This window comes from Lissotriton vulgaris, chromosome 1_1 (assembly GCF_964263255.1).
Source record: "Lissotriton vulgaris chromosome 1_1, aLisVul1.2, whole genome shotgun sequence".
Classification (NCBI taxonomy): Eukaryota; Metazoa; Chordata; class Amphibia; order Caudata; family Salamandridae; genus Lissotriton; species Lissotriton vulgaris.
Window position 1 is genome coordinate 103,544,605 of NC_141685.1, and position 72,089 is coordinate 103,616,693.

Consider the following 72,089-nt stretch of genomic DNA (forward strand, 5'->3'; position numbering starts at 1 on the left):
AAGCGGGATGCAGTTGGCAAGGCCTCACGCAGCAACAGGCAGCGGGAGCAGGCTACAGCAGGCTACAGCGTCACTGGAGGTCCTTGTGGCGGCTGGGGCGCAGCCTACCTGTGGACAGGACAAGGGTCTGCATGTCTGGGCACAACATCGTCCTGTAATCATGACACTGGGTACTATCATGCCTATTGCAGATCAACAGGTTGCACACCTTCATCGTTCACCGCGGCATCGCTTCAAAGGGCAGCTAGCATAGAGTCCCAGTCCGGCGCTATAGGGTATTTACGAAGCCCTGCCGTTTCCTCCCTATGTAGCGCCGCGTTCTCCGCCTGTACCCATGTTACAAGTGAACTTTCCAGCCAACCATCTCTCCGCATGTTTCCATTTTTTGGTTATTAGTCTTTTTGCCACGATTATACCCAGATCCCGGAAACTTGAAATGATTTTATTGTGTTTTGATCTGGCATAGAGTCCTAAAAGGCAAATCTCCCAAGACAGCGGTAAGGGCGTGCCTGTGCATAAGGATAGTGTAGTAACTACCCCCGCCAATATTGCTGCAGGGATGGGCAGGCCCAAAGCATGTGTAGTAAATCCGCGTCTGGTTGTTAGCAGTGTGGGGATGCAGAGGTGGCAATGTGGCAATATCTATTTATCTTATCAGGCGAGAGATACGCCCTCTGGAAGATAAACGTCTGTATAAGTCTGAATCTGGAGTTCCTTGGTATGTGTCTGGAGCTTGCTAACACAGCATCCCATTCCTTATCAGTCCATGGCCGACATCTATCTGTTTCCCAACTAACACGAAGTCGCAACATGGGCTTGAGTGTGTGCATGAGGAGCGCTTCCACTAACCAGTGCACCACATGGGAGCCTTCCCCCATTACATGCAGGTATTGAAGTAGCAAGTGTGTCGGTGGTTCCACCGTTAAGTCCCCCCAGACAGCTGATAGTGCTTTCAGAAGGGAGGCGTGTAAATGGAATTGACCTGCCGACAACTCAGCGTCTTCAGCTAGTGTTGCAAATGGCAATAGCCCACCGTCGCTGTAAAGATCACCCAGCGTGGTCAAACCCGCAGCGTGCCAGATCATCAGAGCTGTTTCTGATGTACCCAGCCTGCCACGTCATGTACCGAGCAGCGGAAATATAGGGGCATATGGGAGGGACGCATGGGTGATATATAAGCTTCTCCTATAACATATTATTGCCAATCCGAGATGTAGTTGTTTTGGCCTTGGAAGTTTTGCAACGGGGTGAAACAGATGGCAGATCCGAGAGTGGGTCCAGGGCCGTGCCATGGCCGCCGTGTCCTCCAGATTCTGACCAGCAAGCCATTTTGTTGCCCATTGGAGTTGGGCAGCCAAATAATACAGTTCCATATTAGGGACAGCCAGTCCTCCCCAACCAGTGTGAGCGTGCAGTTTACACAGAACCACTCGTGGCCTCCCGTTATTCCATATGAAATCCCGGAGGAGCTATTCTAACTCTCGATAGCTTGGGCGGAACATAGAGCGGGAGATTTGAAAAATAATACAGCAGCTTAGGCAACACAATCATTTTCAACAGCGCAATACGACTGATAACGTTTAGGGGAAGTGTCTTCAAGAAGCGCATCTGATCTCATAGTACCGAGATTGCTCTCATCAGGTTACCCTCAAACAGGTTGTCAGGCATCCGATATAAAAAGATCCGAAGGTATCTAAACGTGGTGGGGTACCATGTGAGAGGTGAGCCATGTAAGATCACAGCTTCCTCTGCTGTGGCAGCGCTGAGGGGACACATCTCTGACTTGGTCCAGTTAACCCGGAGTCCAGACATTTCCTCAAAAGCTCTCAGTATATCTGCAATGGACGTCGGGATCGCAGTGATATTCCGAAGATATAATAATTGGTCATCCGCGCACAGGGAAATAGTATGTAGCCCATCCCCTAACGGAATGCCTCATGCCTCCCCATCTCCTCGGAGCATCATCACCAGTGGTTCCATTACTAGGGAGAATAGCAACGGAAACAAGGGACAGCCCTGGCGTGTCCCACGTCTCACCCCGATTGGGTCTGAGATCAACCTACCAATGGGGACTCGGACATTGGGGCGCTGATGCAATAGGCAAACCATATTTAAAAAGTGATCTCCCAGTTCAAATGTGCCTAAGACTGCCGCCAGATAAGGCCATTCCAGAGAGTCACAGGCTTTCTCCAGGTCAAGAACTAAGCAACCCGACCTAGGCCAGCTATGCTTCGCATATTGCTGTATTCTAAAAAAATTACGAATATTAAGAGAAGTGCACCGGGCTGGAACAACCCCGTTTTGGTCAGGGTGTACCAATGTTTTCACTGCGGGAGATAGACGCCTTGCCAATAGTGATGCAAAAAACGTTGTAGTCAGTGTTGAGGAGTGCTAATGGGCGATAAGAGCCCAATCTTCCAATTTAACCTTTTAATGGCAGACAGCAGCACACACAAAGGTCAAGGGTACTTACCCGAAACGCGTTTGGCGAAACATGGACAATATTGCAAGCTACGAGGATGGTGTTTTAATCTGCAATCTGCCCAATAAAAGGATAAACCAACGTCGTGTGTGGCCCCTTCACTTTTGAGCACCTTCATATGGAATATATATGGCGTGCTCTGGCCAGGAAGGCGTCCCACTGCAAACATGCAGGTCCGCGCCTAGAAACTTGAAAGGTGCGTGTGAAACGGTGTGTCCGTTTGGGGTGAGGCGAAAAATAATGCAGAGCTTAACATCACCTACAAAAGCTGCTTAATTAATCTAACAATTTTAATTTTGGGAAGTATAAGCGGCATTCACTATGGTTGTGAAAAGGATGAACTACACGAACCACAATGCTTAGCGTGCATACGCACATTGGGGCGTGACTTTAAAAATCAATCTCGAGTGCGACAACAGTTGTTGCCATTCTTCCATGCTGCCAGTGTTTGGCGAAACATGGACATTATTGCAAGCTAAGAGGATGATGTTTTAATCTGCAGAATGCCCAATAATGGTGTCAGTCAGGCCCCTGTAATGTAACGAAGGCTGTTTTTAAAATTACAACTTTGGCATCAAATTGGTGCAAGGAGGCAGAAACTACAGGGCTGGCTGCTTATCTAGAAAGCCATTTTTGGGTAGTTTGGGTGACGAGGATTTGGATGTTGATGAATGTTTGTGGCAGCGGTGTTAGACGCTGTCCATGATGCTTCTTGTGCTGACCCAGGAGTGGTGCAAGTTAACAAGGACTTCACAGATGATCTCCCCTGGGACTGATGCTTAAGTGCTGAGGTGTTTGGGTGTGCTCAAGTGGCGGCAGAGCTAGCTGTGGCTCTGGGTATGGTTATGAGACCCGATAATTTTGTGCTGCTTGTTAAGTCGAGACCGTGCTTGTTGAATATTCATCCAATGCGAGTGGTGAGATCCGCATTGCTGGTCTTCCTGAAGTTGTGGTGCTGCCGACAGTAGCGTGTCTGCTAAAAGCGATGGCGTGGCTGGTGGAACTATGAAGCCAAATAAGAGAAAGTTATCTTCCAACACCGCAGTCTTCGTGATTGAGACCAGTAACACTGAAGACTCTGAGACTCACAGCAGTAATTTCTCCTTTCAGAGCGTTATTGCTGCAGATGGAGTGAAGCCAAGAAGTAAGCGCATTACTAAGGTACCAACAGAGATTCATGTTTTTCAATTGTATTAACTGTTCCTCTTTTGCAGCATTTGGAAATGCATTTTCAAGTTGTGATGCTTTTTGTTTAGTTTTTTCTTGTAGGCTGATACCTTTGGTTTAAAGGGAATGATGTTGTAGTGTGTGACCTTAATGCTGCCGTTTGCATTTCATTACCATCATTTGCTTACCCAGGAGAATCTCCAGGGTGTAGGAGATTTGCTGTTCCAGAGTTCTTTCTTCAGCTTCTGGGCAGTTTTCGACCTGTGGCGATCTGTGGACCTGTTTCTCTTTTCTTCTTGTAGTAGCTCCTATCAGAGCTTCATCCTCCCGCCAACAATAATATGATGCCAGGCATCACCCAGCACTCAACACAGTCTGTGATGGATACGTATATCTGCTCGGCGCAGTTAGAGCGAGGATAAAGTTCTCTGGATCTATCAGGCTGTGAATGTAACCTAAGGGCTTAAGATGAAATGAAGAGCTTACCTCCTTCCTGAGTGGCTCCAGACTGCTGTGTGCAGACCCGATAGCTGGCAGCACCCTGGAGTATGTATGTATAAATCCGATTATGTTGGAAGTAACCTGCAATATAGTGGCAGGCAGCACCCTGCCGTAGAGTAGGATTTCTCATAGTATTTTATTTCCTGGCACATTAATGGTGATAGTCTTTTAACTGGCAGAAGAACAACACTGACCATACATTTCCTGGCACCGTCTTTAAAATGACGTACCCATTAGGAATGGCATTTCGTTCTGCTGGAATATTAGCCCAAGTTATCTTGTACTCTGCTATGATGTTGCACATATCTTTGGCTGCAATGTTTTCCATTTTTCATTCAAACATGCTTTCTACAGAGTGCATACATGATTTGCTGCTGTAGAGAAATAATGCTCCTGTGTACTGTGACAGACTCAGAAATATTGAAAAACTTCATGATTTCTCTTTCAGCACTTCATAGTAAAACCTTTCAATTTTTGACTCAATCATTTGGCAGAAACATACTTTAGTACCATTAAAATAGTTCTGATGGGGAACATTCATGTGGGGTTAGGACTGGCTCGACCAGCGTGCTTGCTGACTCGGAGGAGTATAGAGTTGACCACCTTGCCTGGTCCGGTGTGGAAACAAGCCATCAATGCTTTTTTCTGCAGCCTCATTTGCCCTGATAGCTGGTCAACAGTTTGAGGAGGAGGAGCTGAAGAGCTGGCTAAGTGTTCTATGAGGCTGGCATTTCAGTGCATCCCTGAGAAGTGAGCTTTGAGTCCTGTAGTGTTCCTCTTATACCACGTGCAATTCACCCTACCCTCTCCAAAGCTTCAAGAATTCCTGGGTGTGAAGGGCGGATGATTCTGATCGGGTGCTTGATAGTTTTCCAGAAACTCATGTTCTTGATTGTTCATGTTTGTCATTAGTTAATAAAACACGCCCAGGGGTTTTATCGCTTTAGTGACACAAACTGCAAAAAACGTTTCTTTGTCGTTGCAAAAAAATATGAATGGCCGACGAGCCTCTGTCTGTCAAAGAATGGAAGGGCTGGGAAACTGTCATTCATCTCACTGCTAAGCAGAGCAGTGTCATGCTTCGTCCTCAGTCAGGCCTCTGATTTTGACCACTGGGACTTTAGAGCCCATCCTTTTAATGAGAAAAACAAAACTACAAGTCCCATAAGCAATAGTGGTGGAAGGTGTCACACATGACCTGGGACAACATCCGATTCAGCACATCCAGTTTAATTTTTTAAGTATTTGACACATTATTGAAATTATAACCTTTGTTTTTTATGGTCATGAGTCACCAGAATACTAAAAACGTGTCTTTTATTTTCAAGGTCAAATAAGTAATGGTCACCAGCTTAGAAGCTCTGTTAATTCTTCAGTATTTGTCATTGATCTCCACGTGTGGCTGGTTTGGGTCTGCCGCCTGCATCTTTCCCGATAACTCGCACAGGTAAGGAGCTTGTAGAAGTAACATGATAACCCCATACTCGTCTGTAAGAAGTGCGCTCTGAGGCAGGTATCCGATCATTTTTGTTGAAACGAGCAAGCGCCAATATCTGCTATGTACATTTGTTAAAATAAAACACAGTCAAATCACAGTATACTGTTCCGAAGGTTGAGTCCTAGAGACATTATCTGTAACTGAACGCAGACACCCTAGGAAGCATGTGCTTTTAAGACAAGTTTCGTTCACTCACCTAAAAGTGACATGCTTCATCATTGGGCTATACTCCTTACCAGCCCGGCGCTACAATGCCTGGCGGGCGCCACCAGAGGGCACTTAGTTGGAGCTCTTTTATTAAGTACGCCAGATGAGCATAGTAGTACAGAGGATGTTGTGTCATAAGATGTGAGATTGGTGAAAGTCTGAATATAAGATCAACTATCGGCCAGTTGCCACAATATAGTTAATGTGATCTTCCTGGTCCATGTTGAGATTAAAAACAGTGGCAGAGAAATTGAGGAACTAATGGTTCCTATCACTGTGTGAAAGTGTCGATCACCTATGGATCTGCTGGTAAGCTGGGGTCTATACTTCAGGTCAACATTTTTCATGCCTTGTGTAGTCATGGAGCAATCTGTTGGCATTTCATCAGGACCAAATATGGGAAAATGGGTTAATGTGACCTAATCTCCACAGTGCGAGGAGCTCTGTAACTCAAAGCCCTGCTCCGTGCATAGTTGATAAGGTGCCTAGTACCATATTACTACTACAGGTGAGCACTCTCTGACAGAGTGCACTAGATACGGTAACATTGAAGAAATCAAACTTCATTCTCAGGGGTCTCACTAATACAAAGAAGAATCTGACAAAGAAGCTCGAATATAAAAAGAACATCTTTATTAAACTCAAATAAGTGAGGCTACGTCACACAGAAGCCGTAGCAACTGAATGAGGCAGTCTGAGGAGTACAGAAAACAGAGGCCTTATATATGCTTAGGGTTACAAACTCAGCATAAAAGTAAGGGGCAGTCCTAGCTCATACAAGCATGCAATATGCCTAACATGGACATGCAAGATCTGCCAAATATTAGCCAATAGGAAAACATTCAAAACAAGGCATCATGTAACCAGAACATCCCCCTTGAGTCGTGGTTTTGCCCAACCCGATAAGTCAATCAATTAGCACCTAGAGGTCAATCAGTAATGGCAGGACATGTCTGTATGCTTCAAAGGAAAGGTTGTGTAATAGGAAAACACAGGGAGAGAATAGTGAAGGCCAAAAGATAAGACACGGCACGAGAAGAATACTAAAGGCTAATAGATAGTTGATACAGGAATTAGGTGGTCCAGACAAAGATTAGTTTAGGTCGGCTGGTGTTTGAGATGGGTTTCAAGACAAGGACGGAGGGGGTTTTCAACACGTTGCCGTCCAAAGAGCAGAGACACTTCGTGAATCATGCAGCCTTTGTAAAGGCAACACAAAATGAAGTTGAATGTAAAATGGAGTCGAAATTAAAGAACCTCCACCCTCCTAAAATTCAGGGCATATTGACTTGTCCAATAGTGAGAACGCCACATCAGAGGGCAACTGGTTTGAAAAGCACATGCTTCCTAGGGTGCCTGCTTTCATTTAGAGATAATGTCTGTGGGACTGAACCTCCAGAACAGTATACTGTGAGTTGATTTATATGAAGAATGTGTATACTGGACTGTCATTTTCCTCGTCATCTCTTATGATATGTAAAATAAAACACAACACACCTGGAGGCCAACAAATCTATCATACATTTAACGCAAAAATAGCAAAAAGGCCAAGCAAACTAACAAGTGACAATTGTCTTTGCAATGGACGAGAGCATCCACCCTAAAGCAAGTTGGAGTATATAATGCTAATGCTACACAATGCATTTTTATACACTTTTCTCCTAATACAAGTCAATGAAACATGAACACGTGATAGAAACAGTTACTGAAACGACACTAATGAGTAGGAGGCAGGATCTACTCTCCAGAGGAATGTGAGGAGTCCGTGAGGTGCAGATCAAAGATAAACGGACAAGCTGCAGAATTCACTGTTTCTGGAAATAACACTTCTGTTTGTCAATATTCAATTTACTACAAGATGCAGGAAAGTGTGCAGATGGACTTCACTAAATAAATTGGTTCTGGGTCCTAATAGAATCATGGAACTTTGCAGGCATATTAAGGCGAACAGACTATTGTAATTTGGTAATGTAATATATCAATGCACGTTGTGACAGTGATGTGTATGATGTGTAAACAATTATCGGTATTAAAGAAACCAGTATATCCAGGTATGCTTTCTCAATTCCTTCTTCCTAGAGGCCACCACTGCTGCTATCCAGCTGTATTCAGCAGTAGCTCCTGCGACCTGGAATCCTGCATTTAATCAATACCAAAGGTCGTCAATGCTTCTAGCCAACCCCGGTCACTGGTGCCACTCGCACCCCCACCACCCTTGGGCCTGTTATTCTTTTAGCCAGCTCCCGTCAGTAGTGGCCCCTTGGACCTGTATGAAAGCCTACTAGCCAGCTCCTGTTAGTACTGGCCCCTGGGACCTGTTATCATTCTAGCCAACTTGAGTCAATAGTAGCACCTTGGGACTAGTGATCATACTAACCAGCTTCAGTCAGTATTGGCCCCCTGAGACCTATTATCCTGCTTAGTAACTCCAGTCAGTAGTGACCCCTGTACCTTAAATCCTGCAAATATTCAAAACCAGAGGTTAACTCTACTGCCAATCAGTTCCAGTCAATATTGACATGTATTGTTACCCTGCCTGTAATGAATACCAGAGGCTAGCGTTGTTGCTAGCCAGCTCCAGTCACCAGTGCCCGTCACATATTATCCTCAATAGGATCAAGGCCCAAGGTCTGTGCAGCTGCTAACCTGCTCTAGTCAATAGTGACCTCCCAGACCTGGTATTCTGCATATAATAAGCAAGGCTTCGGCCATAATAACACTCACCCCACATCCTTATAGTATATTAGCAATGTAATTTATTTACTTACATCATACGGTCGGTACCGCACTATATCACACGATCCCAAAAACAAAGAAAATCTAAAATTGCCTACCCGTTCAGCCTCCACCATGTCAAAAATGACTAAATCACACCAAGCACTATAGCCTGCCTCATCACATCTCATGGCACACTCATCCACAACATGACAAGATACCACGGCAGGGATTTGGGGCCATTAATCCTATGTTCGAGGCATGTGTACTGTAGATGCACATGCTTTGCATACTCCTGCCATCTAGTGTTGGATCTGGATGTTTGCAAGTTGTTTTTTCTTTGAAGAAGTCTTTCCAGTCACAAGGTAAGGTGACTCCTCGTTTCAGTGATAGTGCACATGGGCTTTGACTCCATTCTTAGATTGTTTTTTTTACCCCCCCAACGGGTTCAGATGTGTATTGTTGCGCTCCGAAACTGTTCCTCGGGTTCCCTTGAGTGCGCAGTACACTCACCCTCCGCCTTATTGTTTCAGTATGCATTTCTTTGTTCTCCGCATTTCGGATCGATCGACAAACTCCATTATCGATAGAAAACCTTGTGGGCAACCGTCGGGCTACGTAGGACCAGCCTTCTACAAATGGAACGGACTCCATTCCATTTCTTTCCTTGGTACCACGTGAAGTACCCTCGCACTGACCTACATCAAGTTTGTCCCGTATGCCTCTCTCCGGAGCACAAGGAGGAAGACTGCAACGCTTGTATGTCGTTTCGGTCCAAGAGGACTCTACCCGATCATCAGGCTCGATGACGAGAGAGGCAGTGCCAAAGCATTCAACACACTCTGGATATCTTTGCAGAAGAATCTAACCTAGAAGAGATAGAAGCGTCCTCTGTTGAAGAAGATATAAACAAACAATAATGCCTCGGGATGAATAAAGATACTCAATAGTAAGATAAAGAGAAAATTAATTTGAACTCTTCCTATCAGAATAAATCTTCCTCAGTGAATCTGATATTTTCTAGTATCTGCAGTCAAAAGAACCAACATCAGACATACACTTATTTTTTTATTCAGATTAATCTGTATTGAATTTCAATCCTCTTATTATGAACACAAATACATTAATATAACATATATATATATACACAATTATTTACATTTGTACATATAACTCAAAGACAAGTACAAAACAAGAGACTTTCTTGCTCTCTTTGCCCTTATTATATATTCGATGCACCTCACACATTGTATATATTGTGCATTCCATTTCTAGATCACTGTAGGAAGTTGGATATCTGACTATGGTTACCCCCAACATTTGCCTAGTGTTTTGCTGGTTTTCGACTTAGTTGGCCTGGGATCCTGCTATCCAGGGCCCCAGGCTATCTGCTCTCTCCTTAAAATGGACTCCAATGCACTGGAGGTGCATTACCAATTGGATACTGGACCACCTTATAGGCCCCTGTACAGTGTACCATAGGTACCCAGGGCATAGGTGCCACCAGGGCCTACCAGGGGCTGCAGTATTATGCCACCCCTGGCTGGCCCCACAATTTGACACAACTGGCTGATCACTCAGCTGGGTCAAGGTGGTGTAATCACCCCTTGTTTAGATATAGTATTCCAATATCTAACCTTATATCTAGGCGCATATAAACCTATAAATCACTCCTATGGCAGGCCTTAACAATCCTGGAGACAGAGTGCCTGGTTTCATGTGAGATGGTGCTCTGGCATGAGCTGAGCCTGTCTGCAGCTTTCGGAACCACTTCGTTTAGCTGTTCTAGGATATAGCCATACCATATACTCTTAAGTGCATTATGAACCTCGCGGTTAAATGCTAACTCTTGTTTCGCTTTATCAAAACATGTTGAGTAAGGTGTCATACAAATAGGAATACTACCCCCTTGCCAATTCTGGCGACGGGGGTAGCATTCCACCCTTCTAGAGGGACACGACATGTACCTAACCTGAAACCCGGGTAAAGTTAAACAGAGCCTCAGCATCACAAAATGGATGCTGCCAACACAGACACAAGTCTGACCTCCTGCTGCTGGGAGGAGTCCTTCCAGCGAGGGAGGCTTGGACAAAGGGTTTCCTGCCTTGGGAGGTGCTAGCACCACCCCAGATAGGATTTTGTGTAGTGGGTTAGGGAGGGCTGAATAGATTGAGACATGCCTGGGGCACACAAGGTGTCCCTGTGCATATGCCAGTTCAAACCGGTGCTGGGGCTCTCCAGCCCCATTCCTGGTGCGAAACTGGACAAAGGAAAGGCGGTGTAACCACCCCCCTTCCTGGTCCCACCCATAGGAGGGACCTAGCAGGTAATCCAGCCCCTAGATTTGGTTTAAGAGTAGGAGCTGTGTCCCAAGATTTTAGATTATCCTGAAACTCGACTTGAAGAAGAAGACACTCTGGACTTCGACATTCTGCTGCTCAGAAGACTGAAGAATATCTCCCTTGTGGCCAAGGAGTGACCACCCTGTGAATACAGGCACCATCCAGCGATCAACGACTGCTTTGCCGCTGCCTCCTGATGGAGCCTGAGCCCAGAGCCTGACAAGACCCAGACTCCCAGACATCTCACAGCCCGATCCACAGTCCCTGCGAAGCTGAGACCCGTGGAGGCACCGAGAGACGTGGGACCGGCCATCTTGGAAAGTCCAAGAGAAGCTGACTGCACAGCACCCGAGGCACCTTCGACGCTGTGCTTTGGGGTTTGAGAAGCCCCAGCCCCGAGCACTAATTGCACCAAAGATCAGCCCTCCAGCATCCACGAGATCTGCGTGGGGCCCTTTTACTTTTTCCTGCTCGATGCGTCTGCCCGGTCCCTGACCCGTTGGCTAGTGGCCATTTTGGCGACGAAATCTACAATCTACCCCACTGGTCTGGTTGCCCCAGACTGGCCCTTGCTCCTTTAAAAAGGAGCAGCTCCTCAGACCTTGCTGGTCTGAGTAAGAAGCCTTTTTCGATTCCTGCGTGATTTGCATTAGCCAAGGCCTGTTTGCTCCAATCAAGAAGCCGACAAAACCATCAGCTAGAGCCTTCGTGGGACAGCTCGTGCATCACTTCTGGTTGTCGTCGATGACTCCGTGTCCACGTGGCTGAAGAGACAAACTTCTCGACATCAACCTGAAGCATCCCGACATCGCCTGGTTCCCTCCTGGTTTCACGCCGGTCACTGGCTAGTGACTTTGAACATTGTCCCCTCTGCTTTCAGGTCTTCAGCATCTTCGATCCACCCTTGGATCCACCGGAACTCTTCTCTCCTGGTCGCCTGCAGCATCTTCATCTTCAGGCTCCAAAGAACTGCACGACGAAACCCAACACAATTTCACACCTGTGCACCCGCTTCCTGTGGGTGAGGTAAAGCTGGCACTCCGGTGCTCCTGTGTAGAAATACACCTCTAGTGTCTATGTTTCAAGTTGCTAGTTTCTAGGCCATCCGGAAGAACTCCTTTTCTGTAACTTTGTGACTTTTACGCACCATTGTAATCAATGGGTGCACACGTGTAACTTTTAGCACTGCACGCGCATCCCGTGGGCCTCCTGTTCACTAACTGTTGTTAGCTCAGTGTAGTCCCAGAGATTCCCAAGGCCCTAGGCCTTACCACTGTTCGATTGGTGGTTCTTACACCACTATTTTAGTATATGGTTTGACGGGGCACTTGGCTCATCCATCATTTGTGCAACTTTTATATATTTTATCATTAACTTGTTTTAACAATTGTGCTTCTGTGCTCATAAAGAGTATAGGGGATACTTTTAGAAATAAATACATATATATTTTCAATATATATCTTGTGTGGTGTCCTTTCATTTGGTATTCAAGGGGGTTGCATATGGTAAAACAGCTGGCTCCACATGCCCTCTCGAGTTTACCTAAGACTGCTCTGTCCACGCTACCACTAGGAGAGCTGGTCTATAAGGTTGACCTACAACCACCACCATAAGGGTTGCTTGGCATAGTACAAGGTGATCACTAGAACTAGTGAGCATCATATACCAGGCCAACTTCTCACATTGGTGTGCAGCGGTTGGGATTTGAGCTTGCTGTTACCATTGTATTCTTTTTTAATATCATTTGAAAGATCATACAAGTACCTTTAGGTACATAAAAAACAAGGATAGAATACTTAAGTTCTACTGAACTTAGCTGTAGAGGATAGGGCTTAGCACACCCTGACTACAACACCTAGAGAAGGTTTAGTAGGTAAACACCAGTGTAGGTAGATTGCAACACATCCACCCCACTAGAGCAATGTCTGGAGCAAGAGAGCCCAGTGGACTCAACCCTATTGGTGGTGATCCTCCAAATTTGCTATGCTTAGTTTTAATGAGTTGAGGCACTTGTGTACCACAAGAAAGCTGAAACAAGGGCAAAACCCTACCATTCAACAACTCCTAGAGCTCTTAGATGAGTCTGAGGCTCTAACAATCCCCAAACCAGACCCTACAGGGAATGGAGTCGAGGTTCCTCCCTCTGAAGATGATACTACTGGAGCCCCTATCACTGATTTAGTCAATGATGATGAAGATGATGATAATAATGATGATGATGATGAGGATCAGAAACAGGGTCAGGATGATTCAGAAGAGGATGGGGATAGCCAGGTCTTAGTTGGAAGACTAAACCAGGCTAACGTAAGTCTACATGGGAGTCTACATGGGCAGGGCCCATACAGACCCTCAAGCAGACCTAACAGGGAGTATAGAAGGAGAAGATCCAACTCAGGTGGATCTGATCATTCCAATGCTTCCAGAGGCTCACATGCCCCTACTAGGAGGAGGATGACTACCCCTCAGAGGAAGGAGCATGAGGCAAAGATGAGAGAGGCTGAACTGAGGATCCAGAAGCAAGAATTAGAAGTTGCTTTGACCAAGGAGAAGCTGGCTCGTGCCAGAGAGCCTAGACAGAGTGGATTAGATTCCACTGGTGGCAGCAATATCCCTAAGGATAAAGACAGGACCTATGATAATAGAAACCTAAGTAAGATTGTGCACCCCTACAAAGATGGGGATGACATCCACATATGGATAACTGCTTTGGAGAGGGCCTGCAGAGTTCAGCAGGTACCCCAAAGTCAGTGGGCAGCAATCTTGTGGCTCTCCTTCTCGGAAAGAGGGAGAGATAAGCTCCTTGCTGTTAGAGATGAGGATGCTAACAACTACCCTGTCCTGAAGAGTGCTCTGATTGATTGGTTTGGATTAACCACTGAGCAATATAGGTTGTTGTTCAGAGACACCCAGAAGACACAGACGCAGGACTGGACTGATTTTGTAGAATGTGCCACTAAGGCTCCGGAGGGCTGGTTGCTGGGAAGTAAAGTTACAGATTTTACAGGATTGTACAATCTAATCATGAGAGAGCAAATACTTAGTAACTGTCAGAACCAGCGTTTACATCAATGTAGGAGAGTAGGGTCTGCAATCCTATGATCACCCAGATTTTTTGCTTTTGTTTCACTGGTTTACGACTTTCTCTGGCTGTGGGCCTGCTAATCAGACCCACAGCCTGGCTGTTCTCTTTCTAAATTACGATATGTACCCTAGGTGCATTTACCAATTGGTACTGGGCCACCTTATCAGACCCCGTAACGCAGGGCATAGGTGTACCCAGGGCCGCCAGGAGCTGCAGCATGTATTATGCCACCCCTGGCTGGCCTCTCAAATTTGACACAACTGGCTGCACGACAGCTGGGGCGAAGACGTGTAACCACCCTTCGCTTTAGGTATAGTAGCCCTATATCTAACCATACACTGGACACCCGAGTCCCTATCAGTCACTCCTACGGCAGGCCTTATCAATCCTGAAGGCAGAGTGCGTGGGCTCGTGTGAGTTAGGTTCAGGCCCGAGCCGAGCCCGGCTGCAGCTTGCGGGATCAAAGCCCAATAGCTGTTCCATGATAACGCGTACCATATCGGTAACTCCGGTATCGCGTTATCAAGGCATGTCGAGTAAGGTGTCATACGAATCGGGATGCTGCCCTCTCACCAACCCTGGCGACGAGGTTAGCATTCCGCCCTTCTAGAGGGACACGACATGTACGTAACTGTGAACCCCGGTTAAAGTTAACTAAAGCCTCAGCTCCACAAAATGGATGCTGCCACCACAGACACAAGTCTGACCTCCTGCTGCTGGGAGTCCTTCCAGCGAGGAGCACTTGGACAAAGGGTTTCCTGTCGAGGGCGCTGTTCGCACCGTCCCAGACAGGGTTTGTGTATTCTGGGTAGGTAGGGCTTTGGCGAGAAGGTGACTGCGGAGTGGCACCCCGGTGCTCACTAAGCATCTGCCGGTTAGAACCAGTTCCAGGGGCGACAGCCCTGGCCTGGGGAAAGTCCGGCAGGGGAGAGGGGCGTAACTACCCCCTTCCTGGTCCCACCCTTAGGGCAGGACCTAGTCATGTACCCACCCCTTTCTTTAGAATAAAGGCCGGAGCGGGGACCCTTCCAAATTAGATCATCTTTGAATCAAGAATACTTTCTACGAAAGGACTTCAAGACTCTTCTCAAGATTTCTCCCTTGTGACTAAGGAGTAGTCACCCTGCATCAGCGGGCACCAACTAAGAACTCTGCGGTTTGCTGCAAGTCCTTCCTCAAGGATCCGACGGCCCAGCTCGACGAGAACCGGCTTCCCTGGCACCTCTGACCTCTACCCACGTCATCAGCTCAGCTGTGATCTGTGGGTGCGACGAGACCTCGAGGGACCGGCCATCATCAGAACCTGCACGCTCTTAAAACCAGCACGACCATCGAAGCAATTCCCTGGTGAGTGCTCTGGGGTCCGAGAAGCCCCGACCCTGAGCCGCTCTAGCACCGAAGTGCAGTCTCCCAGCATCTCCACGATCTGCGTGGGGCCCTTCTGCTCGCTGCTCAGCACGTTGTCTGGTCACTCGCCGCTGGCTTGTGCCCTTCTGTGACGACATCCGAGAATCATCACTGCTGGTCTGGTTGCTCCAGACTGGCCCTTGCTTCCATCCTTGCGAGAAGCACCCCGGACCCTCCTGGTCCACTCAAGACGCCATCTTAGGCCCATCCCGTGGCCCCGAGATTTGCCAAGGCTTGTTGCCCCATCCTGGGCCCAGCGACGCCGACAGCATCATCCTTCGTGGGACAGCTCGCACCTCCACCGTGGTCGCCGACAACGCCTCCTGGTCCGTGAGACTGCAGAGCCTAGCGTCGCCCACTCACCTGGTCGAGGTGACGGCCAACTGGTGCCTTCCTGGTACCCTCTGACTACTGGCTAGTAGTACGAACTTGGTCCCCTCTGCTTTCAGGTTTCATCAATCTCCGATCCAGGCTTGGATCTCTACGAACTATTCAGCACTGGTCGCCGGCCAGCAACTCCTTTCTTCCGGCTCCTGGCTCGTCAGCGAAGACCCCGACGCCTGTAAGACTTGTGCAGCCGCAGCCCGCGTGGCTAGGTAACTCGGCATTTCGGTGCCTGCATAGCCTCCTTACTCTAGGGTCCCGAGTCCCTCGCTTCCGACTTGCCTTATCGGGTCCGCCCGAGACCTTAAACTTTCCGTGTCCTCGGACACTTGTTTTAATTGTGCACTTGAAGTATTTTCCTAAGAGATTTGGTTTGTGCTTAGTACCCTGTCCTCATAAAGAGTACAGGGCTGTTGTGATTCTTAATAAATATCCTGTTTATTTTCATAACACTTGTGTGGTGTCCTTTCACTTGGTGTTCGAGGGGTACATGTGTGGTAAACAGCTGGCTTAACGCGCCCTCTCGAGTCTTTAGCCTTAGACTGCTCGTATCCACGCTACTAGGATAGCTGGTCTATAGGTTGACTTACAACCAAACACCATAAGGGTCGTTGGAACGATACATAGCGGTCGCTAGAATAGCGAACGTTGCATATCGGGCCAACTTCTCACATTGGTGGCAGCGGTGGGATTTGAGCTTGCTGTTGTTTTACCACACGTATCCTAAGAATATCTTGTTGAAAGATCACATAAGTACTGTTAGTACATATAACTAAAGCTTAGAATACTCTGAGTTCTACTGAACCAGCTGTTGTAGCTCCTCAAGGCTTAGCACACCTTGGCTGCAACTCTTAGCAAGGGAACAGTAGGGAAACACATAGTGTAGGTAGGTGCATCACTTACACCACACTAGAAACAGTATGTCGGACAAAGGAGGAAACTCTGAGTCTCCCCTTGTGTCAGTTGACCCTCCACAGGTCATCCCTTCAAGATATACTGCGCTTAACTTCCATGAGTTACGACAAGTATGTACCTCTAGGAAGATTAAGCAAGGGGCTAACCCCACCACCTCCTTTCTGATTGGTCTCCTCGAGACTTATGATGCCAGAAAGGCTGAGAAGCTTCTTAGCCATTCTAATCCAGAAGGAGACATGCCTCCCCTCGAGGGAACCCGAGACGATCCTGACCTCATCCACCTCGCAACTGAGAACGAAGATGGGGAGGAAGATGAGGATGAGGATCTCTCTGGGGATGAGGCAGATAAGGGACAGGTAGAAGTCGTCAGACTAAGCAGGTCCAACTTAAGCAAACATGATAGCGGTACTGGGGGACCCCTGGGGCCACTATCAGGTCAGCTTAACATTGGGAATGGACGAGCCAGATCTCTGTCGAGAGGCTCTGGCAGATCCCTTCAAACCAATGGCTCTCACAACTCGTCTCAGAGAGGGATGACATCCCCTCAGAGGAGAGTGTACGAAGCTAAGGAAAGGGCAGCTAATCTAAGGATCGAAAGGGAAGAACTTGCCCTGGCCAAAGAGAGGCTTGCCTTTGCAAGAGAGCAACAGTTAAGTGGGGTAGTCCCCACTGGTGGCAGCAATGTACCTAGCAATAGGGAAAAGAGTTTCGATACGAAACACCTTGGGAAGATAGTGCCCCCCTTTAAACAAGGGGACGACATCCACAAATGGATTACTGCTTTGGAGAGGGCCTGCACTGTGCAGGGCGTTCCCCAGAGCCAGTGGGCAGCTATCTTGTGGCTCTCCTTTGAAGGAAAAGGAAGAGACAAGCTCCTCACCACAAGGGTAGAGGATGCGAACGATTACCAAGTCTTGAAAAATACACTCGTTGAAGGGTTCGGCCTAACCACTGAGCAGTACAGGGTGCTGTTCAGGGATACCCAGAAAACGCAGTCTCAAGATTGGTCTGATTTTGTCGATTGTGCCACTAAGGCTTTTGAGGGCTGGTTACTGGGCAGTAAGGTTACTGATTACGAAGGATTGTATAATTTGATGATGAGAGAACAAATTTTAAACAATTGTCAGAACCAGTTGCTGCATCAGCATCTTGTCGACTCGGATCTGACCTCTCCCCAAGAATTGGGAAAGAAGGCAGACAGATGGGTTCGTACGAGAGTTAAACAGAACCAGGGCCAGAATCAAGGTGGTCAGAAGAAAGCAGACCAGAAGGGTAAAGATTCTAAGGGGGAACAAAATGACCAGAAGTCTTCGACAGGTCCCCAACAACCCAAAGAGGGTGGGGGTCAGGCTCCCCAAAAGAAGAAAGAAGGCCAATCCAAAAGATGGTGCCAGTACTGTAAAAGTAAATCTCACTGGTTTAGTGAGTGCACCAAGAAAGGAGGAGGGCAGACTCCTGCCACTGCAGCCCCTAAGGCACCTGTGCCCCCTAGTACAGTCAGCAGTGGTAGTGCGCCTCCCAAGGGTTTAGTAGGGTTAACCCTGGGTTCTGAGGGGCGTGACAACCTAGTTGGCACACTCACTCAGGCTGTCCTTGTCAGTACAGGGGACGCAGACGTATCCCCTGACGTAAGCCCCAATTCTTTGGGCAAATACCGACAGACGCCTTTCATAAATGGAAAGATGGCTCAGGCCTATAGGGACACTTGTGCCAGCGTCACCATGGTGACGCCTAACTTTGTGGACCCTGGACAGATCATGCCAGGTACAGAATTCCTGGTGACCAATGCAAGCAATGTCACTACCAATCACAGTATGGCAATTGTAGCTTTCTCCTGGGGAGGGGTAACTGGCCAAAAGAAGGTTGTAGTTAGTCCAGACCTCCCAGTGGATTGTTTGTTGGGCAATGATTTGGAGTCGTCACAATGGTCAGAAGTGGAGCACCGGACTCACATGGAAATGTTTGGCTTGCCAGCACATGTGTTCGCTGTGACCAGGTCACAGGTCAGGAAATGCCCCACTGAACAGGTGCTGGATCCTGGAACAACGGACCAGACACCTCCCAAGAAAAAGAGCAGTAGGGTTAAGGCTGCGCCTTCCCCCTTGCCCCAGGTCGAGGATCAAGTCTCAGAGGAGGCTGACCTACAGGAATTGCGGGAAACTGAGCCTAGGGAATTCGAACTTGATCAAGTTGAATTCTTGGGTTCAGGGGGACCCTCAAGGGAAGACCTGGGGAAGGACCAGTTAGACTGCCCTTCTCTTGAACCCCTCAGACAGCAGGCTGCTGCTGAGGCTGCTGGGAACGCCACAGGTACCCACAAGGTATACTGGGAAGATGGACTCCTGTACACTGAGTCAAGAGACCCCAAGCCTGGCATGACCAGGAGGCTGGTTGTACCCTTGTCTCAGCGTGGTTTCCTACTTACCTTGGCCCACGAGACTCCCTTAGCAGGTCACTTGGGCCAGACGAAAACGTGGGACAGGCTTGTCTCGCACTTTCACTGGCCACACATGAACGAAGATACCAAGGAGTTTTGCCGCTCCTGTGTCACTTGCCAAGCCAGTGGTAAGTCAGGTGGCACGACGAAGGCCCCCCTTATACCACTGCCTGTGGTGGGGGTACCCTTTGAACGGGTGGGGATCGACATCGTCGGTCCCATGGAACCACCTACAGCATCAGGGCACAAGTTTATACTGGTGGTAGTGGATCATGCCACCAGGTATCCTGAAGCTATTCCCCTTAGGACCACTACAGCACCTGTTGTGGCAAGAGCCCTAGTTGGAGTATTCTCCAGAGTGGGCTTCCCTAAGGAGGTCGTCTCCGACAGAGGTGCAAACTTTATGTCGAGCTACTTAACTGCTATGTGGAAGGAATGTGGTGTCAACTACAAGTTCACTACACCCTATCATCCACAATGCAATGGGCTTGTTGAGAGATTCAACAGGACCCTTAAAGGGATGATCCATGGACTACCTGAAAAGCTTCGGCGTAGATGGGACGTCCTGATCCCCTGCCTCTTGTTCGCCTACAGAGAAGTCCCACAGAAGGGGGTTGGCTACAGCCCTTTTGAACTTTTGTACGGGCATCCTGTAAGAGGACCCCTGTGTTTGGTGAAGGAAGGATGGGAGAGACCTCTCAAAAAGCCTGCAACCAACATAGTGGACTATGTGCTCGGCCTCCGCTCGCGGATGGCTGAGTACATGGAAAAGGCATCTGAAAACCTTAAGGCCAGCCAAGAACTCCAAAAAGCTTGGCATGACCAAAAGGCTGTCTTGACTGTTTACCAGCCCGGACAGAAGGTGTGGGTGTTGGAGCCAGTGGCCCCAGCAGCACTCAAGGACAAATGGTCCGGGCCCTACACCATCCTGGAGAAAAAGGGAGAGGTCACCTACCTGGTCGACCTGGGAACTCCCCGGAGCCCCCACAGGGTGCTTCATGTCAACAGGCTCAAGGCATATGTCGACAGGAAGGACATGAGTTTGCTCATGGCCCTAGATGAGGGACAGGAGGAGGAGAGTGACCCTCTCCCCGACCTGCTCACTCAGAATCCTGACGATGGATCGGTAGATGGTGTTGTCTTTTGTGGCAGCCTCTCCGAACATCAACAGAGAGACTGTAAACAGGTTCTTCAGTCTTTCAGACATATGTTTTCTCTAACACCCAGTCAGACCGATTGGTGTACCCATGAGGTTGATACTGGTGACAGCTTGCCCGTGAAGAGTAAAATCTACCGGCAGCCTGATCACGTTAGAGACTGCATCAAGAGTGAAGTGCAGAAAATGTTGGAGCTGGGAGTCATTGAGCCCTCGGATAGCCCTTGGGCTAGTCCCGTAGTTCTAGTGCCGAAACCTCACACCCAGGGTGGCAAGAGAGAGATGAGGTTTTGCGTAGACTACAGGGGTCTCAATGCAGTCACTAAGACTGACGCCCACCCAATACCAAGGGCAGACGAGCTTATCGATAGATTGGCTTCGGCCAACTACCTAAGTACGTTTGACCTGACAGCTGGGTATTGGCAAATCAGGTTAGCTGAGGACGCCAAGCCTAAAACCGCATTTTCAACCCCTGGTGGGCATTATCAGTTCGTGGTGATGCCCTTTGGTCTGAAAAATGCACCTGCCACCTTCCAACGGTTGGTGAATCAAGTCCTTACTGGGCTGGATGACTTCTGCGCGGCGTATCTTGACGATATCGCTGTCTTTAGCTCCACCTGGGAGGATCACCTGGTCCACCTGCGGAAGACGTTAGAGGCACTGCAAGCCGCAGGTCTCACTATCAAGGCCACCAAGTGCCAGATAGGGCAGACACAGGTTGTATACCTGGGCCACCTTGTAGGTGGAGGCCAGGTTCAGCCACTGGAGAGCAAGATACAGTCAATCAGGGACTGGGCTCCTCCAACCACCCAGACTCAGGTTCGAGCTTTCTTGGGCCTGACTGGATACTACCGGAAGTTTGTCAGGAACTATGGTTCCATCGTGACACCATTAAACGAACTGACAAGCAAGAAAATGCCAAAAAAGGTTCAGTGGACAGCGAGCTGTCAAAAAGCATTCGATGACCTAAAGCAGGCCATGTGCACGGCGCCTATCCTCAAGAGTCCGGACTACTCCAAACCATTCATTGTCCAAACAGATGCTTCTGAGTTGGGTGTGGGAGCTGTTCTTTCTCAACTGAATTTTGATGGTCAAGACCAGCCCATTGCTTTTATAAGTAGAAGGCTGACCCCTAGAGAGAAGAATTGGTCAGCTATTGAGAGGGAGGCCTTTGCTGTGGTTTGGGCCCTGAAGAAGCTGAGGCCATACTTGTTTGGCACTCACTTCAAGATTCAGACCGACCATAAGCCCCTCTTGTGGCTAAATCAGATGAAGGGTGAAAACCCCAAACTGCTAAGGTGGTCCATTTCCCTACAGGGGATGGACTTTACAGTGGAACATAGACCTGGTACTGATCATGGCAATGCCGATGGGCTCTCCAGATATTTCCACTTAGAACAAGAAGACTCACCTGGTCAAGGTTAGCTTATTGTTCCGACGTTTGGGGGGGGGTCATGTAGGAGAGTAGGGTCTGCAATCCTATGATCACCCAGATTTTTTGCTTTTGTTTCACTGGTTTACGACTTTCTCTGGCTGTGGGCCTGCTAATCAGACCCACAGCCTGGCTGTTCTCTTTCTAAATTACGATATGTACCCTAGGTGCATTTACCAATTGGTACTGGGCCACCTTATCAGACCCCGTAACGCAGGGCATAGGTGTACCCAGGGCCGCCAGGAGCTGCAGCATGTATTATGCCACCCCTGGCTGGCCTCTCAAATTTGACACAACTGGCTGCACGACAGCTGGGGCGAAGACGTGTAACCACCCTTCGCTTTAGGTATAGTAGCCCTATATCTAACCATACACTGGACACCCGAGTCCCTATCAGTCACTCCTACGGCAGGCCTTATCAATCCTGAAGGCAGAGTGCGTGGGCTCGTGTGAGTTAGGTTCAGGCCCGAGCCGAGCCCGGCTGCAGCTTGCGGGATCAAAGCCCAATAGCTGTTCCATGATAACGCGTACCATATCGGTAACTCCGGTATCGCGTTATCAAGGCATGTCGAGTAAGGTGTCATACGAATCGGGATGCTGCCCTCTCACCAACCCTGGCGACGAGGTTAGCATTCCGCCCTTCTAGAGGGACACGACATGTACGTAACTGTGAACCCCGGTTAAAGTTAACTAAAGCCTCAGCTCCACAAAATGGATGCTGCCACCACAGACACAAGTCTGACCTCCTGCTGCTGGGAGTCCTTCCAGCGAGGAGCACTTGGACAAAGGGTTTCCTGTCGAGGGCGCTGTTCGCACCGTCCCAGACAGGGTTTGTGTATTCTGGGTAGGTAGGGCTTTGGCGAGAAGGTGACTGCGGAGTGGCACCCCGGTGCTCACTACGCATCTGCCGGTTAGAACCAGTTCCAGGGGCGACAGCCCTGGCCTGGGGAAAGTCCGGCAGGGGAGAGGGGCGTAACTACCCCCTTCCTGGTCCCACCCTTAGGGCAGGACCTAGTCATGTACCCACCCCTTTCTTTAGAATAAAGGCCGGAGCGGGGACCCTTCCAAATTAGATCATCTTTGAATCAAGAATACTTTCTACGAAAGGACTTCAAGACTCTTCTCAAGATTTCTCCCTTGTGACTAAGGAGTAGTCACCCTGCATCAGCGGGCACCAACTAAGAACTCTGCGGTTTGCTGCAAGTCCTTCCTCAAGGATCCGACGGCCCAGCTCGACGAGAACCGGCTTCCCTGGCACCTCTGACCTCTACCCACGTCATCAGCTCAGCTGTGATCTGTGGGTGCGACGAGACCTCGAGGGACCGGCCATCATCAGAACCTGCACGCTCTTAAAACCAGCACGACCATCGAAGCAATTCCCTGGTGAGTGCTCTGGGGTCCGAGAAGCCCCGACCCTGAGCCGCTCTAGCACCGAAGTGCAGTCTCCCAGCATCTCCACGATCTGCGTGGGGCCCTTCTGCTCGCTGCTCAGCACGTTGTCTGGTCACTCGCCGCTGGCTTGTGCCCTTCTGTGACGACATCCGAGAATCATCACTGCTGGTCTGGTTGCTCCAGACTGGCCCTTGCTTCCATCCTTGCGAGAAGCACCCCGGACCCTCCTGGTCCACTCAAGACGCCATCTTAGGCCCATCCCGTGGCCCCGAGATTTGCCAAGGCTTGTTGCCCCATCCTGGGCCCAGCGACGCCGACAGCATCATCCTTCGTGGGACAGCTCGCACCTCCACCGTGGTCGCCGACAACGCCTCCTGGTCCGTGAGACTGCAGAGCCTAGCGTCGCCCACTCACCTGGTCGAGGTGACGGCCAACTGGTGCCTTCCTGGTACCCTCTGACTACTGGCTAGTAGTACGAACTTGGTCCCCTCTGCTTTCAGGTTTCATCAATCTCCGATCCAGGCTTGGATCTCTACGAACTATTCAGCACTGGTCGCCGGCCAGCAACTCCTTTCTTCCGGCTCCTGGCTCGTCAGCGAAGACCCCGACGCCTGTAAGACTTGTGCAGCCGCAGCCCGCGTGGCTAGGTAACTCGGCATTTCGGTGCCTGCATAGCCTCCTTACTCTAGGGTCCCGAGTCCCTCGCTTCTGACTTGCCTTATCGGGTCCGCCCGAGACCTTAAACTTTCCGTGTCCTCGGACACTTGTTTTAATTGTGCACTTGAAGTATTTTCCTAAGAGATTTGGTTTGTGCTTAGTACCCTGTCCTCATAAAGAGTACAGGGCTGTTGTGATTCTTAATAAATATCCTGTTTATTTTCATAACACTTGTGTGGTGTCCTTTCACTTGGTGTTCGAGGGGTACATGTGTGGTAAACAGCTGGCTTAACGCGCCCTCTCGAGTCTTTAGCCTTAGACTGCTCGTATCCACGCTACTAGGATAGCTGGTCTATAGGTTGACTTACAACCAAACACCATAAGGGTCGTTGGAACGATACATAGCGGTCGCTAGAATAGCGAACGTTGCATATCGGGCCAACTTCTCACAATCAACACCTGGTGGACTCTGATATGACCTCCCCCCAAGAATTGGCTAACATATGGGTCAGAACCAGGATTAGGCCTAAAAATCAGGGTAGTGACCAAAAGAAAGATACAACCAAGCCTCAGGAGAAGGGTGGAGATAAATCAAAAGACAAACCCACAACAGGGCCCCAAAATCCTCTATGGGGGGGTAGGTCCCAAACTCCTTCCACTGTAGCTAAGACACCTTATTGCCATGTCTGTAAACAGCCTGGTCATTGGAAAACTGATAGCAGTTGCCCCAAGGCCAGCAATAAGGAAAACATACCTCCAAGTAATACTCCAACACCTCCTGTTACTACTAGTAGTAATCCCCCAGGTGGTGGGAGTGCCCCCAAGAATTTGGCTGGGTTTACTTGGGAAACACAGATGGACTCTGGCCTAACCAGGTCCCCTACCACAGCGACTCTTGTCTGTGAAAATGGCATGGGGTTTGCCAACTTCACTGCTTGTCCCAACACTTTGGGCAAGTACAGACAGGAGCCCCATATCAATGGCCAGAAAGTTGAAGCCTACAGAGACACAGGGGCTAGCATCACCATGGTGACTAACAGTCTTGTCCCCTCAAGGCAACTCTTACCTGGGTTCACCTATCAGGTGACCAACATAGATGGAGTGCAGACACATTATCCCATGGCAGTAGTTAATCTCAGCTGGGTAGATGTCACTGGACCCAAGAGAGTGGCAGTGTCTTCTAACTTGCCTGTAGATTGTCTGCTGGGGAATGATTTAGAGAACTCAGCCTGGGCTGAGGTAGAACAGGAAACCCATTCCAGAATGGTAGGCCTTCCCAAAAAGGTTAGTGGGGCTGTAACAGTTGCAGCCCCAGCTCAAGCTGATTTCCTCCCTGAGAAGTTTGGAAGGGTTGTGATGCCACAGCCCAGGCTCCAAGCAGACTTCCCTGAACAGGTTGGCAGGGCTGTGATGGCCACAGCCCAAACCCAGACAGAGTTCCTTCCTGAAAAGGTTGGAAGGGTTGTGATGGTCACAGCCCAAACTTAAACAGATTTCAGTGTTGTGAAGGCTGAAACTAGGGATCACTCCACTCAGACAGAGAGCATTGGGGAGGAAAAAAAGTCTTCCTCCCACCAGACATTAGGACAGGATCAGCCTCCTCAGGGAACTGACCCTACCCCTTGTTAAGGAACCGCCCCAGAGGTAGTCAGGCATAGCCTGGCAGGGCCCCTGATGTCAGTGGACCCTTCCAAGGTGGGACCCAGTCTGGAGCAGGTAGCCTGCCCCTCTCTACCCTGCCTCAGTCAGCCCAGGCCTGTGAAGGACAGGGAGGCCAGTGGACCCCAGGGGCACACTGTCCCCAGGAACCCCCCATCAACAGAGTAGCGGCAACAAAACTAGCAGCCCTAGCCAGGTGAAAATTCCTGAAAGTCCGGAGGGATCCCCCTTAAAATTAGTTAGGGACATCCCCCAGAGGGACTCTGTTGAGCACAGCCAAACCTGGGACCCGACAACCCTCTCCACCTTTTTTTCCACAGTTAATAATTGAAGAGCCCTTACACAAAACACCTCAGGGATCTCCAGATCCAGATCCAGATGTGGACAAGGTGGTGCTGATGCTCATTTGCCTGCAGACCCATGGAATGATTACACCATTGACCTCCAGTAGACAATGAGCCAGACCTTTACCCAGCAAAGCCATCACCACCAGATGATAATATGGCTTATGAACAGCTCATTGCCAGAGCAGCAGAGTATCATGGGGGTACCATCACATAAAGAGACATTAGAGGAGGACTTTCTATTTGAAACACTTGAGTCTACGCACAGTTCAAGTCAAACACTCCCTATGCTTGAAGGCATGATGAGGCATGCATATGATATCTTTAAAGACACTGTCAGAGCATGTATTATAACTCCAAGGGTAGATAAAAAATATAAACTCTCACCATCAGAGCCTGTGCTTATTATGGAATAATTACCCCTTGACTCCCTAGTAGTGTCCAACGCTCGCAAAAGTGCTAACCTGCGAACCTCTGGGGATGCACCGCCCCCAGATAAAGCATCCAAACTTACAGATGCCTCGGGGAACCGAGTAGCTGTTCAAGCCGCTACCCATTGACGCATCGCAAACACACAGGGCCAATAGCTAGGTTCGACAGGGCACACTGGGATGAGATGGAGCAACTGCTCCAATATCTCCCAGACAAACACAAAACTAAGGCACAGCAGTTAGTTGAAGAGGGGAAACTCATTTCTAGCTCCTCAAGGAGATGTGCTTTAGACGTAGCAGACACCGCAGCTAGGGAGATCAATACCAGCATTCTCCTCCGAAGGCGTGCATGGCTTAGGGTCTCAGCTAGGGAGATCAATACCAGCATTCTACTCCGAAGGCGTGCATGGCTTAGGGTCTCAGATAGGGAGATCAATTCCAGCATTCTCCTCAGAAGGCGTGCATGGCTTAGGATCTCAGCACGGGAGATCAATTCCAGCATTCTCCTCAGAAGGCGAGCATGGCTTAGGATCTCAGCTAGGGAGATCAATACCAACATTCTCCTCCGAAGGCGTGCATGGCTTAGGGTCTCAGCTCGGGAGATCAATTCAAGCATTCTCCTTAGAAGGCGTGCCTGGCTTAGGGTCTCAGCTCGGGAGATCAATACCAGCATTCTGCTTAGAAGGCGTGCCTGGCTTAGGGTCTCAGCTCGGGAGATCAATACCAGCATTCTCCTTAGAAGGCGTGCATGGCTTAGGGTCTCAGCTAGGGAGATCAATACCAGCATTCTCCTCCGAAGGCGTGCATGGCTTAGGATCTCAGCTCGGGAGATCAATACCAGCATTCTCCTTAGAAGGCGTGTATGGCTTAGGATCTCAGCTCGGGAGATCAATACCAGCATTCTCCTCCGAAGGCGTGCATGGCTTAGGATCTAAGCTCAGGAGATCAATACCAGCATTCTCCTTAGAAGGCGTGTATGGCTTAGGATCTCAGCTCGGGAGATCAATACCAGCATTCTCCTCCGAAGGCGTGTATGGCTTAGGATCTCAGCTCGGGAGATCAATACCAGCATTCTCCTCCGAAGGCGTGCATGGCTTAGGATCTCAGCTCAGGAGATCAATACCAACATTCCCCTCAGAAGGCGTGCATGGCTTAGGATCTCAGCTCTGGAGATCAATACCAGCATTCTCCTCAGAAGGCGTGCATGGCTTAGGGTCTCAGCTCGGGAGATCAATACCAGCATTCTCCTTAGAAGGCGTGCATGGTTTAGGATCTCAGGGTTTAAGCCTGAGGTTCAACAATCCATTTTGAACACTCCCTTTGACAAAGAACACCTGTTTGGTCCTGCAGTTGACCAAGCCTTAGAAAAGAAGGAAAAGGACACTGAAGTAGCCAAATCCATTGGAGCACTCCAGTCCCCATCCAATAGATTCTCCTTTCACCGATCGTTTTACATAGCAGGGTCCAAAACAACATCCTCAGGCACAAATGCTTCCTCTTACAAGGATAACATCCAATCCTTTTCCTCTAGAGGTTTCTACAGAGGAGGATATAGAGGAAACAATTCCAAAGGCAGACCCCTGCTCAAGAAGCCCTCAGCGCCCCCACCGACCTCAAGAACTACCGACCCATCTCCCTCCTCCCCTTCGTGACCAAAGTAACCGAGATGATCGTCCATGCCTAGCTAACAAAATTCATCGAAGAAAACTCCATCTCGACCTCTCCCAATCCAGATTCTGAAGCAACCACAGCACAGAGACCGCTCTCCTCGCTGCCATAGACAACATCCACCTCGACCAAGGGCACACTGCAGCTCTGATCCTACTCGATCTCTCTGCGGCATTCAACACCGTCTCCCAAAGTCTTCATGCATCTGCTGGGAATGATGGCATCCTGCGTTGCAATCGTACCTCATGCAAGGCTTCACATATGTCCTCTGCAACAATGTCTAGCGAGTCAGTGGAATCAATCACAGGGGGCCAGCTGTACAACGTGATTTTGCATACGCAAATGGGTTTGCGAACCCGCTTGCACATGCAAAATCACTGTTGGCCATGTACAATTCCAAAATAGCGAATCACAGTTTATTTGCGACTCGCTATTTAGGAAATGTCGGAGGGACGGTCGGAAGCAGAAGCGAGGAGGCCGTTTGGGGTCAATATTGGAAGGGTTTTATTTGGGATTGTAACAAAAGTGGATAAAAGTAACCGTCTTGACAGTCCCAAAATGTAGCAAACAAAGAGGAGTTGAGGTAGCTTCTTCAAGGTCCGGAGGGCTCCCTGGTAGGTTGGTCTTCTACGTGGCCCAGAAGCCTATTACGGGCTTCTACAGTTGTATCTCCGGGAGTGTCTCAAAACAAAAACAAGAGAGAATTCGGTTAAGATTCCCCTGTTTTATTCTTTTCAGGATACCGTCACCAAAATGAACCACATGAGTGGGAAAGAGCTGTGACTGAGGGAATAGGGCCGGGTGTGTGGGTACTCGAGGTAAGGCTTCTAGGTAAAGCAGGCAGTATAGTGCACGGGAAGAGTCAGACAGAGCGTGATTCAGGCATTAAGATCACCCATTGACCCTTGGTTGCACACTTACACCACTGCGTCTATCCAATGCCACCCGCCGCCCTTAACACACTCCCTTACCCCTCCCTAAGCCCATTTCCCCAACACATACCGCTAGGAGCCACCACTCTCCTGAGTTTTGGCGGCGGGCGCGACTTTCAGAATCTACCACTCTTCGGTCCACGTTTCCGCGTCGTCGTCTCCGAGACCCCAGGCTCCGGCGTCGTGGGCTGCGAAGTCTTCCCGGTCCGCTGCTTGGGTGTCGGCTTGGTTGCTGGGCTAGTCTTCGGCCCGGCTTCCTACGTCTGCTCCTAGGCTGTCCAACGTGCACCTTCTGAAGCATCTTCCCCATTTTCCAGCCAGTTGTGACCTCTTTCTTCTCTCGGATTGGCTGGCTGAGGTTTCGTTCCCGCCTCCTACGTGAATGAGCGCTTCCGCTTCCGGGTAACTTCCTGGGTTCTGCGGAAGGGAGGAATCAGCAGTTAACGGGAGTGGAGCGGATGCTTCTTCGTACCAATAAGGAGTCCAGGCCGGCTTTTGATGGTCGCGGCACATATTGTTAGAGGTATGCCCGCGGTCTCCCTCACAAGAATTACTCAGCTTTTCTCACCCAACCTGTAGACAAGACTGTCTTAGTTCGCACAGACAACAAGACAGCAATGTACTACCTACAGAAATAGGGAGGGACTCACTCTCTCCAGCTGTTGCACGTTGCACAAAGCATTTGGGATTTGGCGATTCGCCAGGAAATCTATCTCCTAGCAGAACACCTCCCAGGAGTAGACCATCAGATTGCAGACCTGCTCAACAGACACAGGTAGCAAATACACGAGTGGGAACTTTATCCCCAAGTTCTTCTTCCCTATGTTCAAAACTTAAATTTTCCACAGATAGATCTGTTTGCCACAGTGCACAGCGCAAAATGCCCTAACTCTGCATCCAGGTTCCCACACCAAGCATCCGAAGGCAATGCCCTATGGATGATTTGGTCAGGGATATTTGCTTACGCTTTTCCGCCTCTCCTGCTAATTCCATTACTAGTTCGGAAGCTCAGACAAATCTCCCTCACTGATCTTAATAGCCCCCACATGTTCTCGTCAACCGTGGTACTCTCATCCTTGGAACTCTCTGTGGTTCCACATCAAAATCTACATCTCACACCTTGTCTTCTCACTCAGAGCCATTGAGAAATCAGACATCCAATTCACAGAGAACTCAACCTAGCGATTTGGCTCCTGAAGTCATAGAGTTTGGTTATTTACAACTACAACCAGACCATATGAATATTTTCAAGGAAGCTAGAAAGCCTACTATAAATGGAAACTTTTTGTTGCCTTTTGTAACAACAACATCAATCATCTTGATGCGTTTGTGCAGAACATTATTTGTTATCTGTTGCTTTTACAGCAATGTGGATTAACTTACACATCCATTTGTTTACACCTGGGAGTTGTAGCTGCATACTTGCAAAATAGACAACACCTATCTCTCTTCAGAGTACCAGTGATTAAAGCCTTCATGGAAGGATTAAAAAAGGTTATACAGCCAAGTATTCCCCCCTGCTCCAGAGTGGAACTTAAACAGTCCTTACAAGGCTAATGGGCCCGCCTTTTGAACGAATGCACAAGTGTCCGTAGAGTTGATGAACTTCAGGCATTGCCTATACAAGAGCCTTTCTTTCAACTTCACAAAGATAGAGTGGTTCTACATACTAATCCTAAATTTCTCCTTAAAGTAGTTTCTGCTTAGGGGTAATTCATGTGCGATATCAAATTAAAATAACATAACCTTACCATTTTCATTATTTATTGAACCGTCGTAATTCTTGTATAGAATTTATGTGCTGCAATGATAATAGAGCAAAAGACACACAATTGATGGACGGAATGCAGAACAAATCAAAACATTCACCCCAGTCAAGAGATCTGGGTAAATCCATCATTATTTTGCTCACCATGCCACCCGAGTTCAGACATGGCCATATTCAAATCAGTGCCTCATGGGAACAGTCCAGCCCGAACTGAAGCACCCAAAAATTATATACCATAGGACTATACTTACCAATAGCCCATATACCAATTACCAATAATCAGTCAGTCGGCAATGGAGAAGGTTCAATCGTTTATTATGCAAAGTACTCTAGATAGAGGAGCCTCTCTCTCGTCCTCACCCTCAAAGGTGCTGTAGAGGAGACTGCTGGATCACATTCAAAACAGTGCATATATACTTTCAGCATAACACATGAAACCCCTTACATGTGCTATCAGTATCGAAACTCCTACTAACTCGTATAGGGGCTGAATTCCTTGTTATTAACTGATGATATTTATGATAATTTGAAGGGGCTGTGTCTACTGGGGGGTAAAGGAAAGATAGATAGCAATGCCCCGCCCATCCTCGAGGAAGCCAAGTGTAAGCATTTTCACCACACACAAAGTATACATTAGGGGGAGTAATCAGAGGCGGGCTGCTACTGGTGTGCAAGGTATAGGTATAGTTACACCTACTATTTCCTACCTTAACATGTCCTTTACCCTCGATACGAAATGAAGCAGAACTATTCAAAATGGGAACCGGCATGGCCTTATCATCTGTAGCATTACGATCCTGGAAGTGCTGAAAATATTGTGTGGAGTTGAAGCGTTCAAAATCTAACATTTCTTCCTTCAGCCAGGTAGCATTTTCATGGGTGGTATACATATTCATGCATGCAGCCGGGTCTAAGGGCCCTTCTCCCTCATTCCCTGATGGGTCAAATCCCTGATGCTGTTCTATATATTTCAAAATGGCTTCATAGTCCCTCTCAGTATATCTTTTAGATTCAGCCACATAATGCAAACACATCAAAGACAACAATTGGAACCAGGCTTCACAGCTTGCTAGATGTGATAATGGTAAGGAAATGAATAAGTCATGACGATGCATTACAGACGGCAAGAGGCCGCACACCCAACAATTTGTGGTGTTAGTGGCCTATGGGCCTGATGCAACACTTCAATAAATACATTTTTACTGTACGTTTCTCTGTGTCTTTCCTTATGGGGACGCAAAGTATAAAAGAAGTGCTCTAGGTGAACTGTAGTGGTACCTAACACCTTATGCATAGGATACTGAAATTCTAAATACACGAACACACTCATTAATATTACGATTATCACAGTAATGGTTACCACAAAGGCTATCTTCATTCTGATAGCCCAACCAGAGAACATAGGGACATTGTCGAGAAAAGGCCGGGGTGCAAGGGGCCGTTCATCTTCAAAGGCAAAACGAGCAAAGGGATACATCCTAACTTAAAGTCCAAACACTAAACTCGGGATGAACTATAAGCCAACTGCCAGAGGGTTTCTTCTTTCCTGTGTCCGTCTAGAGCCTTACAGGCAGGCTCCTATCGTTCATAAAAAAAACAACTCCCAAAGTGGATTCCGTTGTCACAACTCAGGCCCACAATGCAACACAGTCTTTCTTTCTGAACAGAGCAACACAACAGTTCCAAGCTCTGAACGGGTTCAGTCCAGTGTCTCGCTCAGTACCCCAGTAAAGAGCTAATTCATCCCTGCAGCTCAAGTCTTTACCTATCTCCCAGCATCCGTACCTGGGGTACTGTGTCGTCTTCGGGCCGTAAGTTGTATCTGAGGTGGCCAGGTTGTTCCTTATCATGAAACAACACGGCAGCAGAAACATTCGGTGCAACAATTCTCATGGGCCCCTGAAGGATCAGCCTCTTTAACGGATTCTGGGGCAGAGGCTGATTCAGCTGCCTGGGGCGCAGATGATCCTTCCCCTTGCCCGCACTCAAGGGCGTCGGAGAAAGGCACAAAACTTGAACTCCGCTCTCCCTCCTGTGTTAGAACTCCTTCTCCGTTCTGCTGATCAAAGGGAAGCGGAAAAGGTAATTTCTTCAAATGGGAGACGTGAATTTAATGTTTCTTCCCGTCCACCTTCACTGCTATCCGGGTGGCCAGAAGGATTTGGTAGGGACGACTCCACCTCGGTTCCAAACTCGATTTCCGCTGGTAATTTCGGACCAGAACCCACTGTCCTGGCTCCAGGCGGTGTCCGGGACCCTCAGGCAGTGGCTGCAATACTGCTGACACCTGTTGATGAATGGAACGCAAATCTTTAGTTAAAGCGTACAGGTAATCTGTCATCATAGGATAGTCAATATCACGGAAGGACCTGGATCTCGGGACACCCCAAACATTAGCAGGTCGTCCAAAAACGACCTTTAAGATGACAACCCAGCTCGGATTACTCTCAGTGACATTAAAGCTAGGGGCAACGCATCAGGCCAACTCAGGCCTGTGCTTTCTTGGATCTTTGCCAATTTTAACTTCAGGGTACCATTATATTTTTAACCAGTCCTGCGGACTGTGGATGCCGGGCTGCATGAAATTTCTGTTTTATTCGCAAACCATTACATACATGTTGTACAAGTTCTGCAATCAAATGTACCCCGTTGTCTGTCCAGATCACCGGGGGGAAACCAAATTGGGGGAAAAATTCTTTGATTAGGGCTTTTGCAGTGGCCAGGGCGGTATTATCTTTGGTTGGATATGTTTCGACCCATTTGCTAAAAGCACACACCACCACAAGCACGTATTTAAGGTTGTTAACTCTCTCCAGCTGGATATAATCCATTTGTATCACCTCAAACGGTACGGTAGAGGGTGCAAAATTCCCACTGAGGACTGACTCCCTCCCCCGGATTATGCTGCAAGTAAACCATGTAGTACTTCACCACATGTGCAGCAATTTTGGGAGTATTCAAATAGTTCCATACGGGCTCTAAAAGTGCACAGATACCTTTTGCACCAATATGAGCGGGACCGTGAGCCATAGTGACTACTGCATACACTAGTACATTTGGCAGCAGTCATCGCTGTTTTTCTGTTAAATCAATCCGGCAGTTATTTTTATTTAATCTCCCTATTTCTTGTTCCCATTGGATCATTTCATCAGGGGTAGCCTCTTTCTGTAATTCTCAAACACTGTTGTCTCCGCCACCCACCTTGCAGAAGCACTGGGAAACATAGTGGACAATTTTGTTTGTGCTGTTTCTTTTGCTACCTGGTCAGCAAAGGCATTCCCCTGTGGTATCAATGATTTTTTTATGCGCACTACACTTGATAATGGCCACCTTCTCTGGTTATGTTAATGCGTTCAACAGCCGTTCAATCAGGGGGCCATGTTGTATTCTCTGACCATGGGAAGTGAGAAACCCTCGCTCTTTCCACAGACGCCCAAAACTATGAGCTACGCCAAAGGTGTAATGGCTGTCTGTGAAAATATTTACTCTTAAGCCTTCACTCAATTTGCATGCTCTTAACAGGGCTATTAGTTCAGCTGCTTGCGCTAAATGATAGGAAACCTGATAGGCCTCCACTATGGTTCTGAGGGTCGTGATGGCGTATGCAGCTGTTGTTGTACCATCTGGTAAGCCATCTGGTGAGCCATCCACATTAACTCTCCTTGGGGGTCAGATAAAGGAGTGTCTGTGAGGCCTACTCGTCCCTTCGTTTCCTCTTCAGTCCGAAATATACAATCATGGACATCATCCTTTTGATCATTCGAAGGGAGGGGTAGTAATGTGGCCGGGTTCATAGTGGCAGATCGCTTGATAGTAATGTGAGCTGCAAATAAAGTTAATGCTTAGCCGGTCAATCGTGCACTCGTAAGGTGCTGGGTTTTTGTTCAATTCAACAATATATCCACAGCATGCGGTACCATTACTGTGAGGTCAGTATTTAAAACAATTCCCTCCGACTGTCGAATGGCCACCGCCACAGCAGCAGTAGCCCTTAGACAGCTAGGAAGGGCTCTGGCGACATTATCCAATACCGCCGAGAAATACGCACACGGTCGTTGTTTCCCACCGAAACCTTGTGTCAACACTGAAAGCGAACAACCGTCCACCTCATGCACATAGAGCACAAAAGGCTTTCGGTAGTCAGGAGTACCCAAGACGGGTGCAGAACAAAGTGCAGATTTCAGAGAGTCAAAGCGTCCTGACATTCATCCGTCCAAGGTAGGGGTTCATGCACATCTTTGGTAGTCAAATGCAACAGAGGTTAAGCAAGAAGGGAAAAATTAGGTATCCACTGGCGACAGTAAGAAGTTATGCCAAGAAAAGCACGAACATCATGTTGAGTACAAGGCACAGACATGTTCGAAATAACAGCTATTCGTTCGGGGTTAGTCTTCTCCATGCTTTTGACAGTAGATGACCGAGATAGGTCACCTACTGTTGACAATACTGAAATTTAGACAAAGACACTTTATTACCATTCGCAGCTAAATGAGTCAATAGTTTAACAGTGGCCTCTTTACAACCTTCCTCCATATTTGAGGTCACTAATATGTCATCCACATATTGGATAAGTACATTACCAGGGGGTAGAACTAATTCATCTAACACAGCTTTCAGCGCTTGGCTATAGATACTGGGACTTTCTGTATACCCCTGAGGAGCGCGGCAAAATCTAAAGCTGCCACCAGATAATGAGAAGCCGAAAATATGACGGCTGTCAGGGTGTATTGGAATGCTAAAGAAAGCATTTTTCAAATCTGTCGCAGAGAAATATTGGGCAGTAGGAGAAATCATGGTGAGGATTGCGGCAATGGCTGGGACTACAGGATATTGGGGCACCACTATTTTATTAACCTATCTTAAATCAATCACAAATCGATAAGTATCTTTATAATCAGGGTCACCATCTAAAGGTGCCTTCTTCAGGATCGGTAAAATGAGACTATTACAGACATTAGCAGCCGTCTTCTCCACCACTCCTTTCTTAATCAGATCATGAATAATTGCTAATAGGGCTTGCTCACTTTCCGGTGAAATTCGATACTGAGGGATACGTGGCAAATGTGCATTAGGTTTCAAAGTAATCGAAACAGGGGGTACTTTCAACAATCCCACATCTTTGTCCGCCGATGCCCAGAGAGTCTGAGGAATTTGAGAGAATTCAGGAGGGAGACGTTCATTTCTGGCAAAGCATTGAGACGTACATTTAACATAGTCAAATAAACACTATCAGGAGAACAGTAAATACGAGCATGAAATTTCTTCAATATATCTAATCCTAACAAATTCTCACCACAATTAGTAGTGAGCAAAAAGGGAGAGTCTACAGTAATTGGACCAATGGTAAATGGAAGAGGTTTAGAAACGGGGCTCACTATGGGGATTTCCTGAGAAACCCACTGACACATTGTTTTGCCCAGACCCTGGGACCAGTGAATGAGCAACGGAACTATTCATTGCTCCAGTATCCACTAGAAAATTCTCAGACGTCCCCATCAATTGCCCGCTCAAATAAGGCCCCTGTTTGTCGACTGATACTGATATCTGACCCCTGCTCTGTCCAAGGCTATCTCATGTGTAACCATCCTCATCAAATCCTCCTTCCTGATAGTTTGCATTGTAATACTGCCTCCCTTGGGGATCATCAAAGGAATTCCTTCCTGACTCACCACCGGACGTGTCCCCACGTCTCATGCTATTTCGATCGGTACCACCTCGTCCCCTTCCTCTTCCTCTTGACAGACCGCCTCTAGTGTATAACACTGGACACTGAGCTCGCCAGTGTCCTTCCTGCCTACAAAAAGAACACTGATTTATCCCTATTTCAGCAACTGGACCCGTTCCTCACAACACTCGGGTCTTCAAATCCTTAACTTTTTTATCAGACTTGTCCTTGCTCTCATTTTCCCGAGGTTCATAATATTGACCCATACTGAGTATAACGGAAGGGGTGGAGGTGGTCCACGTACTTTCGGCAGCCTGCAATCGTGCCATTATCTCAGGAAGCAAATTAGTGACAAATCTGTTTACGAATAGCCGTATACCACCCTCCGTCGACAGATCCTGACCACTGAAATTAATGAATACTTTCTCAAACCGAGTAAAGAAATCAGACACATTTTCGTCTTTTTTAGGGCTCGACCTCTGCCAATGCGCTTGCGCATTGCAGATGTCGAGGCATATTGGGACTTAACGAGAGCTTAACCAAACGGGCGATTTGGTGCTGTGCCCGTGAAAATAGTGCGTGCACGCATCAAAGCCACCAGCCTCCCTCTCACAAGCTTCCTCCAGCGTGCGCTCTGGCATTTCTCCTCCCCTAATTATTCACTGCCCCGGCCGGCTGGCACATCAAAGGCTGCTGCTCCCCGTGCGTCTTGTCACCCTTACTCTCCCCTATTCTTCCCTTCTTGCCTCTCCCCGCCCCCCTCCCCACCACAGCAATGCAAAGGGCTTGTTTTTTAAGGTTATTGCCATTGTGCTTAGTGGTGGGTTCATTTGACGTAATACGGAGCTTTCAGTAGTTTGTTGGCGCATGTTAGTTTTCGTCTCGGACTTTGAGGATGTACTTTAATATCGGATGTGCAGTGCCAAGAAGGGGGTAACGGACACGTGTGTCAGAATTATGCCCAGTTAAAACCCGAGTGCGATCTGTAGCTGGTAGGCCATGTTGTCTCAGTAAAATTTCTGCCTGCAGCAGCATTGTCGTAACCTGCTTGTTGACCACTGATGCGATGCTGCGCTTTGATAACTTGGCATATCCCTTTTCGGGCCTGCTGCTGGGAGCTGCATTGCTGTGACATTTTTCTCATATCTGATATGCAGTGCTCAGCTGCCGATGAGTCATAGCTGATGGTACGGGCGAGTGCAGGTTCCTGTCTGATGGTTTCTTGCTGATGCTAAATGGGCTGGCTGCTCGGCCAGTACAGGTCACTGGCAGCCCAGACTGTGGCGCCCGCGTAAACAACGTGCACGGGAGCCGGCCGAGCTGATGGCACTAGTGCACACAGGTCCGTGGAAGATTTACTGTTTGTAGGAGAGTTAGGCTTTTGTTTAAATATTTAAAAATATCAAGTAGCCTAATATCTACTTGATGCGCCTAATTAGCAGAAAATAAATGTGCTTCTGCACTTGGGATTAATGCAGCTTTGTAATGGCCCTGACAAGTGTGCAAGGAACCGCACGTGCTAGTGAACCACAGATGGTCTCTGTTGTTGCGTTTAGAACGCTAGTGCAGACATATCCTGAATCGTGGATAAATGTTCACCATTGGCACAGTGTTGTGGCAGAGGGAGGAATGGTAGTGAACAAGTTATGTCCGATATTGGAAATGCAATCGAAGTTCATCACTTGCGGTTGTTGATTGAAGGCATCATGTGGTTCAAACGCTAAGCTGGTCAGTCGTATAGTATTTAAGTTTTAATATTTGCATTTTATGTGGAATACCTTATACTGTATACGTCCGATATCATTTGCCCATTTCTTTGTGCAGTGGGATAACTGTGTTTTTAAAAGTAAAATGTGTGTTTATCAGCACATTTTTAAATCAAAAATCTGCTATCATTTTTGTGGACCCGTCTTTTCAGTTGTCTCAGGCTCTCGCCTTCCCTGTCATTTCCTTCCGTTCGCCATAGCACCCCCCCACTCTCTCTCCACATCGCTTCGGATTTCCTTTCCTTTCAGCAGGCATTTTACATAATTTTCCTGCAGGATCATTGCCGCTTTGCCTGATGATGGCAAGAGCGGCGCATTCCAATTGAAACATTACATCTTTAAAATGCACGCTTGTTGTTTTTTTACAAAGTAAGCACTGCATTACTCCTGTCTCCCTCCTTTAGCCTGCCTCTGTTCCTTACTCCTTTCCATCTTCTTTTCTCCTCCTTCCTTTCTGCTGCCTCAGGTCCTCACCTTCCCTGTCAGTTCCTTCCGTTCGCCACAGCCCCCCCTCTCTCCACCTCGCTTCTGGTCTCCTTTCCTTTCGGCAGGCATTTTATATATTTTTCCTGCAGGATCATCGCCAGTTTGCCTGATCCAAGAGGCCTTTCAAAATGCAGTACTAATCATTCGGTACTTCACAACATCATACGCTTACCATACAAGTGCCTTCGGTGCATTGAGACTGCATTGCAAATAAATCACCAGCATCCTGTTCATCCAGTATGCAGTGCTAAAAATTACTTATCAGCATCACACAATCATCATACAAGTGCTTACAGTACCATGAGCGAGACCTCTCACCAGCACCCTATTCATACAAGCGCCTAGAGGCCATTCCATATGCAGCGTTAACAGCAATGCAAGCTCAATGACACACAATCATCATACAAGTGCTTACAGTACCATGAGCGAGACCTCTCACCAGCACCCTGTTCATACAAGCGCCATTCCATATGCAGCGTTAACAGCAATGCAAGCTCAATAGCCTATAGGCGCTTGCATTCCCCCACACACACAGTGCTGCTGTTGACACACCTCACGAAGCACTACACCAGTTACAAGCACACACTTGCCGGGCTTGCGCTCATAGATTTCCTTTACTCCCACACTGTGTATTTAAAAATATTTCAACAGAGCACTGAAGAACTTTGGCGAGGAGGGACGGGGTTATCAGAATTCGCATCAGACACTTCAAGTCAAGTCAAGTCATAAAATTTATATAGCGCACTACATACCCAGAGGGTTTCAAGGCGCTTAGGAAGGGGAGGAGGATTATTTGTCGAAAATCCACGTTTTAAGCTGTTTTCTGAACGCTAGGTGATTCTGGGTGAGGCGAAGGTAAGCGGGGAGTGAGTTCCATGTTTTGGCAGCCAGGTATGAAAAGGATCTGCCTCCCATGGTGGTCTTGTTGATGCGAGGTACAGTGGCGAGGGCTTGGCTGGAAGAGCGAAGTTGGCGGGAGGGGGTGTAGAAGGACAGTCGAGAATTGAGGCAATCTGGTCCGATGTCGTAGAGTGATTTGTGTGCATGGGTAAGCAGACGGAAAGTAATCCTCTTATTGACGGGTAGCCAGTGGAGGTCTTTAAGGTGACCAGTGATGTGTTCGTTGCGTGGGATGTCTAATATGAGCCTGGCTGAGGCGTTTTGGATTCGTTGTAGTTTCTTCTGGAGTTTAGCGGTGGTACCTGCGTAGAGGGTGTTTCCGTAGTCCAGTCGGCTCGTGACCAGGGCATGGGTGACTGTTTTCCTTGTTTCGGTGGGGATCCAGCGAAATGTTTTTCTGAGCATGCGAAGAATGTTAAAGCAGGAAGAGGATACGGCGCTGACTTGTCTGTTCATTGAGAGTGAAGAATCCAGGATGACGCCAAGGTTCCGTGCGTGGTCTGTCGGGGTGGGTACATTTCCGAGGGCTTCCGGCCACCAGGAGTCGTCCCATGCAGAGGGGGATTTACCTAAGATGAGGACTTCTGTTTTGTCTGAGTTCAGTTTCAGACGGCTTTGTTTCATCCATTCGGCAACTTCTTTCATTCCTTCGTGTAGGTTGGTTTTGGCGGTGCTGGGGTCATTGGTGAGAGAAAGGATCAGTTGAGTGTCATCCGCGTAAGAGATGATGTTGAGGTTGTGTTGGCGTGCGATGGCCGCGAGGGGGCTCATGTATACGTTGAAGAGGGTGGGACTGAGTGAGGATCCTTGTGGTACGCCGCAGATGATTTCAGAGGCCTCGGACTTGAATGGTGGGAGGCGGACTCTCTGGGTTCTTCCGGTGAGGAACGAGGTGATCCATTCCAGTGCCTTTCCTTGGATTCCGATGTTTCTGAGGCGTTGTAAAAGGGTGCTGTGGCAGACTGTGTCGAAGGCAGACGAGAGGTCGAGGAGGATGAGGGCGACTGTGTCTCCATTGTCCAGTAGAGTTCGAATGTCGTCAGTTGCTGCGATGAGGGCGGTCTCAGTGCTGTGTTTGGCTCGGAAGCCAGATTGTGAAGGGTCGAGTGATTTGTTGGCTTCGAGGAAGGCGGCGAACTGGTTGTTGACAGCTTTCTCGATGACTTTGGCCGGGAATGGAAGAAGCGAGATGGGGCGGTAGTTTTTGAGTTCGGTGGGGTCTGCTGTTGGTTTCTTCAGAAGGGCGGTGAGTTCAGCGTGTTTCCAGTCTTCTGGGAAGGTAGCGGAGTTGAAGGAGCAGTTGATGACGTCTCGGAGGTGCGGTGCTATGATGGAGTCTGCTTTGTTGAAGATGTGGTGAGGGCATGGGTCTGTGGGGGATCCAGAGTGGATGGAATTCATCAGGCGGATGGTGTCCTCAGTGGAGATTGGGTTCCAGGCGTTAAGGGTGTTAACGAGGGGAAGATGGTCAGCTGATGGTTGGGTGGGTTGGCTTCCGGGTTGGTTGTCAAAGCTGTTGTGTTGTTCAAAGGCTGCCGCTCCCCTGTGCACACGTCACACCACCATTTGTCTGTGCCTCGCATCAGACACTTCAAAGGCTGCCGCCCCCTGCCACCCCGTGCACATCGCGCACCACCATTTGCCTGCTATCCGCCTTCTTTGCTGCTTTCGATGTCTCACCCATGTCTCCCGCTCTCTGTTGCTTCCCTCCCCAAGTCCGATTCTGCTTCCCCCGTTCGCCCTTTCCTCTCATCCCCTTTGTCTCTGTGCATCTCTCTTCTGTCTCTGTTCCCCTGCAGACGTTTCTTCCGCCCTCTTAGCTCACTCTCTCCCGCTCACCCTCACTTACCCTCTCACCCTCACACACCCTCTCAACCTCACACACCCTCTCACCCTCACACACCCTCTCACCTTCACACACCCTCACACCTCCTCACCCTCACACCCCCTCACCCTCACACCCCCTCACCCTTCCATCACCTCAGCCTCCCTCACCCCCTCACCCTCACACACCCCCCCTCACACAACCTTTCACAATCACAGTCTTTCACCCTCACACACCCTTTCACCCTCAAACACCCTCTAACACACCCTCTCACCCTCACACACCCTCATCTTCACACCCTCACACACCCCCTCATCCTCACACACCCTCACTCTCACACCCCCACACACCCTCACCCTCACACACACCTTCACACACCCTCACCCACGCTCTCACCCTCACTTACCCTCACACCCTCACACACCCTGTCACACTCACACCCCCTCACATCCCCTCACAATCCCATCCCCTCACCCTCCCATCCCCTCACCCTCCCATCCCCTCACCCTCCCTCACACCCCCTCACCCTCACACACCCTCACCCTCACTCACCCTCTCACCCTTACCCACCCTCTCACCCTTACTCACCCTTTCACCCTCACACACCCTCTCACCCTCACACACCCTCTCACCCTCACACACCCCCACACCCCCTCACTTGCACACCCCCTCACCCTCAAGCCCCCTCATCCTCACACACCCTCACCCTCACCCCTCCTCATCCTCACCCTCACAACCCCTCATCTTCACCCTCACACCCCCTCACCCTCACATCCCCTCACCCTCCCTCACACCCTCACTCTCACACCCCCTCAACCACCCTCACCCCCTTACCCCCTCACTCACCCCCTTACCCCCCACTCACCCTCACACCCCCTCTCACCCTCACACCCCTCTCACCCTCACAACCCTCTCGCCCTCACAACCCCCTCCCCCTTACACCCCCTCGCCCTCACAACCCCACCCTCACACACCCTCACACACCCTCACCAGCATAGCATAACAAAACATAGCATAGGATAGCAAAACAAAACCTAGCATAACATAACAAAGCATAGCATAACAAAACATAGCGTAGCATAACAAAACATAGCATAGCATAACAAAACATAGCATAACAAAACATAGCATAGCATAACAAAACATAGCATAGGATAGCAAAACAAAACCTAGCACAACATAACAAAGCATAGCATAACAAAACATAGCATAGCATAACAAAACATAGCATAGCATAACAAAACATAGCATAGCGTAACAAAACAGCATAACAAAACACAACACAACATAACAAAACATGGCCAAACACAACAAAACATAGCATAGCGTAACAAAACAGCATAACAAAACACAACACAACATAACAAAACATGGCCAAACACAACAAAACATAGCATAGCTTAAATAAACACAACAAAACATAGCAGAAAAAAACATAGCATAACAAAACATAACAAAACATAGCATAACATAACAAAACAAATCATAGCATAACAAAACAGCAAAACAAAACATAGCAAAAAATAGCGCTGTGCGAGGGACTTGGTAATTAACTAGCTTGTTTGCAAGTGGCACTATAATTGTAACTGAATAGCGCTGTGCGAGGGACTTTGTGGCGCTTTAACAGAACAGTAGGAGCGCTGGTCCATTAGCTGCCCCTACCTCACCTTCCCTTTGACCCTCCATTTTGTCTGTAGCAGCTCCCTGACCCGCCCTTCCTCCCCGCTACCGCCTCCCAGCTGCTGCCCCTCCCACGCTCCGCCCCCTCCACTCTCCATTTATGTCGAATGTCCACACGCGCAGCGTCCACGCGCTACGGCCACGCCAAAGGTGCGCCAAAGGTAAGCCCGTCTACGCCCGTCCGCGCCTGGACCGCGCCCAGCGCCAGACCCCCTGCCCCTCGCGCTCCCCAGCCCTCCCGCATTACCTACGATGCCGCCACCCTCCTAGCCCTTGACCCCGGTCGCGCCCCCAACTGCGTCCAAGCCGCTCCTGGACACACCCATGGACCTTTCTCCTGCTACTCCTGCAAATTCAGCGGCACCGTCAACATCTCCGCTACGACCACACCACAGATCCCCGACCCCACCCACCTACAATGCATCCTTCTCAACACCCGATCAGTCCACAGGCACGCCATTGACCTATGGAATCTACTAGACACCATCTCTCCAGACGTCGCCTTCCTAACGGAAACATGGATGAACGCTTCCTCCACACCAGACATCACCATTGCCATCCCTGAAGACTATAAGATCACTCGCAAAGACCGCACCGGCCATACAGGAGGAGGGATCGCTATCGTCCATAAGAAATCAATCCGCATCTCAACCAGCTCTGACGCCAACCTCGCCAACTCCGAACACCTCCACTTCCAAATACACATCGACCCCAAGACCACACTCAGAGGCACCCTCCTCTACAGACCACCAGGACCCCGAGCTAAATTCAGTGAAGACATCACGGACTTCATCGCTCCACACGCGCTCCCCTCCAAAGACTACATCCTTCTGGGAGACCTCAACTTTCACCTTGAAAAGATCAACGACCGCAACACCGCCACCCTCGTGGACAACCTCACCAACCTCGGACTTAAACAACTAGTCACTTCCCCCACCCACAACGCAGGTCACACACTCGACCCAATCTTCACCTCCAGCAACCATGTCTCCTTCAGCCACACCACGGACCTCCTCTGGACTGACCACAGCTGCGTTCACTTCACCTACAATAAACTCTAAACCCAATATCCACCTCCAACCTACCCTGCAAAGAAACTGGAACAAAATCACCACGGACCAAATCTCCGCATCGCTCCTTCGAAACTCCCCAGCCCTCTCTTCTAACACCAACGAAGCCGCCGCCAACCTCACCCTATGGTTATCCAACACCGCCAACACCTTAGCACCACTGAAAAAACGTCAAAGCAAACCTGGCAGCAAGAAGGCCTCATGGTTCAACGATGATCTCAAGAAGTCCAAGAAACTCTGCCGCTCCCTTGAAAAGGCCTGGAAAAAAGACCCAACCACCAGCACCAAGGACGCCTTCAAAAGCGCCACCCGCACACACCACCAACTGATCCGAAAAGCCAAGAAAACAGCATTCAAAGATCGACTCGACAACAACGCCCACAACAGCAAGGAACTTTTCAACATCGTCAAGGAATTTTCCAATCCCTCGGCCAACTCCAACGACATCACCCCATCTCAAGCCCTCTGCGACTCCCTAGCCTCATTTTTCCACAACAAGATTGCAGACATCCACAACAGCTTTGACAACCAACCCGGAAACCAACCCACCCTACCATTTGCTGATCATCTTCCCCCCGTGAACACCCTTAACAACTGGAACCCAATCTCCACTGAGGACACCATCCGTCTGATGAATTCCATCCACTCAGGATCCCCCACAGACCCATGTCCTCACCACATCTTCAACAAAGCAGACTCCATCATAGCACCGCACCTCCGAGACGTCATCAACTGCTCCCTCAACTCCGCCACCTTCCCGGAAGACTGGAAACACGCTGAACTCACCGCCCTCCTGAAAAAACCAACAGCAGACCCCACCGAACTCAAAAATTACCGCCCCATCTCGCTTCTCCCATTCCCGGCCAAAGTAATCGAGAAGGCTGTCAACAACCAGCTCGCCGCCTTCCTCGAAGCCAACAAATCCCTCGACCCCTCACAATCTGGCTTCCGAGCAAAACACAGCACTGAGACCGCCCTCATCGCAGCAACAGACGACATTCGAACTCTACTGGACAATGGAGACACAGTCGCCCTCATCCTCCTCGACCTCTCCGCAGCCTTCGTCACAGTCTGTCATAACACCCTGTTACACCGCCTCAGAAACATCGAAATCCAAGGAACAGCACTGGAATGGATTACCTCGTTCCTTGCCAGAAGAACCCAGAGAGTCTGCCTCTCACCATTCAAGTCAGAGGCCACTGAAGTCATTTGCGGCGTGCCACAAGGATCATCACTCAGTCCCACCCTCTTCAACGTATACATGAGCCCCCTCGCGACCATCGCACGCCAACACAACCTCAACATCATCTCCTACGCTGATGACACTCAACTGATCCTCTCTCTCACCAAAGACCCTAACACCGCCAAAACCAACCTGCATGAAGGAATGAAAGAAGTAGCCGAGTGGATGAAGCACAGCCGTCTGAAACTGAATTCCGACAAAACTGAAGTCCTTATCTTAGGCACCTCCCCCTCTGCCTGGGACGACTCTCGGTGGCCAGAGTCCCTCGGAAAAGCACCCATCCCGACGGACCACGCACGGAACCTGGGCGTCATTCTGGACTCCTCACTCTCGATGACCAGACAAGTCAATGCCGTTTCATCTTCTTGCTTCAACATTCTTCGCATGCTCAAAAAAACATTTCGCTGGATCCCCACCGAAACCAGATCTGTAGGCCAGCCTTTCCGTAGCCAACTCAGCCAGGAAATTCAATAAGGGAACAACCCCTGCGACCATGGGATCGAAATCCCATCGAACACACCAACGCAACCACTTGGTCCATGCCGACCTGTATCACTTAGACGTGCTGTCCACCCAGGCCTTTGCCAAGAGGCCCTAAAAGCCTGGGAGCGACCAGCGTCTCCTGAAAGCCTCCATGTCATGAGGCGGAGCGATACCTGGAGTATAAGGTGGTGATGCTCCCCGTCCGGGTTCAGAAGAAGATGAGGGAGCGGGGGGAGTAGGATTGAAAAATCCCAAGAAAACTCCAGAAGAACTGGAAACCAGACTTGAGACCTCCAAAAAGGCGTCACCACCACCGTCTCCGCCCTCAACAGGCGGATCCTGGCCGCCGTGCGAGCCACCATTGCAAACGGGGGGGAAAGCGTAACCCCTCTCCAGACTCCAGTCCTGGAGAAAAGTGTCTGTGGCCTCCGCCAGAGGATCCGGCCTCCAGCTGAAGAAGCGGGAGAGCTGATGATCTAGGCAGGATGCAAAGAGGTCCACCGAAAGCGGTTCCCAAAGACCGTTCCACTATTTTAAAGACCCAGAGATCCAACTTCCACAGACTGGAATCTCTCAAATGCCTGGAGTGCCAATCTGCTACTTGATTGGCCTGACCCGGTAGTTACTCCGCTGTCACCGGGATCTGGTGCGCTAGGCACTACTCCAAGAACTCCTTTACCAGATCTGCCAGGGCACGTGAACGAGGACCTCCCAAGCGGCTGACATACTGCACCGCCAACACATTGTCCATTTTTAGTAATACACACGAGGTCGCCTGATGCCTGGTTCAACAGCGGACATCGAAAGAGCCCGCGAGGAGCTCCAAACAATTGATGTCCAACTGCTGTTCCTCTACAGACCATACACCGCCAGTAGAGAATTCTCCGTAACGGGCACCCCAACCGGACCTGCTGGCGTCCAACTCTATCACCAAATCGGGGATAGACCCGAAGATTGCTCGGCCGTTCCAGGCCTCCATATGCTGCAACCACCATGCCATCTCGTCCCTGGCGTCCTCCGACAAGGGAACTGACTGATCGTACGACAGTCCCTTCCTGAGGTGATGCGCCTTCAGGTGCTGCAAGGCCCGGTAGTGAAGCGGGCCCGGGAAAATCGCCTGGATCGACTAGGAAAGAATACCCACCACTCGCGCCAGCTGGCGGAGTGAATTTGTCGGCCTGGCGATAGTTTGCAGCAACAAGTGACATATTTTGGCCATATTGCGGGCCGGCAGACTGCACGGAATCCACGACGAATCCCAGGAAAACCAAACTCTGGGTCGGAGAGAGGACGGACTTGTCCCTGTTGATGACTAACCCCAAACGTTCCATAAGGGAGTTCGCCTGCCTCAACTGGGAGACCAAAGTCCTCTGACATTGCACCAGGAGGAGAATGTCATCTAAATACACGATCAGTCTCACTCCACGCCCTCTCAGGTCTTCCACCACCGGATGTAACACCTATGTAAAACACCAAGGTGCTGAGGAAAGTCCAAATGGAAGGGTGGTGACTTCGTACACCTGACCCCTCCACGAGAACTGGAGGAAACGGCGATGAGGAGGATGGATCGGGACCACCAGATATGCATCCTTTAGGTCCAACCTGACCATCCAATCCTGAGGCAGGAGGACGTCCCGCAGAAGATGGATCCCCTCCATCTTGAAGTGCCGGTAGACCAGCCATTAATTGAACTCCTTGAGATTGATCACCGGCCGTTGTCCCCCGTCCGTCTTTTCCACCAGAAAGACGTTGCTGAGGAAACCGTTGCGGTGCACAGTTGATCGACGGATGGCTCCTTTCCTGAGCAAGGCGGACACCTCCTCGTCGATCAGCTGTGCATCGGGGACGGAGAAGGAAATAGGATGCGGTTGTGCGACCTGCCGCGGTTGATTGTAGAAATCTATATGGAACTCCCTTACGGTCTGTAGGACCCAAGCATCTGTTGTGAGTTCCGACCAAGCATGCTGAAACTCGGCTGAGCGTCCCCCAATGCGCACCTGCTCCGCTAGGATGACACTCACCTCCTGACTGGCCACCGCCGGAGTTATTCTTGAAACCGCCTCTGCCTCTGAAACGTTGCCCCTTGGTGGGGTAAAAGTTGTTGAATTTTGCTTAGGTCTGGTATTGTCCCCTGCTGGAGCCTTGTCCCCTATTACTGGTCTGCTGATTGCCGCGGCCGATCGTGCGCCCCCTCCCTCGACTGGCCCCTTGGGAAAAACGGGTCTGAAAGACTCTCTTTATGTTTGACTGGGCCTTGTCCAGCGAGGTGAACGTGGCCACGAATTTTCCCAATTCTTTTACAAAAGTGTCCCCATACAGGCCCCCTGCGCCACGGCACCTGTGTAGTGTAGTTCCTATAATCTCAATAGGCATCTGCGCATTGGAATAATATAGACACCAGTGTAGACCTAGGACTGAGGTCGACTTGGTCTCTGCTGACTGTATTAGACTTAATTGGGAATGCCAGCTAACTCAGAGCTCACTAGAAACGTTCTCGAATGTACAAGAAGGTTTTACGCTTCCTATTTAGACAAGAAGGGATTAGTTTCAGACAACCATACAACATGACAACTTTGCATCTCCATGAATGAGGAGGGAATCTCCAGAGTCGTGAAAAACAATAGAGGGATTATTTTACTCATTCGTGCATGCTTTGTTTCACCAGAAGTGTAGAGAAAGTAAGAGACAGGCGTTTTCAATAAAAGGTGTTATTTATTGAACAGTCTCCTTTCTCACACATGAGAAGGGAATTGCTACAATCGAAATACTTGTCATAAAGTAAAGTGCGTACAGTACAAACAGTATTATAAAATAATACTGTAAAAGCATGATATAGTTTTTAAGCCATAAGATGCATTTAAGACGGTTAAAATATATACAATGATAAAATACTAAACTTGCTCAAATGGTGCTTCTAAGTTACGCCTACCCCGGTGTACCTAACCTAAGCCTAGTACTGGGATGAAGTAAGTGAGAAGTACCTTAAGTTGAATCGTTTTGCTAAAAGGTTAAAACCAAGAATTCTCTTAGAGTCTAATCAGCTCCGTACCTTGTTTAGAATGCGGGAGGGCTTGTATCTCTCTCTCTCAGAACTCGATCTCCCGGCAACCCGCAAGGGCCGCAGGGGAACACTGGAGCTGGATTTCTCGGCTGGAGAAAAGACAGCGTCTTTCTCAGTGCGTCGGATGGGAGAGTCGGCTTCCTTCAGCAATCTCAGACAGCAGGGCGTCGGGCGAGAAAACCACTGTGTGTCTGACTAGGCAAACCTGGGCATATTTATACTAGAAAGGTGCCTGGTTTGACGTCAAGGGTGGACATATTAACGTCACTAGAAGCCTGAAGTGCGTAACGCAATCCAAGGGTCGGGTACAAGTCAATACTGGAGGCACGGGTAATTTCCCCCAGGACTACAGTAGGCTGATTCTGTTTCAGAGCCTGTTGTACTTTTCTAGGGGCTTAGTGGCAGAAGAAACGGCATGTTAGGATTGCGTTGACTCTGACTAAATATGGTCATGATTCTAATGTCCATATAAGGGTATAAATGGTTAGATCCCTATTTGGGCATGAATCGGGAAATTAATACTAGGGTCCTAGATACTTCACAACACCCACTCCACGTTGAAATGTTCATCCTAAGTAACTAAGTAACTAAGTAACTGAACATAACTAAGCAAGTCTAAGCATTTCTAAGCATGTGTATACAATCCCACCCAAAATACAAAAATAACTTTTCGCATTTAAATCATGGGATGTACACATTAAATAGCATTGTACTGTACTGTTTCTTAAAGCATTGAGTCTGCTCATAGAAGTGCACATATAATACTTATGAAAGCATTCATTGAATAATTACAATAATGAAATGACTCTTAGTACAGAAAAAAAAGTCGAGATCATTTCATCAAAATACTGAAAATACAAGACACGTGCTAAAGGCTGAGTGTAATATTGTATCTCTAGGTCCATTCTAATTAAAGGACAAAATCTTGTTCTCTAAGAATATTTCTACTTTGAGCAGAGTATCAAGTACCAAAAAACATAAATATTTTGGGAACGGTAAAAAGATAGTTGCTGCAAAGCAGAAGAGAGTCTTAAAAAAAAATCAAGAGTTTCAGTTCTGAAAGCTCTGAAGGCCAAAGTCAAGGTCATTCAGTGTACTCGCTGCACTGCTACTTCATCTGTTATCCTCGTTGCTAGGCGAGAACATTGTTGCATGTAATTCTTCAAAGAATTAATCTATCATAGAAGGGGAAAGTTCTGCCAAGGCTGAAACAGCGGAAATAGTACATATGTGTGATGCATTGCCGACATTGTTGTCATGTCCTGCAATGGTTGGAAAAAATTGTACCTGTGTGCCGCTTTCATCTGGTACCACACCGCCAGTTGTTAACTGTTTGGGTCTCAACGAATGCATTCATCAGAATCGGTAGCCGCTGGGGACAACACGTTGCATGAGCCGTTACCGAACCAAGCAAAGCATCGACGTCCGTTGGTACTGCTGATTGTAGTGTGAGACAGATGTCGAACACGCATTCTTCTCCACATAGCAGGCATCGTAGAACAGGTAAGATGCAATTCTCCCAGATTGGTCTGAAGGACAGGAACCACATGGTATTAAGGTGTCTTAGTCTAGCCAATCCGAGCACCTTATCAATTCTATCTCTGCATTTCATTGCAAGTAGCGCTTGTTCCATTGTGAACTGGGATTCTTCTGTGGCTGGACCTGCCATAACGGAGCAAAAGGAATAAAAATAGAATTCCAGCTACCAGTCCCAAAATGAGAGGCAGACCTCCAAACACAGAGTGCACGAAGTTCGGGAAAATGTTCAGGACTGCTTCAAAGGGTGCTAAAAGTCCCGAAAAAATGGTCTTAAATACATGTGAGATGCCACTGGTATCAGACATGTTTAACATTGGGCTCAGTATTTCTACGAAATGTACAGGGCAGTTAGTAGATAATAATGAATGTATCTCTGCAGAGGTCCTTGCAACTTGCAGATCAAAGGTCTCTCTAGACGAGGTCAAAGGCACAGTCTTCTGTAATAGTACACTTTTCATTCTGCTCAAAGTATCAATTCGAATAGAAGAGATATTCAAGGAAGGCCATATGGATGCCACCTTGTCTGGTTTTGCATTTGGATACAATACTTGCATACAACAAGCAACCTTGGATGACACGGTTACGAGATAGCTTTTTCCTGGCAGCATGCCACAACAGCTGTGATCACTAAGTAAAACATAGCTACCGTTGGATAGTTGTCTGAAAAAAGGCTCTATCTGTAACGCAGGGGACCCATGCTTATGGCAAGAAAGGTTATTTGAAGAACCGTCGCAGGCTCCATGCAAATCTATTTCTTGACACAGCATTGTACCACTTAGTGTGTTTTCACAATTTTTTCCACTAAGGAATACTGCTTTATTACCCCCATTTATACATTTGTGTGTGTTTGGTAGTGTCCAAGCTGACCTGATGTAGCCATTACCCAACTTTTCATATTGACCTGCTGGTATATCTTTTAAACAGTATTGAAACTGAAAAGTTGTAATTGGAATTGTTATTGTTCCATGTATATATTCCACTTGGTGACAGGTTTCTCTGCTACCGTCAGTGTTAATCTATCAAGTTTCTCAATGCTCGTATAGTCTGCTCCCCTTTGTGTCAATAGAATCTGTTTATCTGTAAGATTAAATGCAGCAAACAGTGACGTGGTGTTGATTAGACGCCATGGCACGTAGAACTGAACGCAGGTTTTGCAACGTCCAGCCTAGGTGAAAAATAGAACGCAATTGAGACTGCTGGTGCTGTAGCATCAGCAAGTCTTGTTCTGTTATATCAATAGCAGATGATACAATGCTGTCCAATGAATACATTCTGGAGGACAGAGTCGTTAACCCATTGTCTACTACAGAAAATGATTTTTCCAAATTTATACGATCAATTTCTCGTATTTTCTCTGCAGTTTCAATCTGTGTCACTTTCCAAGCCTCGTTGTACAAGGTGTATATACCGGTCCATATGAAATGTTTTTGACGCTGTTTGCGAGGCCCCAATAAAAAATCTCGCAAGTCAGCACCTTCTTGAAGTAATGTCAAGTGTTGCTTTATCTCGGGAAGTGTGGATTTCTGTAGCCATTCAAGGCATAGTTTTCCTACACTATAGGTGGTGACTATCCCTGGATGTTGTCTCTGGGAATATCTCGGGTCTGGCCTATTCAGAGTGAATCCTTGTGTCTTGTTCAGGAATCTATCTTGACAGCTATTAGTGTCTGTGGGCCAGATCAACCATTTTCTCCAATCAGGATTTGATCTGTTGTGATACAAAATATGTGTTATGTCTATCTCTTCATCTGTAGTGGTATTGCTATCAGGGAAGGGCTTTGGTATAGACGGTTTGTTTAAATCTTTTATTTTGGCCACGCCAAAACATGTCGTTTGCTGAATTGTGTCTATTTATGATATTGCATTAATTATTGATGTTTTTGTGATGATACACAGTAGCCCGCATTCACGGGCAATATTAGTTCTGGACATAATCCTGACTGTATACTTTGGTAACATTTTGGTTTCACAGATCTTATGTTAATTAATTTGCAATCCAATGTGGCAGTTTTATTTTATTTTTACACTGCGCACTTAGGTCCCGCCAATTCACAGCCCGTACACGCTTATCTTTAGCCTTATCAGCGCGCTCCCGATCACCGCAGCGTTACCCTCACGCAGTCCCCTTTCTATGATTTCGTCTACTGACGATCATGTGACTCGCTCCTACAGCACCGGCTTGTTTAAATCAGGTGATCTTCCACCCAAACGCCAGCAAGTCGCTCACACAACCAGAGCAGCGTTTACCGGTACACAGAACCATAGCGGAACCCATGCTTCGCCTTTGATTAAAACGTCCACCGTGAGTATAGCTTCGAGCTCTGTTTATCTACTGCTGACCCAGATTCAGTTCTCCGTATTGACCCAGTGACACAGTGATCATACATACTGTTCGTTTTCGTTTTTGTATTACAGATCTGGCGCTTTCAGATCCTAGAGCCGCTCACCTCAGTAAGTCCTTCTTTTACACCAGTGCATGAATCTGCCTGCTACACTGCATGTTTGCCGATCACCTTCACGTACCCAGCACAGGAACACCTTCACCTTTTTGGTTATGTTGGCCACAGTTTATAGGATTGTTACACAGACTTGTATGATAGATATAGAGTTGTAATGCATGTTGTTCTTTGTAGATGCTCCCAGATGATGTTTGGACAATTAAAAGCTCTACTAAATGAAGATGATTATGATTACCAATATGAAAAATTGAATACCCAGAAATAAATTTTGATTTCTGAATCGTCAAATCAGAGTTTATGAACTTTTTTTCAAAAATAGATTGAGAAAATATTCCCAATAAGTGTGCCCCGAGGGGTGCTATCAGTTGCCAATTGACAGCACTTTTTGTATAAATCACATTACTCGTCGCTTGGAAGGGGGACGACACCACGGGAGCACCTACTTAACTTAAAACCTTTCTTGAACCATTGAGACAACCGTTGTGCACTGGTCCATTCACTTAGAAGGTTTGCTGGATTGTGTCATTCTGGAATATAATTTGTTCTGGGATGATGCAGGCCCTAAACAATGATTCTAAACCTTGCACCTGCCAATCTTTTGAACCCCAGATCGATTTTGTTTATATGTTCTCTTTCCAGAAATCAAAACCAAATGTTGCTAACTGTTCATGGAATTTAGCAGAATATATCTGTTTAGTATTGGTCAACATATGTTTCATTCCTGTTTTCTTTATCATCAACTTAAAATAAAATGTTTCTGGGTCTGTTATGTTGTACCCTGAGAAGTATGTGAATTTCTCATAGAATGTTCTAGAACTACTCTTTGGTGGTGTGGGACAATGCTCCCACTGGTTATACATTACCAAGTGGAGAGGTGTGGCTCACTGGTTAGAGGCGGCAAACCTGTAAGCAGAGAACAGCCCGGGACCAGGGTTCAATTCCTGACGCGGCAGGGTCGTGGACCAGGGGTCAACGGACTCGATAATTCTCGCCTCAGTGCCTACTCTAACCAGGGAACACACTCAGTAACTCTGGGCATTAACTTTGCCTCATCTCTACAACGGCCCCCCACAGACGCCGGGGATGCCTGGTTTCACCCTGGAGATACCCAGAAAGGGACCATCTCACAAGGAAAACCAGGACGGGTTCCCCAGCGGTCTACAGCGCCAGGACACTCGGGTAGAGTAACAGTGCACTTTACAAGAATCCCACATTTACATTTACATTAGAACATTTTTAGCATTCGAGGATTTATGTAGATAATGATGAGTATAGTGATTAAAACAATACATCTGTTCATAGTTCGAAGAACCCTGTAAGTAATCGTGGTTAGTGAATTTTGCAGATATTTCTAAATCTGACATCATGTCATTAATTGTCTCAAAGTCCCAATCATCAGCAAATATGCTTGGTGCTGCAAAGTCACTTAATGAAACTTTGAATTGATGAGGATATCGCAGGAGTTCCACCGGGCCATAGATATCATAATTCGTTTTGTCCCATGCTATTCCTCCTGGTATTGGTGTTGCTGTGATGTTTACCAATGACAGTTCTCTTTTTTCAACGAGGGATGACTTGTGGGGTTTTAGAACCAAGTTGATGTTCTGACTTGCTGTGTCCATTGTACTGTATTTTCCATCAATCATCCTGCATAAAAACAAGACTAAAACTAACAAAAGTAGCAGGAAAACTACTGCCAATGCAATCCACAATTCAACCCATGGTGAAATCAAATATATTTTTCCTAGTTGATGAAAGAGGTCTTTAGTTCTTTCTTTCAAAGTCTTTTTCTTTGGCTGTTCCATATTTTCACTTGGATCTTCTGAGAAGTCATCGAAGTTGATAAAGTAATCAGATGAGGTTCTGTCAATTGTTCCAATGGCTTCTGTGTTGCCTGTGATATGATTGTTCAGTCTGATAGCTAATTCATTACTGGGTCTTCCTTGTGAAATACTTGTGTATTCGGATGCCACATCATTATATATTGTTGATTCTTTTTCTTTCGATTCAATTTGGGTTTCAAGAGGCAAAAGTTCCGCTGCTTTGTTGCATAGACCTCCATTTCTCACTGTAGATTTGTCAAAAGTGATTAGTCTCTCAGTTTGAACCTCTTGAATCGTAGAAACATTTGGGCTTCTGCTACATCTTTGGAGTCCACTGGGCCTACTGTTTGTTATTGACCACATGATTGTGGTTTTACCAGGTCGATTGATACAACTCTGTTCTCCTTTTTACCAGCAAGAATCAGTAGTACTACTGATCTTGTTCCTCGAATTTCCAAGACAGGTACTGCTTTTCTGTATGAAGGCCCAAATTCCTTCTTCACCGCAATCTTTTCTCTGACCAGATCCCCAATCTTTGGAATCCAGACAGGTCTTGCTGGGACAGGTGGTTTCTCTTCAGTGGTGTTTGGCTTTTGCTTTTTGTTACTTCTTCTCTTTTCATTTAAGTCCTGTAAGATAGCCAAACGATCTTTCACATTAAAAGTCCTTTGTTCCACCACTGAAGTGCGACAATCGAGGTATTTTATCAACATTCTAGTGCCAAACAGCAGTTCATACGGAGTGATTCCCCCCAGAGAATTTCTTGGTAGATTGTTAAGACTACGTTGGATGCTTGTTAAATGCTTGACCTACCCATCACCCAAACCTAATACCCTAGCTGTTATGGATTGCTTTATGCCCCGGTTTATTCTCTTCACCCCCGTACTTCCCTCAGGATGGAATGAATAGATTACCGCAAAGCAACGCTTCAACTGGCCTGGCCTCCTTGTAAGCTCAAAAGCTCACAACGAAGTCTGGTCTGAATGTGGCACTCCCCCTGCGTATCTGCCGATATTGACTCGCGGATCCTTTATAACAGTTCTGGCGTAAGCCGAGTGCTGGGGCCACATTTAATGCGGTTTTCTTTTAACACTGATGGGAGCGCTTTTTCCCTTTCGGGCCTTTGCGCGTCGACAGCATTATGCTATCTAACTGGGGTGCAGGGGCTAGACTGACGATATCATTGTCAGTAATCTGGTCCGGTTCACCACTGCGATCTCTGTTGCAGTAGTCACAATTTTTTGTGTAGATGTAAGCTTGAACGCTCATCCCCGGCCACCAGTACAATCGTTCTAATTCATCTATAGTGTCTCGAAGCCCTCGGTGTAATGAACCCCATCCCATGTGCGCATCCTCTATCAAGATCTCTCTCCGATTCCTGTTTGGAATTACTCTGTCACCCACTCCAGGGAGTCGAGCAAAAGGAACGGAATTCGCATCAATAATGTATTTATTTTCTGTTGGATAGTTCAACGGTAATGCTGCATAGCTACCTGACATTGATACTTTCGCGGCTAACAACGTTTCCCCGTCTATTTGTTTACTTGTACGCCTTATTTTATCTGTTGGAGCCTGCTGATAGGCTGTCCCTGTGGCTGTGTAAGCCAATGAATTCCCTTCAACGTGAACGCCATCACGTTGATGACTCAGCGCGTCAGTCACGTGAGCCTCTGGTAGTTCTTTCTTTAAAAGAGCTATCTGTTCCCAAGGTTTTTTATGCTTTATTGTGTCACCTTTCGCGTCTTTGAAATCGTTTTCAACCCAACCCTGCAAATCTCTGTTGTAAGATTCTGCACAGTAGTACGAATCGCACGCTATTAGTGTGGGGAATTCGTGATCGGTATTCTCCAGTGCCATCTTTAATGCTTGTATTTCAGCTCGCTGAGCTGTACAATAGTTTAGAGTTTCCAGTTAAGTGACTATAGGTCTGAATTTACCTTTGTGCAAACAACCTTTATTCATTGACACGTAGCATTACCTTCAAATTTTCCATTTTCCAATAGTCTTCCTGTACCATTGGTATAAATTATATTCCTGTATGTTTGTAAAGGCAGAGTCTCAACTGGCATAGTATATTCGTCTTTAAATTCTAAGTGTTCTAGTTCTTTTAACCTTTCATGAAAGAAGTGTTCCACTTTTTCTGTAGTAAGTGAGGTAGTCCATTGTAACCATTCTTGGTCCAGGATCACTCCCATTCCTGAGATATGTCCTGTCAGTGCTTCAATTGAGGGTACAGGAGAGAATAATCTTATTCTATTCTTCCCCATCAGTGCTCTCTCACTTTCTACTGCAGTCTGAACAGCTCTTACAATCTGTTCTTTTGAAGTAAGCTTCATTTCTTCTTCTGTATATACATGTGACTTGTATGCTATAGGTACCATTTCACCATCATTTAATGTTAGGTACATGAATCCACATTTCCCTAGGATAATTTGGATTCATAGGTAATATTCAATATTTCGCTGCATCAGATTTGTTCTTGTTAACATGTCTGTATGCATGGAACGTAATATTCGTGTGTGGTTCTGTGTCCACCTATCTCCCTCAAATGTGGGCTGATCTAACACTTTCAAGTGTGAAATCCTATTGTCAAAATTTGGAACATGGTATTTTCCGAAATTAAGAAAGCCTATAATAGATTGTAGGTGTTAAAGTGTTTTTGGTGCTTGCAGCACCGCGCATTTATCTAAGAAGTTGTCTGCCAGACATTTACCTTCACTTGATAACTCGTATCCCAAAAATAGGACTGTGAGGTGGGCAATTCTTGATTTTTTTAAATTGAATTTGTATCTTTCAGATGCGAACCCAAGTACAATGGTGTTCACTCTTCTCAAATGTGTTTCCAAATCATCACCTGTAAGGTAGATGTCATCCACATATGATAATGCTTCATCATCATACATTTGTAGTAACTCTGCTACTCTTGCTGAAAATAGCCCTGGGCAATTCTTGAATCGCTTGGGGAGACGACAGAATTGTCTTTGGGCCCCCATATTGGAGAAAGCCGTCAAATACCTGCTTTCAGGTGCTATATTTTGACAAAAGAATCCATTAGAGATATCTAATGTCGTTTTGTACTTTTTGTGCACAATGTTATTCATTAGTGCTGCACTGTGTGAATTTTGTACTGCAAATGTTTTGCAACAAGTGTTTAGATGTCTGTAATCCAATACTAGGCGATATGTACCGTCTGGCTTGGAGACAGGAAACAAAGGATTGTTCATTGGTGAGGTGCATGTTTATATCACCCCTTGATATTCAAGTTGATCTAAGATCTCCCTGACTTGTTTTTTAGCTTCTTGCTTTATTGGACACTGCCTTTTGTGCAGTTGGTTGATTTTTCAACTGTATTTTATGTTCAGGGGAATCCTCATCCCTTCCTACATGATTTTTATATAGTGCTGGAGCCTGTGCTACAGCCCATTTTTTAGGTCTCGTGACCTATCAATGCGCATGCGCATTGATAGAGAAGCGAGACTATAGGGCTTTAAACAAACTTTACCCAACTGGGCGATTTGGTGCTGTGCCCGTGGCTTTTAGGTCAATGCGCAAGCGCATTGACCTAAAATGCGCGTGCACATCACCAAATCGCCGTCTGTTCCCTCAGCCGCACTCCAGGCCCCTGCTGCTTTCACACCCTCTCCCCGCTCCGCCCCCTCCCCTCCCGCCGTGTCGCATTTCTCCTCCCCTTCTCTGCCTTCCCTCCGTCTTGGTTTTTTTTTTACCCGCTCCGCCCCCTCCCCTGCCCGCAGTGTCGCATTTCTCCTCCCTCCAATGCAAATGTGTTCCTGGTGAGCTCTAAGTTTCTTGAACAGTCTGCTGGGCAAGGTGTGTGGATATGCGATGTATGTGCAGAGACACAAGTGTGTCCGATCTAGTGGTTGCACGCTGATTTATAAAGGGCAGGACCTCGCCTTCGCTCCTCCCCCACACACAACACACTCCCTTTCCCCGGTCTCTACCTCCCTGGTCTTTCATCAAGACAGTGTTGACCACTTCAAATTCACAGAAGGGGGTGGTGAGGCATCACAGGGCAGGCGAGACAAAGCCAAGCAGGGGCAGAGTAACAACTTTCCTCAGCATACCATGGCTTTTGTCTCTGCATACACCGATCAGCTTTGCGGGCTCTGTCTTGTAGTAAATATACTATAATAAATATGTTAAATAAAATCACCAATAAGGCACCTGCCACTGGCGTTTCATTAAAGAGCTTACCCAGGCATGTGCCATAAAGAGAGCAAGAACGTGAGCAAAGTCCCTCCTCTCTACACAGCAACACTACATGTTGGCATTTGTGTATTTTATTTATTTATTTATTTTAGGTATTTGTAAAGCGCGACACTCATCCCAAAGGATATCACGGCGCTAAAAAGGAAAAGGGGACTGCTGAGATTATGCGGGGGGGGGAGTTAGTTTTAGTGTGTATCTCGCCCCAACAATAATGCGTCAGGTGTAAGATGCGTACTGCTTTCTTTCGGCCCCATTAACAGCGTCGCTGAGACGTGAATGAAAAGTAAGCGTGAGTGGCACCTTCACGGCAGCTCTTCGTTACTTTTCCAAAGTGCGCTGCGGTAATACGGAATCAGAGATGGGGGATTTCCTCTTTACATTGTGGCCGGGTATTGAGAGCATAGGGCTGGTGGGAACCAAACGGAAATACGCAAAATATGATGCGATTGTTATTCAATGTTGTTCCTCATTCATTAGTCCACACTTAAAAGGCAATGATGTTAAAAAAAAAGTCTACAAATTTATAGATAAATATGCAGCTGGGTATTAACCGTACAGGTAACTATTGCCACAATATTTCGAATAACTGGGTGGATACCTCGTTTCTGGCAGATTTTACTGCAGGTTGCCCCTGGCAGTACGAAATAGTCAGAATTTGTTCAATTAATATCTCAAACCTTTTGTTTTATCTGGACCCCCCTGGTATTCGGTAGCTCCTGGCAAATCTCAGGTATTGTTTCAGTGCTCTAACTTACGCTGCAGTGTATTTAGCAAAGTTTGACTAATCCAATAGGGGTCTTTTTAAAGGAGGTGCAATATCCCTGTGGGTTTTGTTGGGGCCAGGTTTGGGAACTCATGAAGGGAATCACGAATATTGAGCTACCTCAATTGGCACATATAACACCTTTGGCCCACCTATCTTGAGGAGGAAAAATAAGTAGCCCCACTCTACCACCACATCCACCACCTCATCCACCACCTCATCCACCACCCCCACATCCACCACACCCACCACCATCACTTTCACCACCACATCCACCACCACTTTCACCACATCCACATCCACCACCACCACATCCACCACATCACCACCACACCCCCACCACCACCACATCCACCATCACATCCACCATCACATCCACCATCACCTCCACATCCACCATGACATCCACCGCCACATCCACCACCACATCCACCACATCCACCACCACCGCATCTACCACCACCGCATGCACCACCACCACCACCACACCCACCACCACTACATCCACCACCACATCCACTACAACCACCACCACCGCATCCACCTCCGCATCCACCACCACATCCACCATCACATCCACCATCACATCCACCACCACCACCACATCCACCGCATCCACCACCACATCCACCACCACATCCACCACTTCCACCGCATACACCACCACCACATCCACCACCACCACCACCACATCCACCACCGCATCCACCACCACCACATCCACCACCACATCCACCACCACCTCATCCACCACCGCATCCACCACCACTACATCCACCACACCCACCACCATCACTTCCACCACCACCGCATCCACCATCACCACCACATCCACCATCACATCCACCATCACATCCACCACCACCACATCCACCACCACATCCACCACCACATCCAACACATCCACCACCACATCCACCACCACATGCAACACATCCACCACCACTTCCACCACCACCACATCCACCACCACCGCATCCACCACCACCGCATCCACCACCACCACATCCACCACCACCACATCCACCACCACATCCACCACCACATCCACCACCGGATCCACCGTATCCACCACATCCACCACCACCACATCCAACACATCCACCACCACTTCCACCACCACCACCGCATGCACCACCACCACATCCACCGCATCCACCTCCACTGCATCCACCACCACATCCACCACCACATCCACCATCACCTCCACATCCACCACCACATCCACTGCCACATCCACCGCCACATGCACCGCCTCATCCACAACCATATCCACCACATCCACCACCACCACATCCACCACATGCACCACCACTGCATCCACCACCACATCATCCACCACATCCACCACACCCAACACCACCACATCCACCACCACATCCACCGCATCCACCACCACCACATCCACCACATCCACCACCACATCCAACACATCCACCACCACTTCCACCACCACCACATCCACCACCACCACTGCATCCGCCACCACCACATCCACCACCACCACATCCACGGCATCCACCACCACCACATCCACCGCATCCACCACCACCACATCCACTGCATCCACCACCACATCCACCACCACATCCATCACATCCACATCCACCATGACATCCACATCCACCATGACATCCACTGCCACATCCACCACCACCACATCTACCACATGCACCACCACCGCATCCACCACCACATCCACCACACCCACCACCACCACATCCACCGCATCCACCACCACCACATCCACCACATCCACCACCACATCCACCACCACATCCAACACATCCACCACCACCACATCCACCACCACATCCACCACCACATTCAACACATCCACCACCACATCCAAAACATCCACCACCACTTCCACCACCACCGCATCCACCACCACCACCGCATCCACCACCACCACATCCACCACCACCACATCCACCACCACCACTGCATCCACCACCACCACATCCACCACCACCCCCACATCCACCACCTCATCCACCACCGCATCCACCACCACATCCACCACACCCACCATCACTTCCACCACCACATCCACCACATCCACCACCACATCCACCACCACATGCAACACATCCACCACCACTTCCACCACCACCACATCCACCACCACCGCATCCACCACCACCGCATCCACCACCACCGCATCCACCACCACCACATCCACCACCACATCCACCACCACCACATCCACCACCACATCCACCACCACCGCATCCACCATCACCACCACATCCACCATCACATCCACCATCACATCCACCACCACCACATCCACCACCACATCCACCACCACATCCAACACATCCACCACCACATCCACCACCGCATGCAACACATCCACCAACACTTCCACCACCACCACATCCACCACCACATCCACCACCACCGCATCCACCACCACCGCATCCACCACCACCACATCCACCACCACCACATCCACCACCACCACATCCACCACCACATCCACCACCACATCCGCCACACCCAACACCACCGCATCCACCACCACATCCACCACCACATCCACCGCATCCACCGTATCCACCACATCCACCACCACCACATCCAACACACCACCACCACTTCCACCACCACCACCGCATCCACCACCACCACATCCACCGCATCCACCTCCACTGCATCCACCACCACATCCACCACCACATCCACCATCACCTCCACATCCACCACCACATCCACTGCCACATCCACCGCCACATCCACCGCCTCATCCACAACCATATCCACCACATCCACCACCACCACATCCACCACATGCACCACAACTGCATCCACCACCACATCATCCACCACATCCACCACACCCAACACCACCACATCCACCACCACATCCACCGCATCCACCACCACCACATCCACCACCACATCCAACACATCCACCACCACATCCACCACCACATGCAACACATCCACCACCACTTCCACCACCACCACCGCATCCACCACCACCACATCCACCGCATCCACCTCCACTGCATCCACTGCCACATCCACCACCCCATCCACCATCACCTCCACATCCACCACCACATCCACTGCCACATCCCCTGCCACATCCACCGCCTCATCCACAACCATATCCACCACATCCACCACCACCACATCCACCACATGCACCACCACTGCATCCACCACCACATCATCCACCACATCCACCACACCCAACACCACCACATCCTCCACCACATCCACCGCATCCACCACCACCACATCCACCACATCCACCACCACATCCACCACCACTTCCACCACCACCGCATCCACCACCACCACTGCATCCGCCACCACCACATCCACCACCACCACATCCACCGCATCCACCACCACCACATCCACCGCATCCACCACCACCACATCCACTGCATCCACCACCACATCCACCACCACATCCATCACATCCACATCCACCATGACATCCACATCCACCATGACATCCACTGCCACATCCACCACCACCACCACATCCACCACATGCACCACCACCGCATCCACCACCACATCCACCACACCCACCACCACCACATCCACCGCATCCACCACCACCACATCCACCACATCTACCACCACATCCACCACCACATCCAACACATCCACCACCACCACATCCACCACCACATCCAACACATCCACCACCACATCCAACACATCCACCACCACTTCCACCACCACTGCATCCACCACCACCACCGCATCCACCACCACCACATCCACCACCACCACATCCACCACCACCACCGCATCCACCACCACCACATCCACCACCACCCCCACATCCACCACCTCATCCACCACCGCATCCACCACCACATCCACCACACCCACCATCACTTCCACCACCACATCCACCACATCCACCACCACATCCACCACCACATGCAACACATCCACCACCACTTCCACCACCACCACATCCACCACCACATCCACCACCACCGCATCCACAACCACCGCATCCACCACCACCACATCCACCACCACATCCACCACCACCACATCCACCACCACATCCACCACCACCGCATCCACCATCACCACCACATCCACCATCACATCCACCATCACATCCACCACCACCACCACATCCACCACCACGTCCACCACCACATCCAACACATCCACCACCACTTCCACCACCGCATGCAACACATCCACCAACACTTCCACCACCACCACATCCACCACCACATCCACCACCACCGCATCCACCACCACCGCATCCACCACCACCACATCCACCACCACCACATCCACCACCACCACATCCACCACCACATCCACCACCACATCTGCCACACCCAACACCACCGCATCCATCACCACATCCACCACCACATCCACCGCATCCACCGTATCCACCACATCCACCACCACCACATCCAACACATCCACCACCACTTCCACCACCACCACCGCATCCACCACCACCACATCCACTGCATCCACCTCCACTGCATCCACCACCACATCCACCACCACATCCACCATCACCTCCACATCCACCACCACATCCACTGCCACATCCACCGCCACATCCACCGCCTCATCCACAACCATATCCACCACATCCACCACCACCACATCCACCACATGCACCACCACTGCATCCACCACCACATCATCCACCACATCCACCACACCCAACACCACCACATCCACCACCACATCCACCCCATCCACCACCACCACATCCACCACATCCACCATCACATCCAACACATCCACCACCACTTCCACCACCACCGCATCCACCACCACCACTGCATCCGCCACCACTACATCCACCACCACATCCACTACAACCACCACCACCGCATCCACCTCCGCATCCACCACCACATCCACCATCACATCCACCATCACATCCACCACCACCACCACATCCACCGCATCCACCACCACATCCACCACCACATCCACCACTTCCACCGCATACACCACCACCACATCCACCACCACCACCACCACATCCACCACCGCATCCACCACCACCACATCCACCACCACATCCACCACCACATCCACCACCACCTCATCCACCACCGCATCCACCACCACTACATCCACCACACCCACCACCATCACTTCCACCACCACCGCATCCACCATCACCACCACATCCACCATCACATCCACCATCACATCCACCACCACTGCATCCACCACCACATCATCCACCACATCCACCACACCCAACACCACCACATCCTCCACCACATCCACCGCATCCACCACCACCACATCCACCACCACATCCAACACATCCACCACCACTTCCACCACCACCGCATCCACCACCACCACTGCATCCGCCACCACCACATCCACCACCACCACATCCACCGCATCCACCACCACCACATCCACCGCATCCACCACCACCACATCCACTGCATCCACCACCACATCCACCACCACATCCATCACATCCACATCCACCATGACATCCACATCCACCATGACATCCACTGCCACATCCACCACCACCACATCCACCACATGCACCACCACCGCATCCACCACCACATCCACCACACCCACCACCACCACATCCACCGCATCCACCACCACCACATCCACCACATCCACCACCACATCCACCACCACATCCAACACATCCACCACCACCACATCCACCACCACATCCACCACCACATCCAACACATCCACCACCACATCCAACACATCCACCACCACTTCCACCACCACCGCATCCACCACCACCACCGCATCCACCACCACCACATCCACCACCACCACATCCACCACCACCACCGCATCCACCACCACCACATCCACCACCACCCCCACATCCACCACCTCATCCACCACCGCATCCACCACCACATCCACCACACCCACCATCACTTCCACCACCACATCCACCACATCCACCACCACATCCACCACCACATGCAACACATCCACCACCACTTCCACCACCACCACATCCACCACCACATCCACCACCACCGCATCCACAACCACCGCATCCACCACCACCACATCCACCACCACATCCACCACCACCACATCCACCACCACATCCACCACCACCGCATCCACCATCACCACCACATCCACCATCACATCCACCACCACCACATCCACCACCACGTCCACCACCACATCCAACACATCCACCACCACATCCACCACCGCATGCAACACATCCACCAACACTTCCACCACCACCACATCCACCACCACATCCACCACCACCGCATCCACCACCACCGCATCCACCACCACCACATCCACCACCACCACATCCACCACCACCACATCCACCACCACATCCACCACCACATCTGCCACACCCAACACCACCGCATCCATCACCACATCCACCACCACATCCACCGCATCCACCGTATCCACCACATCCACCACCACCACATCCAACACATCCACCACCACTTCCACCACCACCACCGCATCCACCACCACCACATCCACTGCATCCACCTCCACTGCATCCACCACCACATCCACCATCACCTCCACATCCACCACCACATCCACTGCCACATCCACCGCCACATCCACCGCCTCATCCACAACCATATCCACCACATCCACCACCACCACATCCACCACATGCACCACCACTGCATCCTCCACCACATCATCCACCACATCCACCACACCCAACACCACCACATCCACCACCACATCCACCCCATCCACCACCACCACATCCACCACATCCACCATCACATCCAACACATCCACCACCACTTCCACCACCGCATCCACCACCACCACATCCACCACCACATCCACCACCACATCCACCACCACCTCATCCACCACCGCATCCACCACCACTACATCCACCACACCCACCACCATCACTTCCACCACCACCGCATCCACCATCACCACCACATCCACCATCACATCCACCATCACATCCACCACCACCACATCCACCACCACATCCACCACCACCGCATCCACCACCACCGCATCCACCACCACCACATCCACCACCACCACATCCACCACCACCACATCCACCACCACATCCACCACCACATCCGCTACACCCAACACCACCACATCCACCACCACATCCACCACCACATCCACCGCATCCACCGTATCCACCACATCCACCACCACCACATCCAACACATCCACCACCACTTCCACCACCACCACCGCATCCACCACCACCACATCCACCGCATCCACCTCCACTGCATCCACCACCACATCCACCACCACATCCACCATCACCTCCACATCCACCACCACATCCACTCCCACATCCAACGCCACATCCACCGCCTCATCCACAACCATATCCACCACATCCATCACCACCACATCCACCACATGTACCACCACTGCATCCACCACCACATCATCCACCACATCCACCACACCCAACACCACCACATCCACCACCACATCCACCGCATCCACCACCACCACATCCACCACATCCACCACCACATCCAACACATCCACCACCACTTCCACCACCACCGCATCCACCACCACCACTGCATCCGCCACCACCACATCCACCACCACCACATCCACCGCATCCACCACCACCACATCCACCGCATCCACCACCACCACATCCAATGCATCCACCACCACATCCACCACCACATCCATCACATCCACATCCACCATGACATCCACATCCACCATGACATCCACCGCCACATCCACCACCACCACATCCACCACATGCACCACCACCGCATCCACCACCACATCCACCACACCCCACCACCACCACATCCACCGCATCCACCACCACCACATCCACCACCACATCCACCACCACATCCAACACATCCACCACCACATCCAACACATCCATCACCACTTCCACCACCACAGCATCCACCACCACCACCGCATCCACCACCACCACATCCACCACCACCACATCCACCACCACCACCGCATCCACCACCACCACCGCATCCACCACCACCACATCCACCACCACCCCCACATCCACCACCTCATCCACCACCGCATCCACCACCACATCCACCACACCCACCATCACTTCCACCACCACATCCACCACATCCACCACCACTTTCACCACATCCACCACCACATCCACCACCACATCCACCCCCACATCCACCCCCACATCCACCACCATCACCACCACATCCACCATCACCACCACCACCACATCCACCACCACATCCACCACCACCATATCCCCTAGATCCACCACCACCATATCTATATGTGTGTGTGTGTGTGTGTGTGTGTGTGTGTGTGTGTGTGTGTGTGTGTGTGTGTGTGTGTGTGTGTGTGTGTGTGTGTGTGTGTGTGTGTGTGTGTGTGTGTGTGGCTCTGTGTGTGTGTGTAGGTGCAAATGCAATGTTCTTGAATTTTCGTCACAATAAAATACACTGAACATAATCTTCACAAAAGTTATTTACAAACATTTAAGCTATTGCCATTATAAATTCCAATACATTTTATTTAAGTATTAATTATTTACAAAATTAAAAGCCATTGTTATTTGTAATATCAATACATCTAAGTCACGTAAATACAACACACATTGCATTACAAATGCTATAGGTGTCACATTTGCGAAAGTTAAAACTATTGACATTGTAACTGACAAAGCTATTAATTTTGCTATTTTCAAAACCAACACATAAATAAAAAAAGTGTCATTTACAATACCAATCGCTCAAACTTTCCTAATGCGAGACCTATTGCATTTCCAATGCTTGTTAGCATATGTATGTATCTTATGTATTGGAACATGTTTAGAGAAGGCAGGCCTAATTATTTCTTCGCCATGTTGGCACTCCCTAACAAACTCTGGTGGCCAGTCTTTTTTTGCTAGCAGGATGTCATAACCTTCTGATCATTTTTCCCAAAAGAGTGTCTTTATCTTCCTAGTTATGTCCCCTTCTATGTGAAATGTTATTTCATATATTCTATGGGGGACACTCACTCTTGTATCTTCAGTTTCCACCTGAATGCTTTCATTCATGTCCAATGTCTCCAGAAGATTCATCAAGTTCTTGCGAATTATCGTTACCTCTGCTGTGCTGTCTAGCATTGTCAGAGCCCATTCTCCGTTCTTGAGTTGTGTCCACAGAATCCTCGGCATCTTTCACCCGCAGGCTTGCTACCTTTTTTTTCCAAATTTTAATTTTTTACTTGGTAGAGCAGGTTCCTTGTCTTTGGACTTCACGTGCTCTTCTTTATGTTCTGACCTTACTCTTCTTTCCGATTTCTGCGAGGAAGTCTGAAAGGATCAAGAGGAACGCGTATCAGTATCTTGATATCTGTCAGGTTTTTTCAAATTATCTCTATTTCTAAGATAGTATCTTTTCTCAGAGGGCTCCCTTTGGGAGATCTATCCACCCGTTCTGGAGATCTATTTCTCCTCTGGGGTGACCTTCCTCTGACTTTGAACTGTTTCTCCTTGGGACTTGTATCTTTGTTACCTTCCCATTTCTTTTTAGGAGTATTTATATTAATTTTAATAAAGGGTTTCCCTGCATTATCAGGTAGTTGTGATTTCAGTGATTTACCACCTAGACTATCTCTCCCTAATTCTTCATAGCATTTTTCCATTATTCTGGCAAGTTCAGAAGGCTGATCTTCTATTGGTGTTTCCCTTAATTTTTAGCGGATCGCCACAGATGCTGCTTCTCCCCTTACATTGGCTAATAGTATACTTGAGACCTGCTTAAAATCTTTCAGTAATTTCATACCTAGATTTAAGGCTGGTTCTGGACCATATTCTGAATTTGCTTCAGGACGTCTGGTATTACAGCAATAGACGGAACAACATGTGTTTTTGTATAGATTGAAGCAAAGACTGTACCCCAAGTGTCACAGTCCTCCACATGCGGTGCCATCCCCATTGGTAAACATATTGTCAGAATCCTGCGTTTTTCATTAGGTGTACTATCTGGGAATACTGCCTCTACTTGAGTGATCTTTTGAGTCAACCAAAATGGAATCTGTTCTCGTTTGGCTGGTAATTTACCAATTACTGACTGTATAGTCTGTGGTGTTATTTTGTTTGTGTTCCCCTGATGAGAGGTGTATTGTGGAACTCTTACTGTCTGTTGGACTGTTAGAGTCCTCATTACATATTGGACTAATTGTCTGTGTATTTTAATCAGTTCTTTCAGCTGGTCCAAAAGTTCATCACGTCCCATTTTCTCCCTGTCAGGATGGGGTGTGTAACCGGCTAATATTGGCCACGTTGCTCCTGGTCTGCCAAGTGGACCGAGCCTACTGATGTGATTACTTGGTTGTAGGGCGCCATTAAACCACAGCACGTGCTGTTGGTAGGTTAGTGGAATTTCTATTTCCTCATAGGGAGAATATTCCTTTGGAGTTTCACCTGGTTCATAGTAGTGGAACTCATTTATCATAGTATCTGCTGCTGGGAATTTTATCCATGAATAGAATACCTCTGTCTGTCGATACTCATGTGCCTCTATTACAAACACACCTGTACCACCTGTAGCTGGTACTCCGTTGTTTATTAGTTTTAAAGTAAGATTATCTCTTATATTTACCGGAATGAGCCTCGCATCTTTGTTAGTTAATAAGATGCTGTCGTCATTAGTTATTAGCAAGTCAGCCATGACATGACTCTTGCAGCGGCATCATTTCCTTCGTCTGTTGTCATATTTTGACCCAGAACTGCTTCAGAGCAAGTTTCAATGAAACAAAGATTAGGTGCACAATATTTTGGAACACTGTATCCTTCAACGTTGAATAAACCAAAACGTCCACATATCCTACTCAGTTCTGGCGGATATTACCCTCTCACCCACTCCAGACGTCTATGGAGTTTTACGGAAAAGGGGTCTGAGTGAAAAGTTACTCTAGCCTCTAACGTTAGATTATCGCCTTACCAAACCGTTGGGCGCCATGTAGTGTAGTTCCTATATTCCCAATAGGCATCTGCGCATTGGAATAATATAGACACCAGTGTAGACCTAGGACTGAAGTCGACTTGGTCTCGGCTGACTATATTAGACTTAATTGTGAATGCCAGCTAGCTCAGAGGTCACTAGAAACTTTCTCGAATGTACAAGAAGGTTTTACGCTGCCTATTTAGTCAAGAAGGGATTCGTTTCTGACAACCATATAACATGACAACTTTGCATCTCCATGAATGAGGAGGGAATCTCCAGAGTCGTGAAAAACAATAGAGGGATTATTTTACTCAGTCATTTGTGCATGCTTCGTTTCACCAGAAGTGTAGAGAAAGTAAGAGATGGGCGTTTTCAATAAAAGGTGTTATTTATTGAACAGTCTGCTTTCTCACACATGAGAAGTGAATTGCTACAATCGCAATACTTGTCATAAAGTAAAGTGCGTACAGTACAAGGAGTATTATAAAATAATACTGTAAAAGCATGATATAGTTTCTAAGCCATAAGATGCATTTAAGACGGTTAAAATATATACAATGATAAAATACTAAACGTGCTCAACTGGTGCTTCTAAGTTACGCCTACCTAAGCCTAGAACTGGGATGAAGTAAGTGAGAAGTACCTTAAGTTGAATCGTTTTGCTAAAAGTTTAAAACCAAGAATTCTCTTAGAGTCTAATCAGCTCCGTACCTTGTTTAGAATGCGGGAGGGCTTGTATCTCTCTCTCTCAGAACTCGATCTCCCGGCAACCCACAAGGGCGGCAGGGGAACACTGGAGCTGGATTTCTCGGCTGGAGAAAAGACAGCGTCTTTCTCAGTGCGTCGGACGGGAGGGTCGGCTTCCTTCAGGATTCTCCGACAGCAGGGCGTCGGGCGAGAAGTCAGTTGATCTGCTCCAAACCACTGTGTGTCTGACTAGGCAAACTGAGCCTATTTATACTAAAAAGGTGCCTGGTTTGACGTCAAGGGTGGACATATTAACGTCACTAGAAGAATGAAGTGCGTAACTCACTCCAAGGGTCGGGTACAAATCAATACTGGAGTCACAGATAATTTCCCCCGGGACTACAGTAGGCTGATTCTGTTTCAGAGCCTGTTGTACTTTTCTAGGGGCTTAGTGGCTGAGGAAACGCCATGTTAGGATTGCGTTGATCCATATTTGGGCATGAATCAGGAAATTAATACTAGGGTCCTAGATACTTCACAACACCTGCTTCCGAGGACGCCAAGTCACCCAGCTTTGGATCCAACTTGATACGCAGGGAGCGCCGACGCTCCGTCGACAGGGCGCAGTTCGCATTACGCAAAAAGGCTATCGCCCTCTGCGCCCAGTTAGACAAAACATCAGGTGAGATGACTGATCCTGTTGCCTTCGCCTCCTCCGCCATGTCTAAAAAAAATTGGCCCAATGGCATCCAGGAGCTTATCCTGGCACGAACGCCAGGAACGGTCTATCTCCTTACGCGGATCCTTAATGTATTTTGCAAGGAAAGTCGCCATTTTAGAGTCCAACTCTGGAGTCAGTGCCACCTTCCCCTCCAACGTGGGGCGTGGGCACTCCGCCCT